General features: G+C 36.4%; 3 protein-coding genes and 1 long non-coding RNA gene across 4 annotated transcripts; 3 read left to right on the top strand and 1 right to left on the bottom strand.

Moving 5' to 3' along the window:
- Nucleotides 1-24,729: 24,729 nt before the first annotated feature.
- Nucleotides 24,730-25,989, bottom strand: LOC120073662 (uncharacterized). The gene is made up of 3 exons (XM_039026466.1): nucleotides 25,881-25,989; nucleotides 25,588-25,779; nucleotides 24,730-25,319 (listed from the first exon to the last, which is right to left on the bottom strand). The coding sequence occupies exons 1-3, from the start codon at nucleotides 25,987-25,989 to the stop codon at nucleotides 24,730-24,732; spliced, it is 891 nt and encodes a 296-aa protein (XP_038882394.1).
- A 3,044-nt stretch (nucleotides 25,990-29,033) lies between these two features.
- Nucleotides 29,034-30,443, top strand: LOC120072820 (polygalacturonase inhibitor-like). Its single transcript, XM_039025331.2, has one exon. It carries the CDS (start codon nucleotides 29,160-29,162, stop codon nucleotides 30,141-30,143), a length of 984 nt encoding a protein of 327 aa, XP_038881259.1. The 5' UTR covers nucleotides 29,034-29,159; the 3' UTR covers nucleotides 30,144-30,443.
- Nucleotides 30,444-35,155: 4,712 nt separating this feature from the next.
- LOC120074350 (uncharacterized) lies at nucleotides 35,156-37,742 on the top strand. The gene is made up of 3 exons (XR_005480962.1): nucleotides 35,156-36,457; nucleotides 36,703-36,876; nucleotides 37,287-37,742. It is a non-coding gene; the product is annotated as an uncharacterized LOC120074350 (long non-coding RNA).
- A 6,019-nt stretch (nucleotides 37,743-43,761) lies between these two features.
- LOC120072625 (polygalacturonase inhibitor-like) lies at nucleotides 43,762-45,227 on the top strand. The gene has a single exon (XM_039025043.2). It carries the CDS (start codon nucleotides 43,914-43,916, stop codon nucleotides 44,925-44,927), a length of 1,014 nt encoding a protein of 337 aa, XP_038880971.1. The 5' UTR covers nucleotides 43,762-43,913; the 3' UTR covers nucleotides 44,928-45,227.
- The last annotated feature ends 26,862 nt before the right edge of the window (nucleotides 45,228-72,089 follow it).

Genomic DNA, 72,089 nt, shown 5'->3' with positions numbered 1-72,089 from the left:
GGTGAGTGGCAAAAACGTTTTGACTAAAACATTTACTTAAATGTTAAATTACAACGTGTTATAGAAAGCATGTTTTAAAGAAGATTATTCTCATGCCAGCTAGTTTTATAAAGTGATTTCCAAGCAAACCATGAGTTATGTTTTAAATGCATGCATGTGTGAGAAATTGTTGAAAAGCGATTTATATGTGTTAAATATACTCAGCATGCGTACCTTTAAAGCCATGTTTTATATGTGTTATACTTTATATGCTTTAAAGAGAGAAAGTCATTTATGACTAGTTTTACTTAAAACACAATACCAAAGGATATTTGAGAAGGTATCCACCCAACTAGATACCGAAGGATTTTGAGAAGGTATCTATTGGCACTGAAGGACATTTGAGAAAGTACCAAACCAACTAGATACTGAAGGATGTTGAGAAGGTATCTAAGCAGAAGTACCTAAGGTATGACGGTACTTAGTATGACCACGTGCACGTAGGTAGAATCAGAGATTGAGCAAAAGGGTTCTCTTTTGACTAGTAGTTGGTGTTGGGATTGTTTTTACCCACAGTAGGGTTATCCTCAACTGAGAAACAATTTTACTGTTTTATGATTTAAAATAGCTTTATATGTTTCATGCTTGGAAAATGTTTATACTGCAGTACAAGTACTGTAGAAGCTTATATTTTAGTTAAACTCTTTATTGAGATTTTGCATGAGAATCAATTATCTTTCCTAAGTCACTCACTAGACTTGTAAATCTAGTATTGTAATGATTCTAAATATGTTATGTTTCTAAATTAATAAATTGTTGGCCTAAAGACATTCCACTGTATATAGTTTATATTTTGGTATCAGAGTTATTCCACAAGAGTTATTAGGCAGTAAGTGTCAGCTAAAGGGTTGATAACTACTGCAGTCACGCCCTTCTCTAGGCTAAGAGGGTGGTCTGGGGTGGGGTGTGACAGAAAAACTCTAGACTCCATGAAGAGTTTTTGGCTCTCTTTTCATTAAAAATGAAAGAAAACGTTTTATAGTTGTAGGTGTAGCGTCGCGACGCTGAGGCTACGTTGCCATGCTAAATCGTAAAAAAACCAAGAAGCATTGGGCTAGGGTCTTGACGGTAGGTTGCACAAGGCACACGCGGACAATTATGTCAAACTCCAGATGTTGTTGGGAGCGTTGCAACACTGTCCTGTTTTGTAGCAGATGGATGCTTTCTGTCTTCAAGCGTTGCTCAACGCCTCTGGGAGGGTCATAATAATAGGTCTGATGGCATTTTGATAATTACTCCGATTCTCTTCAACTTTGTTGACTTCTTGGTTATTTTTTTATCCTTTTTAACCCAATTTCTCAAAATGATTCCTAATCACTCTTGAAACCATTTTACCTACAAAATGAGCATTAAAAGCAAACAAATAACACAATTTTGAGGGAATTAAAGTAGAAAATATATCTCTCTTAAAGACGCATCAACAATCAACATCTCACTTCTCTTTATCTCGTAGAAAATTTGGTACTAAGTTATACAATATACCTCGCACTTCAAAACATTACAGGAGATCACATTTCAAAAGAAGAATTCTTAAAAGCAAAATGAAAGAAAAGAAGAAAAGCCCAACGTACTTTAAGAGTTATTATCAGAAATTAAAATTTCACTTAGGCACATTTGTTGATTTATTTCTCAGGAGATAAAGTTCTTATCATAACCTATGTTTTTGTCAAATCTCATTGTCGTTGCTTGTGATGTTAGTCCTCCTTCATAGGAGACAAGGGTTTAGCAAAAAAACGAGAAGCAGAAGCTGAACTTATGAAATTAGAACTCGAGAGGGATAAACCATTTGCATAGTCAAGGTAAAACTAAGTACTCATGGATTGTAGATTTATTCTGTACTTCTTCGGGGATATCAAATGGAAGGATATAAAGATTATTTGATTATTTCTTGTGTGCCTCTATTACCTACCCATTGAATGGTTTAACATTTATGACTGGATACTACATTTTATTTTTAGTATCATTGTTGTCTTTCATTTTATTTCCTTTTTTTAAGATCTATAGTTGTTAGAGATTTCCTAGTTTCTGGATAGCTATTTATAATTTTTTTTTTTTGTTATGTTTATCCATTATTTGTCCTAATGATTTATTTTGCAATATGGTTTGTTTCTAACCCAATATGGTTTAGTTTGTACTGCATTTTTGGGTACAACAAGCTTGAAGAAAAGAAGGTTTTTCTCTTCACTTCTAAGTTTAATTGCTTATTTGTTTAGTTTTTGTTAAGCATCTGGTTTATGCTGAAATCCTTCATTATTATACTTAGTTTAAATCCTCTAGTTTTTGGAAGATATATACTGCAATCATTTTAACTGAAAAAAAAAAAAAAGAAAGAGGGAGCCAATTCTATCATATATTTGAATTCTTTATCAAAATTTAACTCTTGTGATATCTATGTTGATTTTGTGGTTCTATCTGTTCAAGAGAGTAAGGTTTTGAAGTTTTTGGGATTTATGTCGAACACTCTCTCATCTATCATGGAAGCTACAACTATAATGGCTATTACACTAGCTAATGGAGGTGTTGGGCCTTCTTTCTTGTGATTATGAACTATAAAGCCCAAATGATGAATTGTAGGCCCTGTTTGCTTATCCAAATCGTGAACCTAGGTTATTTTGCCCCAAATAAATTGGTTTGGTAGAAAACCTAGACCTTCTTTGTCCACGATCTTCCAACTGATGTGCTCCACGTGGAAAACCCCACTAACTTTTGCATGATGGAAGTGAATGACTATCTTTATTCTGATGGGATTTCAGAGAAAAATTAATTTCTTTCTCTCTCTCGTTCTCTCTATCGTTTTGCAGAACTTTGCTAACCCTAATTTTTTTTTGTTTGTTTCGAGCGATTTCTTGCGTAGACGATGGCGATGAAGAACATGCAACGTTGTAGAAGAAAAGAGAAGGAAGAGATTTACACGATGATATACGTGGTTTGGCAAATGATGCAAATTCGTAGCAACAACATACAAAGCTTCAAGAAAGCTTGAAATCTGCAAAAAGAAAAGGGTGTGACTTAGCTCTTGAATAAAATCTCCACTTCATCCCGTGGATGTAGGCATCATTTGCCGAACCATGAAAAGGAGAGGAGATTTTATTTAACCTTTTCTCTCGTCCATACTTCAGCCTTTTTCAATTCCCCAAGTAACCTCTCAAATTCTAATGGCCAACACATTGTCTAATACTTAGCTATTTTTCTGACCTCCATCACATAATTCTTTTGGATTCATACTTAATCAAATTTTTACTAGTTAAGGTTTATTTCAAAGCTACTTAACAAATCCTATTTAAATACTTATAATTTTTTCCTACTCTTTAACGTAGGATCTAACACATACTTAGTTAATCCCTTCTATTTCCTGTTTAAGTAGGGAAAATGAGAATTCGGGTTTCACAACGATGAACCCCTCTGGTTGAGCCAGATGGTCTCCTCAAGATTACCATTCAGAAAGGCAGTCTTAACATCCATTTGCCATATCTCATAATCATAAAATGTGGTTATGGACAGGAGTATCCTGATAGACTTCAACATGACAACATGTGAGGAAGTTTCCTCATAGTCCACTCCCTCGACCTGGGTATAACCCTTTGCCACGAGTCTAGTCTAAAGGTCTGCACCTTTCCATCTACACCTCGTTTTCTCTTGTAGCTCTACTACACCCTATAGGTTTTACCTCATCAGGCTGACCCACAAGTTCCCAGATATAATAGAAGTACATAGACTTCATTTTCTGGTTCATGGCTTTAATCCACTCATCTTTGTCAACATCTTCCATTGCTTTCTTATAAGACAATGGATTCTCGACCCCATCATCAAACATGATGTTTTGGGTTTCAGTCAAACCCATGTAGTGTTCCGGTGGGCTCATAATCCTCCTACTACGTAGAGGTAGTCTCAACTCTTGAAACGGTTGACCAGATGAACCGACATCAACAACTTTTATTGATCTATCAGTTTGTTCAACAACTCTTATTGATCTATCAGTCTATTCAACAACTCTTGTTGATCTATCAGTTTGTTCAACAACTCTTGTTGAACTCTCAATTGTCTCAGTCTCACTAGAAATCTCATGTAAAACAAGCTTGCTTCATGGTCTATTATCCCTAATGTGGGCTTCTTCCAAGAAGATAGCATGTCGACAAAAACACTTTGTTCTCACTCGGATCATAGAAGTATCCACCCTCGTTACCCTGGGGTAGCTTACAAAGAGACAAACTTTCGAACGTGGTTCCAACTTCTTTGGGTTAGCCACAAGCACGTGGGCTGGACATCCCCAAATCATGAATTGGCGTAAACTACCTTTACGACCTCTCCATAACTTAAAAGGTGATTCAGAAACACTTTTCGAGGGAACGTTATTCAAAATGTAATAGGCAGTCTCCACTGCAAATCCCCAAAACGAGTCTGGAAGATGAGCATAACTCATCATAGACCGAATCATATCCAACGAGGTTCTGTTTCTCTTTTCTGATACACCATTCTGCGGAGATGTACCTGGGGCCGAGAGTTGGGACGTGATTCCATGTTCTATCATAGAGTTCTAGAATTCAAGGTCCATATACTCTCCACCATGATCAAATCGTAATGTTTTTATCTTCTTACTAGGGGTGTTCAAATAACCCGACAACCCGAACAACTCGGACTACCTAACCCAAAATGTAAGGGTTGGGTTGGGTTGGGTTCGTTTTGTTCTAGGGTTGGGCTGGGTTGAATTTTTCTATTTTTATTGAATTGGGTTGGACTATGGGTTGGCTAAAAAAAAAATCTGGGTTGACCCAACCCAACCCGAATTATATATATATATATATATATTCCTCTTTGTTTAAAGTTTGATTTCTTTGTATTGATTAATTTTTGAATTTTTAATATTTTTCTTTTAAAATTATTATGATATTTGTCTTTGTTTAAAGTTTACAATAAATATCATAGATATTTGGTATTTAACATCTTAATTTTATGAGATTTTAGTTATTAGTCATGTGTTGTATATAAATTTACATATTTTTCATTAAACATAAAAAAATAAGTTATAACCCGACAACCCAACTCGGATTTTAAGGGATGAGATGGGTTGGGTTGGAAACTTTACTTGGGTCATTTAGGTTGCCAATAAAACCAACCTGAACTTTCGGGTTGGTCCAAAAAATACCTTCAACCCAACCTAACCTAACCCATGTACACCCCTACTTCTTACCTAACAAGTTTTCTACTTCAGCCTTATACTCCTTGAACTTGTCAAAGGCTTCAGACTTACATTGCATTAGGTATAGATACCCGTACCTTGAATAATCATCTATGAAAGAGATGGAATATTCATACCCACCTCAAACTCTAACACTCATCAGACTAAAGAGGTCTGAATGTATAAGCTCTAAGGTTTCCTCGACTCTATAAACTTTTCCAGTAAAAGGTTATTTGGTCATCTTACCTTCAAGGCATGATTCACATACCGACAATGAGTTTTCTTCTAAACTTTTTGGAAGTGAACATTTCACAAACTTTTCAATCTTATTGAGGTTGATGTGACCTAACCTTAGATGCCAAAGATGGGCGTTTTCCTTAGGAGAAACCTTTGGTCTTTTTGCAGTTGTCGCCGTACTGAATATTTCAGTATTAAGCAAGGCTTTTATGACTAAAGCCCTTAGTACATACAAGTTATTTACCATTAAACCAAAACCAATCTCCATACCATTGTTGAAAATAAATACTTTACTCTTAGAAAAGGAGACAGTATAACCATGTTCAATGAGACAAGAAACCGAGATTAAGTTCCTCGTGATATGAGGAACTACAAAAACATTATATAGTAATGGATAAAGTTTCTTGTCCAAAAATAACTTCAGCTTGCCTACAACAACAGCTGAAAAAACCTCACCAGTACCGACTCGAAGAGTCTACTCTCCATCTTGCAACGTTTCCCAGTAACTAAATCCTTGGTAGCAAGAACTGACGTGGTTAGTAGAACCTATATCAAGTATCCAAGCAGAATCATCATTCTCTACCAAACACGTCTTTAAGACAAATAAATCATATTTACTGTCTTTAGACTTCTTGCTTTTCCAAAGAGTAGTGGAATCAGTGACAGGACTTAAATAAGCTCCAAGTTCCATTTCATAGAACACTTCTCGTCGATGAACTTTATCAGATCCATCAACACTTGCTTTCTCTTTTAGTCTCTTGACATTCAAGAAAGACTGGGGGTTATCTTGGGAACTGACACTATTCGTTTCTTTGTCATTCATCCCTTTGTGCTAAAAAAGTAAGAACTGACGTTCAAACAATTCTTGCAACGAGTCCATGATCTTACATGCAATGACCATATTCTTAACCCTTTTGGCCAATGCATTAGGTATGCTAACCAAAATGTGAAGTCGAGCCAACGAGTTAGCCTTCATCCACACCTCATATGCATTACAAACATCATGGTGCATCAAGGGTCAGGACTTGAGGACACTCCTCACCCATGACAAACTCGAGGTTGTTTACCACAAATATGTTTTAACGGACTCTTTTCAATGTATATAATCGGTCAAATTAGAGGAAAAAAATAGAAAATCATTCATGTTGCTGAAAAATCAAACACATTGACCTACATTAAGTTTTAGAAAATACTTTTTGAAAAAAACAACATCCAATACGGTTTAGCAAAACTGAAATGAACCCCGTGTGACATCTAGTTTCACAGTGACACTTCAAAGGTTTAAGAGAAAAACCACGGAAAGGTAGTCAATTAATCGCTCCTCTGAATTGAGACATTCTCAATCAGTCATTAATACTAGAACAACTCTTGCTCCTATAACGACTAGCCATCATTTATTTGGTCAATAAATCATTAACTTGCTTAACAATTTCCTGTAAGTGTGACCCTTCATTTTAGGCCCTAGAGTTCCACCCCAAGCAGCCAATCTGAAGGGGAAAAAACTAAAGCGACTTATCCATTTCTGGAGTTCACCTTGATATTAACCAACTACACAAAAGCCATCCGAAGGGGGACGCTCCCAGGGCGCCACGAGGCAATGCAAGAAGATCTCACAGTGCAAACCAATGAAGGAGACCGCAGTACATGTTGACAAACATCTTTCACCCACTTGCTATAAACACTCTCTCCGTCCACCTTGATATTGATTCATGAAAACACCATCCGAAGAGGATGCTCCTAGGGCACTATGAGGACAAGCATGAATCTCATGACGTGAATATTCAGGGAAAAACGTGAGTAGAATAATTGACATATCATATATATCTCTTCCTCCCACTGAGTATTTTATAACCTAGGGTTTAATTTACTTAGAAAAAACATGGCTAAGAATTTTAACTAAGTGACTTTTTAGGTTTGCCCAAAAGTAACGCTTACTTTGGAAAGTTGAACAACTTTTGATCATCATTCATTAAACTCTTTAACAAAGTCTTTGATCAACTGTCGCATACTTGTAGCAAATCTATCTAATTCACCTTTCCAGGTAGGTTCCCAGATAGGGGTGTTTCGTTTCCGTCAGCTTAAATACCCAGCCTAGACAGAAACCGCCTTAGACAAAAGGTCCCTTATAGATAGATTTAATAAAAATTTAATCTTTTATGGAAATCAATTTAATCATATTAAACTGATTCAAAAGATTAAAATTAGGTATCTAATCTAATTAGAACCTTGAACTTAGATCTATCTCAATCCAATTTTAAAACCCTTTTAAAACATGAGTTCGGCTAAATTTGCATGCAATTCTTTCTCATTGATTTTTGTTCTAATTTCCATTATAATGCTTATAACATGAAACAACTAAAACCATCCACAATGCGAAGCTACACATACAACACATTCATAACTCTTATAAATAAGCCTAAGTGTCATGCTCCATGCATTGTTCATTCATTGCTACTTTTATATAACACACTTATAACAAAGTAACGAACCAAGCATACATGCTTCCATACACCCTTATACTATAACTCTTATAATATAAAGATGATACATGAATATGTTTAATGCGTGCATAAATATAACTCTTATATTTCATGATGCATGCGCATGCTCTCTTGTAATTTCATCATGCCAATAACTATATTATAACCCTTATAATATATGATGCGTGAATAAAATGCATAACCTAAGATGGGTTTTAAATCTATATGTCATACACTATGGCATATAAACCAACATACATCTCATGTATATTAAATAAAAGTTGATGAACCGGGATAATTAGCCTCAAATCCTCAAAAAACTAAGCTAACTATTACAAAGGGCAATGAGTCATTGGTTCAAATAGGAGAACCGAGTCCTAAACCGTCTGGGCGAAGAACGCGTCTCCTTGAACGTGCAGTGTGCATCGTGCAACGCAAGCCTTAAGCGATCGACTAAATGATAACGATGCGGTGAAGCAAAATCATCTAAACAATCGTGGAGCAAACGTCAAGGTATCGTATACCGGGTGATCGTGCAGTCAGTGACTATGCGATGAAGCATGCTAACTACATGATCATTTAGTGCGCACGCCTTCAATTAAACGATGAGCATCAAATGCTCTACGTGATCGTTTACCTTCAGCATCTACACGATCGAGCAATCAACGCTACGCGATAGAGTAAACGCTTTACCCCATCGTTTAGCATTAGCTAACCGATTGTTTAGTAAATACTACACAATCAGGCAGAACTTTTCTACACGCCAAATCTCAACCATCATTTACCTTCAGCTACACCATACAACCAATCTTTGCTCTTCCTCCTTGATGAGAACCGCCATGCTTCAAAACTTTATCAAGAACGACTCAACAAACTTCAAACACTTTGAATACAGACTCGATTGCTTGTTAATTATGCACAAAAACGTAGGGGCCCTTACAGATTAACACTTTGTAAACTTAAAGAAAGCTTTACACAGAGGCAATCATCCCGTAAACATTCATCAACATATCCACAAACAAATTTAACTCTTAAACGCAATGCAGAAAACTTAAAACCCACCATGACTATAAAAAAAAAGTTCAAAACAGAAATGGTATTTGGAATATCAGAACAACCTAGCTCTGATATCAATTGAAGGAAATCAAACATGAGGATTTCCATGAGCAGCGGAAGGGATCGTTCCAGATTCCATTCGAATTGAACACAAACAATTACAGTCTAAAATGGAAACTAATAGGTCATGCACAAACAGAAATTACAACATGCTATACAGTGATACAGGGGATTGAGGATGCATACCTTTGAAGTACAATTCTTCAAGAATCCCTCGATCAGTCTTCAATGCGTCCAAAGATAGCAACATATGAACACAATGATCACCACACGAACAACATGAACAGCCAACAACCGAATCAAGTCTAACTCAATCCACGAACTGAGTAAGGACACCACCACAATAGTTACCTTGGTATTCTCGGTGTGAGAATCCAAGAGTTGTGGACTCTATATGATCTTGGCTTGAGGTAGAGACTAGAGGTCTACAATTGAGTAGACAATCAAGCAAGTGGAAAAATAAGAACACAGTCTATCGTCTAGACGATATAATCGATCGTTTAGTAAATGGCAACATATCGTATAGACTTAGCCACTCGATCATGTAGCTACGAACAGCTTAGTGATTATCATGTAGTCAACTCTACATGATTATTTAGTCTTTGAACACTATTGCTTTGTGAAACTCTTTCACTTGATAGCTTGTCTTTGTGAGAACTTTCTAAATGTTGAGTGTGGTGTTTCTTGGTAGTTAACAAATATTGATTAACTACCGAGACAAACCATTATATAGTCAACTCTATAGTGGTGTGTCTCGGTAGTTAATGAATATTGATTAATTTGGTCTAAAGAGTTTAGCCAATTAATCTCGAATCGTTGGAGCTCATGATCTGTAGGTCTATAAAGTCTCTCTACTAACTCGTAAATATCTATCTTGGATTAGTGAATTGAGCAGATTTGCTGTTCAAATTCGAAATTAGGGTTTTGAATTTGAAGTGTTCAAATTCAATTTAGGGTTTGATTAATTTTATTCAATATTATTAAACGTTTAATTTATTGAAATTGCACGAAATCAGGGAGATTGGAATATTTAAATATCGATTTAAATATTGAATTAACATGAATAGGATTCATGTTTAAATTAGGTCTTTAATTAATTTAATATTTGATATTAAATTATTATTTAACTATTTAATTAAATTTGTTAAATTAATTATTTAAATAAAAAAATTCAAATTTTTTAAATTCAAAATTCAGTTTTGATTTTAATTGAATTTTATTTTATGAAAAATAAATTTATTTTTGAAAAATGAATTTTTGAATTTTAAAAAATAAAATGAAATGGGAAGTTAGTGGATTAATCCAACATTTGTTGGATTAATCCTCTAATTAACACCTAGCTCATTATAATCAACTTCTTGAGGTGTCAATAAGCTGAGGATTGGAGTGCCTGCATGTTAATTCTTCATAAATATGCTGAAATTTCAAATTTGGAGAGGATGCAAGCTGAAATTCCAGAAACTCTGCTACTCTCTCCAAAACCCTCTTCTCTTCCCTAATCAATTAACCTTAATTCAGTGTTTCCACCACACAATCTGAGTTAGAGGATAGTAGAGAAGATCCTCTTAGTGGTCTACTGTGTTTTTGAAGGCTAATTTCGTGAATAGGAGTAAGAATTTAAAGAGTTTCATCAAAGGTAATATACTTATGAAACCCTATTTTGTATATCAGTTTGTATGCATGCTTTAAAACTCAAATTATGTGGAATTAGAGTGCTTATTGATTCTGATTTCTTCTGTTGCATGAATGTTTACTCTTTCAATTAGTATCAGAACATGATTTAAGTACTCAATTAACGTTAATTTGAGTTTGGTGGGTGAAGTTCTAAGAATGCATGTTTGGTTTACTAATATTGTTGAAATTCAACTTTGGCATTAGATATCTCTTTGAATTTGAAGTTTAATTTGTAATTGACACTTGATTGATGAGCTTATATATGTGCTCTAGAGTCTATAATTTTGTTGGAGTCAATGGAGTTGAAATTAGGATATAATTAAATATTGAAGCAAGTAAGGTCCATAGCAGAAACCTGGAGGAGCAGCTACTGCCAGGAAACGTTGCAACACTGCTCTTGATGAAGCTCGTGGCGTTGCAACACTGCTTATCCAAGCCCAGAAAGGCATGCACTCGTGAGCCGGTTCACGTTGGGTCAACCGGTTTGACCAGTTTATTTGACTCCTTGTCTGGATCAGCTCAAATTGGATCGGTTTAGCCTCAATTGGAGCATTGGAGGACCGGTTCAGGCGGTTCGGGTTCAATCGAGCGGTCCAACCTCTTTTTGAAGATGTTTTGAACCTTTTTATGCAATAATTAGTTATTATTTACTTGCTTAGGATGCCAAAGTTGAGCCATATTAGTGTTATTTAAATATTTATGCATGTGATGTATGTTATATTTAAATTAAACATGTTTATGCATATAATATTCCATGAAGATTTAAAATCCCACTACAGGAAAGCATGTTACATGCATAATCATATGTTATAAGTTAATTATAATATATAGTATGCATAATTAGGATTTATAAAGATTAATATAAGCGTTATATTAAAGTTTGAATGCTTTTGATGTTTGTTATGAATACAAAGCATGTCTATTTTTATAAGTTGTTAAAATTGAATTAGACATTTAAAATTTATAACAAAGATAAGCAGCATGCTCACTTAGGATAAAACCTGTTTTAATAGTTCAAATAGGTCATTATCTTATAAAATATGTTTACAAACTCAATCGGTCTATAATTCTGTCTAAGGCTAGAGGTATTTAAGTTGACAATTTACGGAACACCAGCTACTTGGGGATTATGGCCGAAATGTTGAGAGTTGTTAACCGGTTTTATGATGTTGTGTCAGCGGTGTGAGGTAATAAAATGGTTTTATAACCTAGACATCGTAGGTTAAATCCAAATATAAGAGTTATGTTTGGAAAAATCACATCGACTTAGGGTTTTTATTAGCCGAAATATACCTAAGTAAAAGAATACCCATACATTTAGAACACTTCAGTAAGAGATTAATAATATATACGATATATCATTTTTAGCTCCCACGTCCCCAAGAGTTCACACCGTGAGATCCATGCTCGGCTTCCTATCGCTTTTACTACGACTGCTCTATTTGGAAACTGTTTGCATGGGTCAATAACAAGGTGAATGGGGGAAGTAGTTCATAGTAACTGGGTGAAGAAAATGTGTCAACATATCCTACAATCTCTTTCATTAGTTTGAACCGTGAGGTTTTTAACTTGCACCTGCTGTCGTTTTTAGGTGGCACTAGCTAATCGTTAACCATGGCGATCCCCTTGGAGGGTTATAATATAGGATTTAGAACAACCCAAACTTCATAAATGAATAAAGTTTCATAGATCAGTCTTGAATATTGTCTTCCAAATCAGGGGCATATTCATACTATTTTATGAAATTTAAAAGTGGAGGATCAAACTTACAAGAGTTACTAAGTGTTAGTAAGTTCTTAACCAAAAATGGTAACTAAATGACTATAGATATAAGAGTTATTCTGGAGATAGTATTTGGTCAAGATTGTCTTGCTTCAGTGAAGAAGTATTCGACTGCCCCTAGGTAGCATCTATTCTAATTCACTAAAGTATTGTTGCAAATAAATAAAGAAATATGGGTAGTTTATTACTTTTGCTAAAATTGGGTTTAATGCAATAAGTTTAATAGAAGTTTTTTATATTTCAGCAATTTCCAACTCGATTATACAACTATTAGCTTCCGATAAATTTAACGGTGAAGGGTATTTAACCTGAAAATCAAACTTAAACACAATATTAGTCATTGATGATTTAAGGTTTGTTTGAATGGAGGATTGTCCTCCTCTTCCCAGTTCAAATGCTAACCGAAACGTTCGGGAAGCCTATGACAGATGGGTTCGGGCTAACGAAAACGCCAGAGTCTATATGTTAGCAAGCATATCAGATGAGCTTACTAAGAAGTATGAAACCATGGTCATTGCACTAGAGATCATGGCGTCATTGAAAGATATGTTCAGGCAATTGTCTTCTTTGATATGACATGATTCTATTAAGTACATCTATAACTCTCGCATGAAAGAGGGGACCTCTGTGAGAGAACATGTCCTAGACATGATAGTCCATTTCAACGTTGTGGAAGCTCATGGTGCTGTCATAGATGAGACGAGTGAACTTAGTATGTTCATGGAGTCTCTTTCGAAGAGCTGATGCAATGCACACTTCCTTTCACCTCTCACCAACGCATACTTCCTTTAGGCTTAATCAAATTCTCCTTCCTTGCTCCCTTTTCTAATGCATACATACCCTTCACAACCCCTAGAGAACTTTGCCTATTCTGCACTTAGGTACCCTTTTCCCCAATGCCCAACACCCCCCTCCCTTCTTTTCTTACAAGCTCAATGCCTAAACCTCTCCTCCCAACGCCAAACTTAATTTTTACTAAGTATCTTAAGGCAATTCACGCATAGAGCAACATTTATAATCAAACTTAGATTGGAAAGGAAAAATTGAAGGCAAAAGTTCATGGGCTTACAAATATGGTTTGGAGTCTCACTATTTTATCTGATTGTAAATTGTTGGTGGGTATGTTGAATAGAACGGTGGATTTGTTAATGGAGATGCGTAATATGATTGAGGATATTCAGTTGAAAGTTTCTTCTTGTAGAGATTGTCAGTTTCACTTCATGGGAGTAGAACTAAACCATTCATGAGTTGGCCAGGTGGGTTACATCTGGTGTTAAATTTTGTTGGTCATCTAATTTTCTTGATTGGTTAGTTTCTCCTTGTAAGAATTATCGAAGGATCTTTTGTAAGCCATCTTTTGGCCGTTAGTTTTGTTTAGTTTTGTTATCTCAAAAAAATATATATATATATAGATATATATATACACTTGAAAAATGATGCCAAACTAGCTCCGAAATTAATGTAACGAGTTATTTGATAAGTTACGAAATATATTTCAAAGGTAAAAAAGGGACATTAAGACACTCTTGATGGCCGATGATCTTTCAATTTTTCTTCCTCCCATTAGTGCTTTTTAATCATGAAAATTTTCTTCGTACCTTTCCTATCTCTCTCTTTAATTATTACCATTTTCTTCGTACCCATTTCCCTCTCTTTAATCATTCCTCTGGCACCATAGATATATTCCCTTTCTCTTTCTTCCAAATTATTATCTTGAAATTAATCTCAACACTTTTTCTTTTTTCTTTTAACTATCCACTTCCTATGTTAGTTTATAGTTATCTTTTGTAAAACAAATTTAATATCTCTGTGATATTCCCATTGTATCTTATCTTAAATAAAAATTAATATTATTACTTTATCAATTTTAATAAAATTTAACTTCAAATTAACGGTGATTAATTTTAAAATGCATTAAAATTACAAAATTAATTTGAACATTTGAAATTCTAAGGGGTATTTGGAGCCCCAACTTGAAGTTACACGGGTGGACTATTATCACTCACTTCATGTTTGTGGCTTAAAATATAATAGTGTCATTTTAAACTATTTATAATCTACAATCAACTGTAATAATATTATTTAAAATCTTTCTTTGTTACAATATTTATTCTTTTATACTCATCATCTCCTTCTTGGTTACCATGTTTACAATTTTTTACTACTTATTGACAAGACAATGTGTACTTGTACTGGACTGAAGACTTTTCTTTCAAATGATTTTCAATTTAGTCTAAGCATTTTTAGTCAGTGAATTCTTCAAAGCATCCTCACTTGGATGGAAATGGTTTTATCCGAGGCATCCTCCTATTGGTAGAATCGGGGATGACGTTGAGACTCATGGATTGCATGCTTCCAATTATGTTAGAAATTTTGAACATCCTATGACTTGAGATCAATATTATCATCATCAAATACATTATGCTAATGTTGAGCTAGTACCTCCTGAATCATCTTCTTACTATCGAGTCTTATATTTGACATTCATTTTGTTATGATCTAGCTAAACTTAATGAAATATTCCGTTCATAATCTTTTTTCAATTTTTATTATTATCTATTATTTCATTACCGATCATATTTGGCTTCTAATTGTTGATTCATATGCTTAAAGTCATAGTTTATTTCTTAAATGAGTTTGTTCTAAAACTTCACTATAAAGTTCATAATATTTTATAATTTTATGTGATATTCATCATTTTCCCCATAGTATGCATCTATATGTAAATCTGAGTTATCCACAAATAATGATATTTTTGTCCTTGCTCACGTGATATAGTGGAAATATTATTTGAAAGCATTGTGCCTAAATTTTGAACTTTATTTCTACTTTATTTTTTAGCTTCCGAAATTGTTTATTTAAATTTATAAGCTTTCAAGTTGATGGTAAACAAAGGTCCTCAACCTTTTAATGTTGTGTCTAATACATTATTAGTAAATTCTATTAGATACAAAACTAAATTTATTGTCTAATAGAATCTTAAATTTTCAATATTTTTTTAGTATATTGGTAAAATTTAAAAATTTTAGCGATCCAAATACTTTAGGACTTGTTTGTTAACTATTTGATTTTTTTTTTTTTTTTGTTTTTTGAAAATTAAGCATCTAAACAAAACTTCTACCTACAAATTTCTTCCTTTGAAAATTAAGCCAAATTTTGAAAACTAAAAAGTAGCTCTTAAAAAGTTCTTTTTTATTTTGGAATTGGGCAAAGAAGTCAACCATTGTAATTTAAAAAGATACAAATCATTATAAGAAATGGGGAGGAATAAGACTTAGTTAGAAAAAAAAAACCAAAAACAAAAATAAAATGGTTAGCAAACTGGGCCTAATTTTTCTTTTTTTATTTTCAAGATTCAGGTCCCATTTGATAACCATTTGGTTTTTGGCTTTTGATTTTTGAAAATTAAACATATATATGAATTGAAGGGATTTGCATTCCTTGAAGCGGAAGTAAATGAATGCGTTTGTCTCTAAATTCATTTTATAGAACACAAAATTTAGAGGGACAAAAATATGGATAAACGAAATGAACGAAGCATGCTTTTCTACAGTGAAAATAGAGAGGAAAAAGGGAAATTTAATACTGACCCTTAAAGAACTATCTTCTAGCTTCCTCTCCCATTCACAGCACGAACTCAAACTTCTCCTCATAAACTCAGCATGTCCACAAACACAACAGTGACGAAGGAGACACCACCACAAGTTCTTCCTTGTTATTCTCAAGGTGAGAATCAATAGAGAAGAGTGGGCTTCTATGTTTTAGTTTTGGTAAGAAAGTTTTTCTTTGAGATCTGGTTGAGAGAAATCACAGAGAGAATGAGAGCAGGATGAAGATGTTGAAGAACATATGTCTCTCTCTTGTGTTTTCATGTATATGAGAGGTTAAGAGCAGCATTCCGTTAATTTATAGTTTGAGAAAGAATCCTCCACTAATAGAGTGAGATTTATCTAGATTCGAAAGCGAGGTTTATTAAATGGAATCCCAAATTGACTTCACAAACTTACTGAATCATTGCTTCTAGATGATTAACTACCTAACGATTACAAATTAGAGCTAATCAAAAGCAATCAATCATACCAACATGACTAATTTTTCTAATTATCCCATGCAAGATAGGTTGAAGAATGAATTCAAGATGAAAACTCTAAAATTCAGAATAATCTCAATAAAAATACAGCTCAAGTCTTAAGAATGAAAAAGAAATGGAAATAAACTACAAAGTCAAGCTAAGTAGTTACCTCTTAGCAATAATCAAGCTCCAAGATGATAAAAGTGGTAAGAAATTAATTTTTAAAGTAGATAGGAGAAGAAAACAAGTGAAGAAATGGAAAAACGACGTGATAACCTAACATTTCGAACTAAAACACGTTATAAAACAGATACTGAAGTGTCGCAATGTTACACAAGATAGCGCGCACACCTTCGTCAAAGTTCGTAACGTTGCAACGCTACCTTGTCTTCACGAGAATGTAAGGCTACTGCCTTTGAGCGTTGCGTAACACTTCTTTGAGCATTGAAGCACTCCGATTAGGGGCATAGTGGTTATTTCTGGTATTTTTTTCCTTTTTGTGCAATTTATCTCCAATCTTGGCTATTTTATGGTCTTTTCGCACTGAACGCCTTATTCAACCTCTTGTGCACTAAAGACCTATAAAAACATCAATTAAACTCATTAAATAGCCTATTGATCCCAAAATAAGGAGGGGAGATAGCACATTTTTTGTGTTATCACACACCTACAGTGCCGATGCATGACCCTTATGCCTGAACATTTGAGAACCGCACCATCACCTAACATGCATCTGGTAGTGCCTTTAGCCATAGAGCACTTAACCACCATCTTCCCCATGGAGGTAGCCCTCTTTCTTCCGCATCCTAATCGGTTTGCCGCATACACCATCTGACGCTCCCCCTATTACACACCACCCCCATCAATTGATCCACTAAGGTCCAATAGCTCTGCGTTGGAACCTATTGAGAAACCTGAAGAAATGCATCTTCATCTTAGTGAGCTGGATCAAAGAGACGAGCAAGAAGTCTTTGGACCTATTTTAGCCAACCTTGACCAGAGATAATTTTTGGAGCTGGATCAGCTCATGCGTCAAGAAGTTGATGTCACGTTGGTTGGAAGTGAGCCAGAAAGAGAGAGGATTGAAAGTGCATCAATCCCAACAGATCAAGAAATGGACGATGCACACTATGCCCTTATATTGGAAGTGAAAATGACACCTAAAGAAAATGAAGAAAGGTTGCAGGAATTTGGCCATGTAGCAATTGACCTTGACACATCCCTCCAACGACTTTCAAATGGAAATGAAGTTGTAACTGGACTTGTGGTTGCAACGCAAAAAGGTAGCTTATTCGATTCAAGCAAATTGGAACGTAGGCTAGAAGAGTATAAGCCTGCAAAACATGGATAGAAAAAGGGAGTTCTCTGAAGAGAGTTGAAGAAGAAAGCAAGAGCATTGGCCTGAGTGGCCAGGAGATATAAAAAGAAGGAGAAGAAAGAAAAAAGGGTGGCACTTGCATCACCTAAGCAAACAAGGGGGAGGAAGCATCAGTTGAATGACATCCTCGTAGAGAAGGGATTTTTCCCATAATGCAGTCCTCTGTCAGAGTACATCAAATATACCATCGACACATTGGGTTGGCACCAACTATGTGTCAGCCCATAAAAAATCTGGCCCCATCTCATCCGCACGTTCTACACAACGAATTCGATGAAGTAAGGAATACGGTGTTGGTGGAAGATTGTGTTGTTCGCTTCTCCCCAAGAATCATCTCAAACCACAAAAAATATCTTCACGGTGTTGGTGGAAGATTGTGTTGTTTGCTTCTCCCCAAGAATCATCAATGAAGTGCTCGAAACACAAGATAGCCCTGATCTTAAGGGTAATTGCATCATAGAGCAGCAAACTTTGAGCCAATTAGAAGATGCGGTATGAGTAGTGGCTAAGTCGGGGAGCTCATGGCAAATTTGAAGAACGGGCATCATGACCATGGCACCCAGAAACCTTCTCTTTGATGCCAAATTGTGGCTATACATGATAAGAACTGAATCATGCCCCACAACGCATGATGAAATTGAATCGTGGGAGAGAGTCTTGGCCAACTATTGTATAATGCAACACATACCCCTTGACATGGAAAAACTCGTAGTTTATTAGATCAAGAGTGTCAAGGGGAAACCACGCGGGAAGCTGTACTTTCCGTGGCTCATCTGCGTGTTATACGAATGTGCTGGCATCCCTTTGAGGGATGACTTTGAGGAAGTTGACGGGTTCATGGACATAAATCTCATAAGGCGTTTGTTAAGAGGGTCATCCAATCAGCTAAGCTTGCCTCCCAAACCAAAAACTTCAAGACCTCAACCTTTACAGCACAAGAAAAAGAAAACACGTGTTGAAACTTCTGAAGATGAACCAAGCAATAAAGCTTCACTTAATGAACATGAATCAGAAGCTGAGCTTGCATTAGACTATGAGGACACCAGCCTTGTCGACTTTAATCTACCTCTTCCCTCTTTAAGCCTCTTAGCCTTCACATCTTTTGTTAATGAACCAAATGGTCCAAGTCAACATGATGAAATGCATAGTGACCAGATTGGTGAAACGACGAGCCTCGACGGTCTTCTTTTCACTCTCTCTTACCTCTTGCCTTTTGACCTTTCAATGGTCATCTATAAGCCAACTGGATTGGGAACAAGCAATGCTCATACCACTAATAGTTCATTTGAGGAGATGCATGAACCACAACCTCTCTAGTCCAATGCATATACACCTCCTACCTCACAAGTGAACATGGATGAGCTCAAACAATTCATCCAAGCACAACTCTGAACCTTGGCGGCATAATGGAAGCTCTTTACCTGCAACAGGAAACTCTGGAATGCCAAAATGTTTTTTTGAGGGATTACTTGCGTTAGCAAATATAAAGGAGCCAAGACCAGTTTGATTTCACGATGTAGTATACTAATTAAGTCTTGATGGGAATGTTTGCCCTACCTCCACTACTACAGCACCTGCGCGATCCCCATAGATTCATGGATGAATACCCATCCCCTGAACAAAGGGACGACGCATTGGCCTCGTAAACAAATTTGAGGGTGTTGATCCTCTGATTATATTTTTTTGTTTCAACTTCTTGTATGCATTTATCCATTTTGAATTTCATGTATATATCTTTGCTATGAATGAAATTTACATCATTTTGATCCTTGCATTTGTCTTCAATACTCCTCTTATTTTTCCTTTGTCATTACTCTTGTGTCTTGCGTCGTGCTTTGAAATCTCAATGATGACACTAACATTTGATAACTCATGTGTTTAGGATAGGTGTAGAAGTCTAAATCTAAAATCCTCGCTAAATGAAACATATTCTTGATTTCCCATGCATGGCCTCACCTAAAAAACCGATAGTTGCACTCTCCATACTACAGATATATTTACTTTTCCATTACATATAATCAATCAATAATGCAATAACCCTGCACAAATTACTCATAAGTACTGTTGGGACAGAATTTCCATTTTGCCTCTGTAGTTACATCTAGCTTCTTAAGTACCATTGAACCCTCTAATGAACAATAAGTCATGGTCTAACTATGATCAAACCTCTCTCGGACCAAGAGAGAGTGTGGCGCCACATTATTTAAGCCCCAAAATCAGTCCTTAAGGGAGCAATTTATCTACTTACCAAGACATTAGGGAATGAGTTAATTTCGTATTGTGTAGTTGTGTTCCCAGGACCCTAATCAGAAGAATCCCAAAAATGGTAGGCTTATTGAGTCAGCGATCTAACCACTCTCACCCATAAAAATCAAAGGATTGACGACCCAAAATGTGATGTTCTTCAATTCTATGTTTTCTTTGAATCTTGATGTAGTTGGATTTGCATTTGTCTGTTGGACAGACAATCCTATCATAATTGCATGTCTCCACTAGTTAATTTCAATCTCGCACATTTCCTTGTGTTCGTCTATGCTTGAATTTATCCTGGTAGAAAAAGATTAGATGTGAATGCTTAGATTTATAGGCTGGTCTTGAATCTTGGTAATGCATGTTTAATCCAGATTTGAAGAATATGTTGGTTAATTGAATATGGCTTTTCCTGACATTTAATCGATGCGATTGAATCCTCATTCTTAATGCATATGATTTTAATTTTATATGATCGCTAAGAACTCAGTAGAATTAAAAGCATACAGTTTAATTAGGGTATGATCTTTCCGACCTTAATTAATAATTAGGACGCTTGATTGATTTTGATTTAATTGATTGTTGGACTGTGTAGAGATTAGTTAAGTCGAATTGATTTAGTAGTCATGAATGCATAAAATAGAATGTTTGTTTAATTCTTGATTTTCATGATAGAAATTGCATAGGATTATCTTTCTTCCTCTAGAAATTAGATAGGCCCTTATCCTAGATTACATTTACCCTTTTATTTCAATTTCAGGCATTTATCTCTTCCATAGTAAAACCCCCAATTTATCGCTCTAGTTAGGAAATTTGCTTAACGAAACAAATTACACATCTCTGTGGATCAACTTGGACTTACCACAATTGCTACGTCTTTGTAGTAATAGGAGTAGTTCGGTATATACAAATTTTTTTTTTTGATCTATAGGCTTTTGGGAGCGACACCAAAAGTTCTATTATCAGTCACCTATGGTCATCATGGTGAAATGTAAGTCTCTATTATGAATAGTGTTATATAATGAGACTAGTCATTTCGTGATCCGGTCTTATACAAACTCCTCTGTATAGAATATCTCGCTCACATATCTCTACATGATTGATTAGGATTAAATCATTTGTAGCACTTTACAACAATTGTAACATCTACAAAGCGGGTTATATTCGTAGTGTCACCAGGATAAGATATCCAGTCGTATCCATCTACTTCAGACCATTTCGGTTATCACTTAAACACGATCCACCTGTATATCTCTACATACATGTTTAAGCTATAGAAGATAACCTTGGATGTTAGTTTATTGGTTTGTGGGTTAATGATACTAAATGTCAAATTAAACATCTTATATTTTATTAAATAAAAAAAATATTTGTACATTACAATTACAAACTATTGGACCCACGAGATTCAAAGCATTAACCCCGACAAGAACATGTTCTTGAACAGATGCTCCCTTTTTCATACGGGCATTAAAGATGTATTTAAGAGCGTCATGTCAGAGTTGGGTGGACGGTTGTCCAAACATCTCCTTCAAAAGCAACATTGGACTAAAAATTGTCATCCTAAACCATTATTTAAATTAATATAATCCTTATATTAATTGAATTAATAAAAATAATTAATAAATTAATTATTACAAATTGACAATTTAATAAAATAAAAAAAATAACAAAACTGTTCAATCCACGCTCGAAGCCATGAACTTGAAGTGCTTGATGTGTGCATATCACGTTCGAAGCGTAATGACACTTTGGACTAGCATCGTTACACTAGCTTTTCTTTTGCCGCAGAACAACCTTATGCTTGTCGTAGCATTGCTATGCTCTACATCAGTGTGACAACGTTGTTATCAAGCATAGTGATGCTGGGGATTCTTCCTTACAACGTAATGATAGCATAATCATGTTGTGCATTACGCTCGAAGGTAGAATGCTTTATCTGCTTCAATTCATCATCTGTCTTGCTCCATTCTCACCATAAATTTCTCTAATGAGAAAACCACCGAACAATCAAGATGCAGTGTACAAATCCCATTAAAACTCTGAATTGATGTTCAAAAACTAAAATCAGAGATACAACCTGACTCTAATACCGATTGAAAGGATTTGAATCCCCAAAAAGTAAGCAAATGATTGCGTTTGTCTCTAAATTGATTTTACTAAAGACAAAATTCAATGGGACGGAAACATGGATAAACGAAATGAAGAAAGCATGCTTTTCTATGGTGAAAAGAGAAAGGAAAAAGGGAACATAATACTAACCCTTGAAGAACCATCTTCTCACTTCTCCTTCTGTTCATAACACGAAGTTGAATTTCACCTCAAGAACTCAGAAAGTCCACGAACACGGTAGTGACAAAGGGGACATCACCACAAGTTCTTTCTCGTTATTCTCAAGGTGAGAATCAATAGAGAGGATTTGGCTTCAGTGTTTTAATTTTATTAAGGGATAAGTTCTTCTTTGAGATATGGGTTGAGAGTAATCACAGAGCGATTGAGAGCAGGATGAAGATGATGAAGAATGTATGTAACGACCCTAGTTTCCTACTACATTCTAGGACACTACTTCATGCATGCATAGGCTTAATCGTACAATTTCTTTTAAATCATCAAATTAAAGAGCCAAGATTTTATTTAATAATGCTCAAACGAGCAAAGATGTGAAAACATAATTAAATAATAATAAATAAACTAAAGCAAAGTAAATAAAAACAAATGAATGAAATTAAATAGTCAAATAATAAAATTGATATATTTTGCATAAAAGTGTAAGATGCCTAACGCCTAAACTAGATTTCAAAACATGATACTATATGCGGAAGCAGCGAATCGTCCTAATGGCCAGGTCACGGATCTCCCTTGTCATGCACCAGTCTGTCATTACTCTTACCTGAAAAATAGGAAAAGAAAAGGGTGAGTATAAAAATATACTCAGTAAGCGGCCCACTACTGGGCCCACTCAGTGATCTATTAGTCTATCCATTGGACCAAAAATGCACAAGGGCATCATAAACATAGGCATAGGCATAAGGGACGAACCCAAAGACACGCTTTCATAAGTAGTGACACAAAGGTCACAACATAAATACAAGGGGTGATCCCAAAAAGGATACCGTACATAAACATAGGATGTGGGCCCGAAGGCTCACACATGCGATGTGCATGGCCCAATGGTACACTAACAGTCACTAAAATCTCATATGGACATAAGCTTACAAACATCCAGTACATAATCAAACATAAGCATGCAATCAAGGCCATGACTCAGCATCAAACTTTAACACCGGTACTCATATTTCAATCAACTGTTTCACAGTCTACTCATAACTCATACATCAGTACTCAGACAATAGGCCTTAACACATTATATTCATGCTTCAACATTAGCCCACTATCCCCAGTTTACCTATGCACCTTATCACAGTATCCTCTTAATCCTTACGTCCAACTTCATTACAGTATGAATACTTTTAATTCAACACATCAAATTCAACACGAAAACCTATAACAGATTTCATCACTTCAAATTCAGCACAATAAATTCAGCACAAAAACCCATAACAGATTTCATCACAGTTTCACATGTGGCATAAAAATTTCTCAGCAGGCCTAACAACATCCTAGGGCAACCAGCAGTAAACCACTTACCTCAGGATACCACACTGTCTAAAAAACGAGACCTTACTTTGCTCGAGAATTCCTTCACCACCGCATGTTCCTGAAACCAATCACAAATTAGGCCCAAGAACCCCAAAAGACAGTAAGCTGCCAAAAGAGAACCGAAACATACCCCGAATAGTAGAATCGGAAACAACTGACACTGTTCTGGTGTGCAAATGAATGAGGTGAGCGATCTAACGCGCGTTGGGCTTCGACTATTGAGGGAACACTGACGTGCAGTGGACGAACAGAGGTAGAAGGGGAGCTCAGCGCGGCTGGAACGACGGAGAGGCTTGCGACATCACGATCGACTGTTACGGACTCGATCGACGACGGTGGAATACAGACTTCAATGATGACGACGATGGCTGTTACGGACTTCGTCTACATCAGGTCGAGTGGTGGCATGGAGAAGAATCAGCGAATGACGAAGATCGACGGAGAAGCGCACTGTCGACGATGGAGATTGGTGAAAAGATTTGCACAAAGGCGAGCGGCAGCGTCTAGAAGGCTCGACGACGACTGAAGGAAAAATTAAAAAAAGAAGAGGGGGAGGGGGAGGGGGAGGGGGAGGGGGCAATTGGAGGAGGAAGAAGAAGAAGAAGAAAAAAAAAATTCTCTCTCTTTTTTTTTTTTTTCCTTTTTGTACGCAACCCAAGCCCCTCTTTAAAACTCTAATTCCTTCTTCCCAAAATAGGCAACAATTTCCTTTTTTTTTGTTTTTTATTTTAAACTTTGCGATGTTACACTCTTCCCCCTTTAGTAAACTTTCGTTCTTGAAAATTCTAATCCTGAAAGAGCTCTGGATGCAGTGCCCCATCTCGTCCTCTCGCTCCTAAGTCGCTTCCTCAAACTGATGATTCTGCTACAGAACCTTCACCATTGGCACCTCCTTGCTGCGCAAAACTTTCACCTCCCTGGCCACAATTTGCGCGAGCTTCTCCTCGTAACTCAAGTTTTCATTCAGCTGCAAGGGCTCAAAGTCCACCATATGAGACGGATCCATTAAATACTTCCTCAACATGGAGACATGAAATACATTATGGACCGCGGAGAGGGACGGTAGCAATGCCAAACAGTGAGCCACAAAGTCGACCCGTTCCAAAATCTCGAATCGCCCTACAAAATGCAGGCTTAGCTTACCCTTCTTCCCGAATCTCAAGACACCTTTCATCGGCACTACTTTTAGGAACACCTTGTCACCTGCTTCAAACTCTAGATCTTTTCGCCTAACATCTACGTAACTTTTCTGTCTACTTTGTGCTACTAGCATTCTGGCCCTGATTTTCTGCATGGCTTCATTCATCAACTCCATTAACTCAGTCTCTACCAGTTTCCTCTCCCCAATCTCACCCCAGCGAACAAGAGACCTGATAGCTCTGCCAAATGTAAGTGGGAGAGCTTCAAACCGCGACATCCCAATGGTATCCTGATAGCGGTTATTGTAAGCAAACTCTGCCAAATGTAAGTGGGAGTCCTAACCCCTTGAGAATTCCAACGAACAAGCGCGCAACATGTCTTCCAATGTCTGATTTAAATGTTCTGTTTTCCCATCAGTTTGGGGGTGAAACACTATACTGATGTTCAACTGCGACCCTAAAGCTGCCTGAAGGCTCTTCCAAAAACTGGAGGTGAAACGAGGGTCCCTACTGGACACAATTGACACTGGCACACCATACAACCTTACTATCTCCTTCATGTACAACTGAGCCCACTTACTCACCGCATACGTGGGCTTTCCTAGAATAAAATGTGCCACCTTGGTGAGTCTTTCTAACACAACCCAAATCATCGAGAAACCCTTCACTGTCCTGGGCAACCTCGTAATAAAATCCATAGCTACGCTCTCCCATTTCCACTCTGACACATCTAATGGTTGTAGCAAGCCTACTATCTTCTGCCTCGGGGCCTTCCCCTGCTGACAGACTAAACATCTACTGACATATTCAACTATCTACCTTTTCATATTGGGCCACCAGTAGTATCATTTCACATCTTAGTACATTTTGTTACTACCTGAGTGCATCGAGAATGGAGAGTTATGAGCTTCTGCCAAGAGTTCTCCTTTCAAGCTATCATCTGTTGGGACGTACAACCGTCCTTGATACAAAAGACCCTTGTCCATTGACACAGAAAATTCACTTGCCTGACCTGACCCTACCTGACGACACTTCTAAACCAGGTCGGGATCACCCTACTGTGCATCAATAATCTACTGCCTCAAGGTTGGTTGCACTGTCAACTGGGCTAGCTGTGAAGTGACTTCCCACACTGCCACCCCAATCTCTGCTCGTTCCAGATCTTTACACAACTGAACCTGCTTAGTGATCAAGGTGGCCGAATGAGCTACCTTTCGACTGAGGGCATCGGCTACCACATTCGCCTTACCTGTGTGGTAGAGGATCTCGCAGTCATAATCCTATACTAACTCGAGCCACCTGCGTTGCCTTATATTTAACTCTTTCTGGGTGAAGATGTATTTCAGACTCTTGTGGCCGGTGAACAATTGGATCTTTTCCCCATACAAGTAGTGTCTCCAGATCTTTAGGGCAAACACTACCACTGCCAATTCCAAGTCATGGGTAGGATAGTTCCACTCATAGTTCTTCAACTAGCGGGAAGCATAGGCGACCACCCTACCATGTTGCATAAGCACACAACCCAAACCCTTCTTAGAAGCATCACTGTAGATCATGAAGTTCCCAGAGCCGTCTGGTACGGTGAGAACTGGAGCTGAAACGAATCTCTGCTTGAGGTCCCAAAAACTGTCCTCACAAACTTTTCTCTAAACAAACGAAGCTCCTTTCCTAGTTAGCTGGGTCAACAGCGTGGCCATGCTGGAGAAATTCTCTATAAACCTACGATAGTATCCAGCCAAACCCAGGAAACTATGCACCTCACTGACCATCGTAGGACGGGGCCAATTGGTAACAGCTTCAATCTTAGCTGGATGCAATGAAACCCCGTCCTTCGACACAATGTGCCCAAGGAAGGACACCTTCCGTAGCCAGAACTCGCACTTAGAAAACTTTGCATATAGTTTGTTTTCCCTCAGTGTTCCTAGGACCTTCCTAAGATGTTCCTCCTGTTCCTAGGACCTTTCTAAGATGTTCCTCATGTTCCTTCAGTGTTCCTAGAACCTTCCTAACGTTAGTCCAAAGTATTAGTGGATATAACATAATGTAAAAACAAAATTATAAATATGACAAAATTTAGATAGTCTATCAGTGATAGACAATATTGTTGGTAGGAGTCTATCAGTGATAGACTATATTATATGTAAGAGTCTATCAACGATAAAAGTCTATTGCTAATAGTCTTGGCTATATTTGCAATTGTTTTTAAAATGATGTTATACACTTGGTTATTATCCCTAAAAATGCTAGCTATTTCAATTACCCTTAAATCTAACAAACCATTATTAAGAATTCCACTATTTCATTTTTCTATCTTTTTTTCTATCTCATTTCTCACTTGTCTCTTCCAAACCCTCTTACCTTCCATCATCACCGTTTTTCTTCACCGTTCATCAGCTCGTTGAGGTGCATATCTCACCGTGCAGGAACCTCGTCATCAGCTTATTCGTTAGCTCGTGGAGGTGCAGCTCGTGTAAGTCATGTAGAACTCCGTTAGCTCGCCCTTCACATTCAAATCTTCATTCATTCTCTATTCGCTCATGCAGATTTCCTTTTGCTCGTTGTTCACTAGTGTAGCTCCATTTTCTCGTGCAACTCTGTCAGGTACCGGTCAACTCGTCGTCTTGTGTAGGTACGTTCATTGTTCAACTCGTCGCTGGCATCAGACTTGCAGATTTGGTCGTCTATTTGCCCGATCTACTCATGGGTCTTCAGATCTGGCCATGTAGGTTCGCTTTCAGATCTATTTCAATCTTCGAGCTCTTGGTTAGATCCGTTCAAGCTTGTCGTTTGTTCTATGGTGAAATATTCTTTTGTTTTGTGCGGTTATGATTTTCAATAGTTCTTGATTTCTAAATGAATTTACAAATGGTACGATGGAATAACCATTTTTTCTTTCTAGGTTTAAAGAAATGATTCCTTCCGCAAGTAGTAATGCAGAGCCTATGTACGGTGACAAAATTAAAGGTAAGGCAATTGTTCGGGCTCGAATCGATGTCCTTAGTTTGACTCTCACCAAAACAAAAAAAATTATAAATCACTGAAACCTACATCTTATACTAACAAGTCGCATAAGCGGCAAGCACGGGGTCGATCCATGGGGAAGATTGTATAATCTTTTCTTAAGTTAAGTTCAACTATGAAAGCAATAAAAATAGGGTTTTGATAAAGCAAGAAACATATTTGAAAATTAAAGAATAAAAGATAATTGTAAACAAAAGTGGTTCAATTTTAATTCTAGTTCAAGTTAGACATTCAATGCAATCCCTATCATCGTTTTCTAAAAATTAGTCATGTAAACGAATTATGCACACAACTATTCTAAAGTGGTTCAAAAAGTGTAGAGGTCGATCTTTAGTGGAGTGACAGATAGTGAATGAAGCTTGATTAATTTAATTAAAGAGTTTAATTAATTAATCAAATATCATTGACGCTTCAATCTATAGGTCCATAAGGTTCTTTTGTTAACTCAAATAAGGTCAATTAATGAGAATCAAAATTAATTTTAGATTAATTTGAATTGATCAAATTAATTAAAAAGAACTAATTATATATGATACAATTATAAGAAATAAATATTAGAAATAAATATTCGAATGTGGCTCAAATATTAATTATATGAATGTAATTCATATAAAAACTATAGGTTAAAATTAAACATCACTTCCACCCATTAATCTATATATTTTATTGAAATGATTTTAGGAGTGTTTTTAAAATCAAAACCAAAAAATGAAAAAATTGAAAAAAAATAATAAAAAAAAAAACTTTCCATTTTTTTAAATATTTATATAGAAATTATAAAAACATTGATTAAGAAAACGTGAGAAAATAAACACAATGATGGAAAAAAAGAAAAACAAAAGACGAAATAAATACGGATCTCAAATTTCATAGTGGTTTAATTTAACCGATTTCAAAGAATCCGATGAATTCATAGTGGCAAAAACAAGTTTGTTCTACATTTCTATATGGGTCCCATCCCAAGCATTACCATTCCAAATTATTATTTAAAAAGGATGCATTTTGTCCACTATTTAGAAAGGTGTCTCAGTTTTATCATCATGTAATATTAAGTAATTTGCCAAATCTGAGAAGTCATAAATTTTGAGTAACAGAAAGGTGTCTCAGTTATGATCTCAAACCCTCAACAACAACAATGCATTCTCACAACATCCTTTTCTTCTTCTTCTTCTTCTTTACCATTTCATTTGCAGAACTTTGCAATCCAAATGACAAAAAGGCCCTCCTCAACATCAAAAAAGCCTTGAACAATCCCCACATTCTCACCTCATGGAAACCTGGAAAAGATTGTTGCACATGGTTTTATGTTGGATGTGATGCAAAGTCCCACCGGATCAACTCCCTCGATATCTCCCTCGATGACGATCTCTCCGCCCAAATCCCAACCTTCGTCGGCCACCTCCCATTCCTTACAACCCTCAGATTCTACAAGCTTCCAAAACTCATTGGCCCCATCCCACCTACCATTGCCAAACTCCATAACCTCGTACAACTTGACCTAAGTTCCAACGCTCTCTCTGGTTCAATCCCAACCTTTCTCGGCTCCCTCTCCAATCTCGAATATCTCGACCTCTCGTCCAATCGCCTCACCGGCTCCATTCCTAGCTCCCTCGCCAACCTCCACCGCCTCAACATTCTTCATTTGAACCGAAACAAATTGACCGGACTCGTCCCCGATTCCTTTGGAAATTTCAACGGAAATATCCCTCAACTCTACCTCTCCCACAACCAACTCTCTGGGAAAATTCCAGCTTCCTTGGGGAGAGTGAACTTCAATTTTATTGATTTGTCGTGGAACAAGCTCGAGGGCGATGGATCGGTGATATTCGGAGAGAAGAAGAAGACAGAAACTATCAACTTGTCGAGGAACTTGTTAGAGTTCAACATGTCGAAGGTTGTGTTCCCACAAACCTTGAATTATCTGGATCTTAACCATAATAAGATCTTTGGGGAAATACCGGTCGAGATTGTGAAGTTGCAACTGTTCTTCCTGAATGTGAGTTATAATGCGCTTTGTGGTCGGATTCCGGTCGGCGGGGAGTGGTTGCAGAATTTTGGTGCTTCCTCCTATTTTCATAATAAGTGCTTGTGTGGTAAGCCGCTTGATAGCTGCAAATGATGATGTTGAAATCACTTCATAGCTTCTCTATTACTGTTAGTGGTCTTTTTCTTTTCTTTGTGTTACTTGTTAATTATGTTGTGAATTTGTTCAACTGGGCCAAACTCCCAGATGTTCACAAGTCAGGACAAGGGCAAAGCATTAATCACCCATACTTGAACTCAGAGATTTTTAGTTAAACTTTTCTTGGATTAGGGTGGGAATGTAAGCCTAGTGACAATCTATCCTTGTTTAGTTATGTATTTTTAGAAGAGAAGTCAATTAAAATTAAATAAATTATTTTTAAATTTTAAATTAAAATTTAATCTTTCATCTAAAATTCTCATTCAAATGATTAATTTTGCATGAAGGATCTCTATTAAAGGAATATTCATCAAAACTAGTGCAAACGAAATAACATTACCTATCAAATTATCTATTTATCTAAAGATATAGTTGTTGAATGAGAAATTTTGACCAATCCCAAATCCATACGTGATTTCTCAAATTAATGATGAAATTATAGGCTATCGATTTCAAGACTAATTAAATGTCAACATGTGTTTCAAAGTTGAAATTGAAGACAAGAGCTAATAGACCCTGATGATGTTGCATGTTTTTGTCATGATCGTTTGATTGAATGAACTTATTTGTCCAATATTTGGGTTCAAATTCAATTAATCAAGTTAAAAATTAGGCTTAATTTGGAAAAAAAGGTTAACCAAGCCCAAAATCCAATCAGGGCAAGGGGGCCAAGTCCATAGACCAACTAAGCCCAAATCCACAAAAGTCTATATGAGAAATCTATAAATAGAAAAGTTCTCCTTCACTTGAAAGGATAAAAAATGTAAGGTTCCGGAGAACTAGAGAAAATTATCCAAACAATCAAAAGACTCCCTAAGTTCCCGAAGATCGAATCACACTTGAAAATACAAACAAACTTTCTTTCAAGATTTCAATTTCAAGAACATTCACACACTTCACTTCTTCAAATCAAGCATACGATGAAATAGAAAGTATCAAAATATCAATTACTAGAGATCAAACCACATTTTCATAAATGAACATTAGTACAACTTCAATTCCACGGAACACGTTTATCTAAAAACCTCATACAAACAATAGTCTGAATGTTCAACCATATAGTTTAAATATATGAAATTATCTAAGTTACTAAACAATAAAATTTGAAGTTTAAATATTATGTATAATAATAATAATAAAGAGAAGGAGGTTAAAATACCGGTTTGATTCTCATAAGCTTATTTAATTTTAGTCCGTGTACATCCAATTGTCCCATTTTATACTTTCAACAAATCTTAAATTTATTCTTTCAGAATTAATTTTTACCAAAATTAATTAAATAATATAACAATTTTCATGCGATAAAATATAATATGTGAATATGCTATCACGATTTATATCAAAAATGTCAATATATAACAAAAAAAAAAGTTTTTTTATAAAAGAACAATAAACGGGTCGTGGAGGATTAAATTTAAGATTTATTGTAAGTACATAAATTAAAAAACGGAAGAATTGAAAGTACAGAGACTAAAACTAAACAAACTTTAAAGTATATAGATCAAAATAATACACTTCCTAAATTAAAAAGAGCTTCTTCCCATTCCATCGTCATCCTCATTTCTCTCTTTGATAGAACCATAAAAGTGTTATTTTCCTTAGCTTAATTCAAGCTTGTTAGTGGATTTTATATATCTATTATGCTATTTTGTAGGCATTGAGCAACGAAGAGGTAGAACGAACCTCTGAAGCCGAAACGGGACAAAAATGAGTCAATGGAGCTCACATTTCATGGAGCATCACAACCCTAGAAGGGTTGAAACGCTCCGAATTTTGATGAAAACGAGCACTACGACGCTCGAGGCTGATGTTACGACAACTTAGGCCAACAATTGCAATGATACCTTGGAGCATAGTGGCATATTATGTGTAACACCCTTGGGACTAGGATTCGGAATCCGGATTCGACCCCTAATGACCCCAGCATTCTCCTACGTCCCCTGCGATCTAGCTATGTCAACTTCTCTTCCTCCGAAAGTTGTCCCCATAAACAAACATGGGTCCTTTCAGCATGCTTTTTCCTCACTCACATGCATCATAGGAAAATCCCCGGGAGGTCACCCAACATAGGATTGCTCCAAGCTAAGCACACTTAACTTTGGAGTTTTAATGATTGAGCCACCGAAAAGGAAGGTGCATCTTGTTGGTATAGGTAGTAACTTTCAATTCTTTTAAGCCTTTCTTAGCCATACTTTCATGTCCTCAAGATTCCTCTCATTTGGATGTGATATCGATTCATTCATGTACCCCTCCTGAACTCGGGTCGTTACATTATGTGTGGCTGAGGTAAGTGTTTCTAGCTTAGGGTTAGGTTGAATTTTATTTAATTTGGTTGTGAGAACTTGAACTTAATTATGGTATTGTGATTCTCATAATTCTTAATGTGTTTTACTATCCATGTTTGAATTTACTTTGCTAGGGAGATAATATGTCTATGTGTTACTCTCAATTATTGCAAATTAGAGCATACTTGTGAGTAATTTTTTAGATTATTTATGATGTTCCATTTACTACATTGCATGACTAATTATTCAAGACCATTCGTTAGTAATATAGGCCTTTCCATTTGCTAACAAAACTTGGCTAGATTACGTAGGTTTATTGTGATGTTTGAATGCTAGGTTTAAACATTAAGACTAATTAAGAAACTGATTAGTTCATTAGGGTGTTATTTTTTATCTGTTATTAGAATTAACGAGCCAAAAGTAGAATTGAGCATGCAATGATCTTTAGAGTTTCAGTGAACAACCAATCGAATGAATGAATTTTGAATATCATAAGCTAGATTTTTATCAAATCGAGATATCACTATTGAAGGAGTATGTGAATACATGCAGCGAAAATATCATGTCACAATTTTTTTTATTTTAAAAAACACCATTAATTCAGAGAACGAAGGAATTAAAAGACTTACCCTTCAAGATTAAAGTCTTATTGCTTCCTCTCCAATCTACTGCAAGATCTTCAACAAAAATGATCTCTTCTGCCGAACACACGAACACATAGTGTAACTCAACAACATGACACCACCACGAGGAATCCTCGTTCCTCGAGGATGAGAATTGCTGAGAGGTGTGGGCTTTAGTAAGATTAATTTTGGTAGGGAAAGGGAAAGTTTTTGTTGAGAGAGAAATTACACAAAGAGTTTTTTTCTTGAGAGATTGATTAAAAATTAGAGAATAAGAAGACAAAGAAAACAAATCTCTTTACCTCCTATCACCCACATTAAATGAGAGAGAGAAGGGGGCAGTTATCAAATAACTCTCTCCCTGATAACCGTATTAATTAAAATTTATTTTTAATTATATATAATAATAATAATAATAATAATAACTAATTTAATATATACATATCATATTTATATTAGTTTTAACCTATAGTTTTATATATGAATCTCATCCATATAATTAATATTTGAATCATGTTCAAATGCTTATTTTCTCTCAAATGAATCTTTATAATATAATGTATCATATGCATTATGTTAATTATATTTGATATATAAATTTTATATTATAATGTATCACATACATTATATTTATTATATTTTATATGATTAATTCCTTTCAAATAATTTGAATCATTCAAATTAATCCAAAATTAATTTGATTCTCATTAATTTCAATTGAGTTAACGAGGGAACGTTATGGACCTATAGATTGAAGCTCCAATGGTACTTGATTAATTAGTTAAACTCTTTAATTAAATTAATCAACTTCCATTAGCTGCCAGTCGCTCCATTAAAAGCCGATAGTTGCACTCTTCAAATTACATATATATTTCTATGTCCATTGGATATAACCAATGAACAGTATGTCGACTCTTCACAAATTGTTCATAAGTACAGTTGGGCCAAAATTATCGTTTTTCCCCTATAGTTACATTTAATTTCCTAAGTACCAGCAATCCTTATAATGAACAATTAGTTATAGTCTAACTATAACCAAACCCTTCTCAGGTCAGGAAAGGGTGTGGCACCACATTGTTCAAACCCCAAAATCAGCCCTTATGGCAGCAATTTCTCTACTCACCCTAACACTAGGCAAGAAGTGAGTTCGTTCTTATGTAGTTACGTTCTCAGCTCCCCAATAAAACGAATCCCCAAAATGATAGGCTTACTGAGTCAGTGAAATCAGTCACTCTCATCCATGCAGATCAAATGACCATCTTTATAGGGAGGAGTTCACAACTCACTCAGAATTCAGGTCAAGTCACCTACCATCCTGATGAAATGTAAGTCTCTTCTAGCAATGGTATTATATAAAGAGACTATTCAATTCGTTGTCAATCTTAAAAAAACACTTTATGTAGAATATCCCCACTCATATGTCTCCACATAAATTATCAGGATCAGATGCTTTGTAGCACTATACAACAATTGTAACAATTACAAAACAGACGGTATTCGCAGTGTCACCAGAATAAGGTACCCAATCTTATCCATATACTATAGACTGTTCAGGTTATCACTTATATATGATCCACCTGTATGTCTCCACATACATAATTAAGTTATAATGGATAACCATAGATCTTAGTTTCTTGGTTTTTGGGTTAATGCAACTAAATACCGAATAAAATACCTCTTATTTTATTAGATAAATAAATTCTTTGTAAAAATAAAATTATAAACTACAAGACCATGAGATTTAGGGTATCGACCCCAAAAACTTTTACATTACGTTTTTACTTTCATACTTTTAAATTCAATTGCCTAAACAACTCTCAAAATACCCCATGTTACCACTCGAATTCATTGATTATCTAAAGCATTTCAAGATTCACTGTGAAGACGACCTGGTCTTGCCATTTATACTGCATTGTAGTGTAAATAGCATAGATTAGAGATATAAATTTATTTGATCAGATAAGGTTTGTGGGCGATGACAAATTCTTGATTATAAAATCAAATCGGCACCATTGTTGGAGAATCTTAGCAATTGCTAGCCAATAGTTTAATTCGATTTTATGTGCGTGTGCTTTTTATCGTGTATGACCTGTTCTTCAAAAGGTCCTGGACTTCAATGTTTTTTAGATATTAACAGGGAGGAATATCGAATCAAACAAGAAACGAGAATAAGATAAAGAGATGATGAGCTTGGGATTGAACAATTTCATCAAAAGGATCTAACCGAAAAGAGGATGATATAGAAGACTTGCAGGTTGAAGCAAAGATTGGTGAAGTAAGAGAAAGGACTCTGCACGAATTGGCTAAGCTCGACATGACACAGCAGTGGATGTGCATAGTCTACCCTCCTACCATTGTGCCTTTTAAGCTAAAATCGAGCATGATGAATATGTTGTTTTAGTTCAATGGACGTATAGAGGAAGATCCTCACAAACACTTGAAAGACTTTTATGTTGTCTATAACCAGACGGAGTTATAGAGGAGCAGCTAAACCTTAGGGCATTCCCATTTTCTCTGAGGGAGGATGCCAAGAATTGGCTATATTACTAACCATCTAGATCAATCACTACATGGCACGAGCTTTAGAAGTTGTTCTTGGAGAAATACTTTCCTTCTTCGAAGTCAAACGAAATTAGAAAGGAAATTTAAGGCATAACTTAAGACATTGGGGAGATTATATGACTACTGGGAGAGATTTAAGCAGCTATGTGCATGCTTCCCTTATTATCAGATATTAGATCCGCTACTTATTAAGTACTTCTTTTCTGGACTACCCTTCAATGATCGGAGCTCAATAGATGCAGCAACTGTCGGTACCCTTGTTGATAAACCCCATATGGATCCCAAAGATGGCAGAGAACTCATAACAGTTCAACATACAAGAAAATGAACTCACCCCATTTGACTCACTTGAGGTAAAAAAATTACATTCTCAATTATCTGATCTTACTATTCTCATGAAACAGATGGCCTAAGCTGAATTGAAGACCTAGATCCCTGTGGAGAAAGTCCATTATGCTTGACAAAGGTAAAAGCGTGATTTGAACAGTCGCACCTACAACCCTGGATGGTGATACCATCTCAGCTTTCATTTGGGGAGTCATGGAAACCACCAGGCGAGAGCATGTAGCAGCCCTAGCTCACCATTGGAGGATGTGGTGAAGTCTTTGGCAGACACTATACTAACATTCTAGAAGGATGTGATGACCTTACAACAAGAAATGAAGAAACTTCTGAAGGAAAATGATTTTGTTCCATAAGGAAAGAAGGACGGGTATGTAACAGTTAGCCAACCAGATCACTCAGTTGGCCACCACTGTGAACAAGCTTGATATTCAAAGTGGTAAGCTCCTAGCTTAATCGGAACCTCATATAAGGAATGTAAGTGTCGTAATCATAGTAAGTCCCTTTGATCTCCCTACCCCTCTAAATCTATGAATTTTATTTTTGAGAAAGAATTTAATTAATTGTTTGGTTTTGATGAGAATGGGCATAGACCCTAAGCACCCAGGAACCTTGAGCCGGTTATTACCGACCCTTTAAATGAGTCTGATTCGAATGCTTACATTCTTGTTGTTCCTCTTTTAGGTAAACTCATCGATCCTAAAGGGAATGAAGAAAAGGGTAAACCCATTGAGACCCTTGGAACGGTGACTGTTAGCTCCTTTGAGTTGAGCTCGAAGTTGGGTCAAGAAGAAGGAAAATCCCTAGTAATCTCCCAGTCAACCACGACAATCATGTTTTGCCTACCTTGTAAAGTAGGTAAGAAGAAGATACAACATGCCTTGGTTGACTTAAAAGCAGCTTAAGTATCATGCCTGCATCTCTGTTTTATGAGCTTAGACTGCTAGATATTTGTAGCACTAATGTGGTGATTCAATTGGCCGGTCGTAGTTTAACTAAGCCATTGAAAGTTGTGCATGATGTATTTGTGAATGTTAATGGCTTAGTCTTTCGCACTAATTTTTACATCCTGAATTATGATCAAAATGCTAAACCCCTTGGAATTCTATTATATTAGGTCAACCTTTCCTAGGAATTGTTTTGCCTAAGATTGATGTGGGATAAGGGTCCCTATTTGTGGAGTTTGATGTGGTAGTTAAAAAATTCTTTTACTTGGATGAAAATGCTTCCATTAATTTGTTTGCTTCTATGAATTACTTTTTCCTCAGGATAATGGTGAGCAAGTCTTATTGAAATGGATGGAATGGAGGAGTTGATCAACTCCAATCCAGTATGATCAGGCAGAATGCGATCGAGTAACTAACCTTAAAAAATTGCGCTTCCTGAAGGCAGACAGACATCAAAATTTCATCGCTTTCCTTTATTTTCAGTTTTTAGGTTAGCTTCTTATTTTTTCTTTTTAGCTTATCTAGAAATTTTTGTTTGTAGAGCATCATTTGAGGTTGACTTCCAAAGCAAGCTCAACTCTTCTTTCAGCGTCCTCCAAATTCAGAAGAGTTTCTTTATTCCCCTTTAATTTGTCCCCCACTTATTGGTTTTGATTTGATACATTAGAGACAATGTACGCTCTGAATGTTGGGGATGGTTTGGGTATCGCTTGCTTCATGTTCATGTATAGCTTGGGGTCCTTGAGCTCTGTGCTCGAACAATGTTTATGTGCTTGAATTGCTTGCTTGCTCTTTTGTTGGTTCGTTATGAAGAGGAGTCTATGACGCATTCTCTCTGTGATTAGGTTTGTTTGGGATGATGTTTGAAGAGCATAATCATGATTTTTAGCCCGTTTTAAATTTGTTTTCTTATCTATCATGCATCTTTAGGTCTTTGGTCTAGCGAAATTAGGTCTTGTATGCTTACAAAGGTATTATATGGCTTAGATATTTTATTATCACATTGAAAGGCCCCAACTATGAAACCCGGAGCCCATTTTCCCTTTCATAGCAGAAAATAAAAGGGAATTAACTAAGAAAGAGTTAAATCCTAAGACAAGAGTAGGAAGACTTCTAAGTGATAAAAAGAATTTAAATACTTTAGAAATAAGCCATAACTAGGGAAGATTTGGCTAAGTATAACCATGCGGTGGAAATAATTAAGTGTTGGACTGTGCATTGATGTGGTGCTATGTGTTGGCCATAAAGTTTTGAGAGGTTACTTGGGCATGGAGAGAGCTTGAAGTAGGGCCAAGAATAACGCATGCGGCAGCCACTACTTTTGGAGGTTAGATTAACGCATGGGGTGCGACGGCTGCGTTGGATGCATTGGACACGATAGTATGTGTCCATGCGGCCGAAGGCATGCAGCTGAAGGAGATGTGTTGGTAGGTTGCGGTGGTGCGAGGGCATGCGGTGCAAAGGGCATGCAGTGATGCGAGGGCATGCGATGATGCGGTGTGAGGCATGCGCTAGTGGATGGCATGCGGCGATAGAGACATGCGACAATGGAGGTAGACGCAATGATCGCATTGGACGCGAGAGTATGCGGCCGATGGTTTGCGGCCGAAGGTATGTGTTGATGACATGCGCGTGCTATGCATTGATGTCATGCAACCATGCTATGCATTGATGTTATGCAATGGAGCTATGCGTTGATGACATGCACGTGGTGCTATGCGTTGATGATCTGCGGTGGCCTTGCTATGCGAGAATGCGGGACCGAGGGCATGCGATGGAGAGGCCTACGGTATGCAACCGAAGGTATGCGGCTGATGGTGTGCGCATATGCGGCCGAGGGAATGCGTTGGTAGTATGCGATGGCATGCACAATGGATACGGTGGATGCGGCGGCCTTGCTAAGGCATAAGCCATGCAATGGAATGAGCTAGGGTGGACACATAGTGATTTGTCCTTGCGTTGTTAAGGCTTGCGGTAACAAGGTAAATGAGTTGGGTTGCAGTGGTTATAGGAGATGCGACGGTGTTGAGTTGAGAACCAAGTTGACCCAAGGGATGCTATGTGTTGGTGATATACTATGCGTTGGTGATATACCATGCGTTGATGATATACTATACGTTGGTGATATACTATGCATTGGTGATATACTATGCGTTGGTAATATGCTATGCGTTGGTGATAGGCTATGCGTTGATATCTGAGGCTAGCAGTATGCGTTGAAAGGGGTGTTGGTCATCATCCTAGTTGAACGCATATTGAGTTGGATGGACGCATATGAGGGATGAATGCATATGAAGGATGAGCGCATATGGAGGATGAATGCATATGAAGGACGTCATCCAGACATGTGGCTTGCTAGGAAGGAGTCTTAGCCCTTAAGGAAATGAGGTGGGTGCACGAGTAGACATGCAAAGTTAAGCCTCAAGCGTTGGCTATGGAGGAGAAAGATAGTTAAGGTTGCATTGATGCAAGGGTTGCATTGATGGTGTGAGGTGAAGACACCTCAAACAAGAGGTGGAAAAGGCTGGAAGTTGGCAGATGCTAAGGAAAACACTTGGATGTGGCCAAGAGAGGAGGTGTCGGGCAAAGAAGAAGTATTGAATGCCTATAAAAGGGAGAGAATGCTTCACTTCAACCCACACATCAGGTAAATAGTCAAAAACCAAAAAGTAAGGGAAAGATAAGAGATACTCAGAGAAGGGAAAGCAGTGCTTGGTCGGAGGTGCAAGCAATGGCGCAAAGGGAGCAGGGTTGTATGGACAGACGCATAGGCTAAATTCAAACAAGAAGTTTTTCCAAACTACTCTTGCAAATCAGGTGATTTTTAAACCAAAAGTTTCTAAATTAAGTGTAGTTTTAGTATGAAGGTTGTCTAAATGCAATTCTAACTTTAATGCTGTCAAAATCAAGAAAAACCAAGAGGTGCTCACCAGTGAGGAGACAGTCGAGCCAGGAGGAATAAACTTACGACTTGGAACTTTCGCCAAGGAATTTTAAGGCGAAACGTTAAGGTATTATAGTTGAGATATTTTCACACATGTTTTAAGAAGAGAATATCTTGAGATAAGGCTCGGAAGAGTTAGTAATCTAAGCTTAAAGTTAAACCTGAAATAGGGTCCAACGATGGAACAAGGGAAACCGGGTGAAGTGCGAAGAAAGTTCTCAACAAATCACTGTGAGTGGTTTCTTCCTTTGTCCTCTTAAGCATATTGTGAATTAATATATTGTAGGTTATTCTATGAGATATGTATGACGTTGGGATAGTCAGGGGGTCTAAGGACCTAAAACCTGAGCCCAGAATAAATCCTTACAGGATAGTCAGGGGACCGAGGAGTCTAGTGCCTAAGCCTGTGGGACAGAGAAACCTTGAAATGGATGGTCAGAGGACCGATGGGCCTAGCTTCTAAGCCCATAATAGGGAGAACTATGTACACATAGGTTGATATTTTAGTTATGATATGTTAACTATCTACCATGTGTGTAGGTGGGTTGTGAATGCTTCATGATATGGTGGGGGTTCGCCTGAGAACCTCGTGATAATGTTTGTGGAAGATTTGTATTTGTTTTACCACTCACTGAGCTTTGTAAAGCTCATGATTTGTCTCTGTGTTTATCTTGCAGGTAGCTGAAGTGTCCAGGTTGCGGTATTGGTTAAGGTCTGCCACAAGTTTAGAAATAGTACTAAATGAGATTGGTTGTTGGGATAGGGTTTTCATGTAAATGTAACTTGAATTTGTAAACTAGTTTCAAATATAAGCATGTAATACTTTCTACTGCAGTTATAGTAAAAGAAACTAGTAGGTTAACTAAAGTAGCATCAGTTATTATCATGCCTCACCTCGGGCTCAGGAGTGCAGGCTCGGGGCGGGGTGTGACACCAACGATTTGAGAATGTCTTGCATATTAGGTTGTAATGTAATATTGAGGGAGAAAAAGTGATTATATGTTTGCTAAAAAAATCAGCTGACTAGAGAAAATTCTCTCAAAATGTCAAGAATATCAAAAAGTTATGAAGCACAGACATGGATACGACTATACGATACGAATACGATTGGATATGGCGATTAGTCAATTTCTAAAAAAACTAAGATACAGATACATTGAGGGATAAGCCATTTTTTATATATTATTTTAATATATATATCTAAAAAACGAGAATACTGATACATTGAAGATACATTTTCTCTTGCTTAAAAAATAGGTTGCCTAGTTTTAGATTGAAAAAGATTAGATGAGTTGTTTATCTTTTTTCTTAAAAAAAAAAGTAAGCGTAAAAATAGATACATTAAATTGCTCGTCAGATACGTATCTAAGAAGTATCTGGAAGTATCGGTATCTTATACGTGTCTGATACGGATTCTTTGCTTCACATGAAGTATTTGTGCTTCATAGTAAAAAAGAGACAATAAAAAAATACGCTTACAATATATATGTATGATTAAGGATAGAAAGAGCTACCTGCTGGTGATCAGGTAGGACACCTGCAAGAAAAGCATGTGTACGATTCCCTACAGCGAATGTGAGAAAGCTAATGCCCTTAGGTAAAAAGAAAGAAAGTTCAAGGCCCTTAGAATTTTATTTCATGTACCTCTGTTGATATATTACTATTTTGTGTGCTTTGATGTTTGATGGTTGGTGTTCGAGTTAGAGGAAGGGGAAATAGATTGAGAGCCACATAAAACCATTATGGGTTGTGTAGGCTTAATTAATAGTGGAAAACAGATTGAGAGCCATACATGAATAGGTTTAGAACCATTATAAAAATGCACTTCATTGATTGATTGTGATCAAATTTCATTTTTTATTGTAAATCATCTCCTAGGAGACTGTTGAAACTAAAGTAATGACCCTTGTGGTTGATCTAGCATATTTTTTATGCATGATTGTATGTATCTTCCTTGCTCGGGATGATCAGAATTAAGTTGAGAATGCTTGATAGCACCATGAAAGTGCTATTTTTCATAGCTTAATTTAGGCTCGCTCGTGGATTTTATGTGTTAGAACCATGAAGAGATCACGTGGCCGGGATGGTCAGGGGTTCAACGGACCTAGCTCTTGAGCCCGAGACAGAATCTCACGGGATGGTCAGGGGCCATGAGGTCTAGTTCCTGAGCCTGTGGAAGGAACCTTGCATGGGATGGTCAGAGGGCCGATGAGCCTAGATTCTGAGCCCATAAGAGGGAGATCTATGCGCACATAGGGAAATAAGTAGTTATAATGAGTAATCATTTTAATTATCTACCGTGTGTGTAGGTAGGGTTGAGAATAGATTCATTCAAGATGGAAGTTTGCATAGTAACTTCGTGTTGTGATTTGCTTATATGTTTATAAGTTAAAAGAGACTTGTTAAGTTGTTACCACTCACTAGACTTAAAGGCTCACGTTTTTCTCTAATATCTTCCTTGCAGGTAGTAGAAGAGTCCAGGTTGCTACGAGAAGTCGAAGTCTGCCACGAGTTAGAATATTGCTAGATTAAGTTTGTAGTTGGGATGGGACTAATATTGTAAAATTTATTAATTGTATATAAACTTGTCTCCAAAATGAGTTACGCTTCTAGTTGTTTTCTTAAAATTTCGCTTTAAGTTTATTTGTTTAAAATGAGCTAGTAGAGTTTGGCAATAGATGTCATGAAAGAGTGATATCTGTCGTCCTCACGTCTCCTTTTGGGTTAAAGACGTAAACTCGAGAGGTGGTGTGACAATCGTAACGTGTGACACTTGGCCAATCTCATAAAAGGATATTTTGTTCCTGATTTAGGTCATCTCTACTCGATTTTGACGCCTCTAACCCAGATTTCTTTGTATATCCATAAACTATTTTAGTTTTTCACTTATCTGCATTTGAACTTCATCTTGGCACTATATGGCTGTGGTAAGTGTTTCTAGCCTTGGGTTAAGTTGAATTTCATTCAATTTGATTGTGAGAACTTGAACTTAATACTTTTACTGTGATTATCAAATTCTTGATGTGTTTTACTATCCATTCTTGAATTTATTGTGGTTTGATCACCCATGATCCCTTCTTTACTTTGCTAGGAAAATAATATGTCTATGTGTTACTCTCAATTAGGGCACAAATTATAACATGCTTGTGAGTAATTTGTAGATTATTTATGATAATCCATTCACTACATTGCATGACTAATTATTCAAGAATCATTAGTTAGTAATATAAGTCTTTCCATTTACTAACAAAACTTGACGAGATTACCTAGGCTTAATACGATGTTTGAATAATGGGTTTAAACATTAAGACTAATTAAGAAATTGACTAGTTCATTAGGGTGCTATTTTTGATATGTTATCAGGATTAACGAGCCAAGAGTAGAATTGAGCATGTAATGGTCTTTAGAGTTTCAATGAACAACTAATTGAATGAATGAATGTCGAATACCCTAAGCTAGATTTTTATCCTTTCAAGACATCACTTTTACATTATGCTTTTACTTTCATGCTTCTAAATTCAATTGCACAAACAACTCTCAAAATTCCCCTTTGTTACCACTTGAATTCATGAATTAACTATTCAAACAATCCAATAGTGCCAAAAACCAAGCTGTTTCTTCCACATGTGATATACATTTCTACACTGGTCCCAAGCATTCCCATTCCAAGTAATTATTGTGTGTGTGAAACTGAATGCAACAGAAAAGGCATGTTTTTTGTTCACCATTTCTAAAGGGGTCGCAGCTTTATGTTCATAAAGGAAGATGGTTTAAAATTCTTTAAAATTACCCAAACGTACGATAAAACTCATAAATTACTTGCAATTACTTACAAGTGTAGCTCAATTGACATAATGTTCATACTATCAATCGTTTGAGGTTCGATTCCCCCACCCCACACTTTATTTACGATATCTTTCAAAAAAAAAAAAAAAAAAAACTTAAGCAAAGGAAGTTCCATTATTAACAGCCATATCAAACACTCCATTTGTTCAAGTATCCATATGATCTCAAACCCTCAAACAACAATAATGCATTCTCACAACCTTCTCCTCTTACTCCTCTTCTTGTTCTTCTTCACCTGTTCATTTGCAGAACTCTGCAATCCAGATGACAAAAAAGTCCTCCTCAACATAAAAAAAGCCTTCAACAATCCCTACATTCTAACCTCATGGAAACCTGAAGAAGATTGTTGCACATGGTATTGTGTTGAATGTGATAAAAAATCCCACCGGATCATCGCCCTCACCATCTTCGCCGATGACAAACTCAAGGGCCAAATCCCACCCAGCGTCGGCGACCTCCCATTCCTTGAAAACCTCATGTTTCACAAGCTTCCAAATCTCGTTGGCCCCATCCCACCTACCATTGCTAAACTCCACAAACTCAAATACCTTGACCTAAGTTGGAACGGTCTCTCCGGCTCAATCCCGAGCTTCCTCGACTCCCTCTCCGATCTCGATTATCTCGACCTCTCTTTCAACCGCCTCACCGGCTCCATCCCCAGCTCCCTTGCTAACCTCCGCCACCTCGGCACTCTCCATTTGGACCGAAACAAATTAACCGGACCGATCCCCGATTCCTTTGGAAACTTCAAGGGAAAAATCCCTTACCTCTACCTATCCCACAACCAACTCTCAGGGAAAATTCCAGCTTCCATGGGGGGAGTGGATTTCAATTACATTGATTTGTCAAGGAACAAGCTCGAGGGCGACGCATCGGTGCTATTCGGAGCAAAGAAGACGACAGAAATTATCAACTTGTCGAGGAACTTGTTAGAATTCGACATGTCAAAGGTTGTGTTTCCTCCAACCTTAACATGGTTGGATCTTAATCATAATAAGATCTTTGGGGAAATTCCGATGGGAGTTGTGAAGTTGGAGTTGCAGATGTTGAATGTGAGTTATAACGCGCTTTGCGGTCGGATTCCAGTCGGGGGGAAGTTGCAGAGCTTTGATGCCTACTCCTATTTTCATAATAAGTGCTTGTGTGGTAAGCCGCTTGGTAGCTGCAAATGATGAAGTTGAAGAGACTCCATAACATATTCTCTATTATTATTAGTGATTTTCTTTTCTTTGTGTTGCTTTTTAATTATGTTGTGAGACTTTATTCAAGTTGGGATTTGCACAATTTAGAGTCGAAAAACTCTGGTTTTGGTGTTTTTTTAGCGTAAGGTGAAGATTTGAATCTTTGATCTCCATTACCGAGAGATATCCAAGTATAAGTGTCCAAATTATTAAAGTGATATGTCAGTCTTAACATCTGTATTTGTTGTATTTATCTGATTATAATGGAAACTAATGAATTTATGCTTGAAACATTATATAAATAAGGAAAAACTTACATGTTATCATAATAACTATAGGATATAAATTCGATGTATTTCACCGTTCTCTTATACATCCTATATAGTTCAAAAGTGCTAGCCACATTTTTGTGGTGTATCCTCTCAAATAATTTCTCCTCATATAGAGTTTGTGTGCTCCGAGATATATGTAGGGAATTAAATGATGAATTTAGGGCTAATCATATGGTTCGAAGAAATATTATAATTTAAACTAAATACAAAGTTAAAACTTCCATAATATCATCAAAATACCTGGTTAAAACTTTCATAATATTTTGAGAAACATGAAAATTTTCAAATATAGTTATTTTCGTACTTAATGGTGGTGGTATAAAAATAATCTGAATCGTTAATAAAAATTCTAATAATTGAGTGTTTACGTTATTTGATATATGTAATAATTTAGCTCTTATAATTTGAAATTTGTAATAATTTAGCTCCATTGTGAAAAATCAAATAAAAACCTCATGTGTGAGTCCTCTAATGGGAATGAAATTTGTCATTGCATTTATTGTCTCATAACAATTTTCAATGATGTGCACAAGAAGATTTTCTAAGATTGCTACTATAAAGGTTAAAATTAATGCTTACTAATACTTAGAGGCTAAATTATTGTTACAAAATTAAACCAACTAAATCGTCACATATTACGACCGCTAATTCTTTTTTGTTAACACTCGCAACTAATTTGTTACCTACTGTCAAATCAACCATAACTTAATTGACATATAAGTGTCTTAATAACTACAAGTTATGTGGTTCAAATCTCTATTTTGGTCCCTATATTTTAGGGTTTGTCTAATTTTGTCTCTATATTTTCAAATGTCCATTTTTAGTCTCTATACCTTCAACAAATCTTAAATTTAGTCCCTATTAATAGTTTATTGAGGATTTTTTAATTACTTCTTATTTTTTATTAGTATTTTAACAAAAAAAAAATTGAAAAGATATTCATATATTGTGTTTCTTTGCATGAAAATGATTATAATTATTTAATCAATTTCATTTAAAATTAACCTCAAGAGACTAAATTTAAGATTTACTAAAAGTATAATGACTATAATTGGTATTTGAAAGAATAGATACTAAAATGGAATAAATTTCAAAGTACAGGAACCAAAATGATATTTTAACCAATTTTTTTTCACCTTCCGAAAACGTAGAAGGACAAAGGAAAGAAGAAAAACATACACGTAAGGATAAAATTATAGGGGCCAAATACTTTTACATTTCTCTTTTTTTTCCCTCTCTTTTGGTTAAATAGTATTTTCGTCTTTATATCGTAATGTTTGTTCAATTTTAGTCGCTCTACTTTTAAATGTCTAATTCTAATTTATGTACTTTCAATAAATCTTAAATTTAATGTGTATATTAGATTATTGATATTTTTTTCAAAAGTTATTTTTATTGTATTAATGTCAAATTTTGGCCAAGAGAAAAAGCATCTGACGTTCATGTGAAAACAATCGTAAATTTGCAACTTAAAGGAAGGGATGACATGTAGAAGAAAAAAATGGCTCTCATACCTAAGTCAGTAACAAAACTAAATAATAAATAAGTTAGAAATTTTTAGATACCTCATATAGAGCTATAATGATGTATTTATAGGAAATTTGATGTAGAATTTATAATAAATTTACTAGAATTAGGATATGAGATTTTTCTAATCAGAAACACAACAAATCTTACGTTATCTTATGTTATCGTATTTTATTTTATCATGTTTTATCTTTATTTTTTTTTTCTAATTTTTTACTTATTTCGTTAGGTCTAAATTCACTCACAACAATTAATTTTTCACTATAAATTTTGGAAATATAATTACATAATGTATTTCCTTGCATGAAAGATATTATTATATTATTTAATAAATTTTGGTAAAAATTGATTTTGAGAGACCAAGACACTGTTTTGTAACCATTTTGTCTTTTGTTTTTGGTTCTTGAAAATTAAGCCCATTTTCCAAAAATTTCTTACCATGATTTGCATTTTCTAAAATATAATAGTTGAATTCGGAGCCAAATTCTAAAAAAAAAAACCAAGTTTTTAAAAGCTATTGCTTTTAGTCTTCAAAATTTGGCTTGATCTTTTAAACTATTGATAAAAAGTAAATAACAAATAAAGAAATTCGAAGGTGGGATGTAAGTAGTGTCTATAAACTTAATTTTCAAAAAATAAAAAATAAAAACCAAATAGTCATCCAACCGGATCTAAATATTTATTATTATTATTATTATTATTATTTTTTAGTTGTACCATCAAGTTTCCCCAATGTTGCTATTATTAAAGCAAAAGATGACACTTTTAAACAAGCATCATTGATTACATTTCTCTTGTGCAGTAGCCGTACATTCTGTCAATATTCCTTATGTGATAAGATACCCGTGAAGAAAGAGAAGTAAATATATAGATATAATCTTGAACTTAAATTTGTTTGAAGATATTATTTCCATTCAAACGAAAAGGGAAAAATGATGTGATCCATGTGCTTTTATGATAAGATTTTAGTTATATTCCTAAACTTCATAATATCATTCAATTATAACCTTAGCATATCAAAAAATTTCATTCAACTTTTAACCATGGAAATGTTTTAAAACAACCATTTCACTAGCTTCTCCATTTAAAATGGGGATGAAATAATCAAAATATGAAGGGTGAGTAAGTACAATGTTGACAAAACAAAATATCAACGAGTCATAGATTAGGTCTTAAATTGATTGCGAGAGTATTTAGAAATCATTATAGAAGAATATGAACTATCTTGTGTTTTATAGAACAGATCTTTGTTTTTTAAAATACACATTCATTCACATAGTACAAGCATTTAAAAGTAAATTTTCAACTTATCTTTGATTTTATGTATTTAGTATATTTCTAACACGATTAATTTTTTTTTGTTAGTACAAAAAACCGAATTCTATATACTCAATTTTATTAAGTGAGTAGTGATGAATGTCATATTTGTATACTTTTTACCTTAAATGTAAAGTCATTAACATAAGCTCCCAACAAAATACCGAATTCTAGACTATTTCAACAAAATTTTGGTGGTTGATAACAACTTTACTGATTTTGAGGTCCTATGTTGTTAGTCCATGTTGAATCCTCTAGAGCAGTTTGGAGGATGTATTTTGGCAACCATCTTCCACTTTGAAGCCTATTTAAAGTGCCCATCCATGGGAGTAAGCCAAGTGTTGGAACAAATTCTATACACAACAAAAGATCGAGAGTCTTCCATCACTTTAAGAACGAAAGTTTCTATGAAGTTAGGGTTCTTAGACCAATCCTCATTGATAGTTCAAAATGTTGAATCCAGTTAAAGAGAGAAAACTCTAAGAGTGTGAAGATAATTGTTCGAAGGGTTGAAAAACCCTATTTCTTCAAATTCTTATTTAATTATTGTTTATTCTTATTCTTTGTTAATTTTTATTTCATCTCATTTCATCTTATACTTGTGAATTCTTAATTAATGAAATCTGTTTATTCCATTTCTTATGAGTGAAAGAATTTCAGATTCTGTCTCGTAGATGCCCTAAAAATGAGAGGATAGTTTGAGATTATTGTTTATCATTGCACTCATCCATTTATATTATTTCCTTTGCTGACTATGTTTTATCTTGTTCATTTGGGCTTACCATTTAAGTTAATATGCTAGTGGAGTTTTAACACTAGAATGTTAAGACAATATATGGAATTCACTAGGAAATATAAAACTAATGGCCTAGACATAGGACATGACTTTACCTTATACATAAGACACACTATAGGATTAAAAGTTTACATGTTATAATCAGGCATAGACATATAGATCTAATGATAGTTGAAGTCAAGGTTGAATAGAAGTTTAACCAAGTTCATAGTAAAAAGGGAAGTGTGGTTGAAATGCAGTGACAATGCTTATGTCATTTATTTAAAGGATTGCAACTGGAATTGAATCCCATGTTTCTTTTATCATTACTTATCGTACAATTGCATCAACCTATCCTCAATTTCTTTTATTATTTACCACTCAGTCTCACTCGAAAACTCTGGTCTAAATCTGAAATTTGTAAATAATGATATCTTCGTGTGATAGTTTCTGAAACTAACTTAGATGGCCAAACAGAACGCAAACAATCAGCAGAAAGAACACCAAGATATATAGTGGTTCGACCAATTTGGTCTACATCCACTTTGAGAACCAGCTTGAATTAATTTATTAAAAAGCAATAAAGGAATATACAAATTACAGATACTCAACGAATTCACCAATCTGTAATTTCAGTATCCATTGATATCTAGAGGTCCGCACACAATGTCGCCTCTGAAAACTGAGAACAACTCGCTGCAAAAACAACCCAAAAAATAGTGTGCTATCACCTCTGACCGGCGAATCACGTGCAGGCCCGCACGTATCTCTCACTGCTTCCGGAAGCAACCTCCAAGGCGAAACCGAACCGCCACACCAACGTTCGAACCGGTGCTGATAGATAACCCACGGCTGGATGAATGCCTCACCCGATCGCTCACGCCACAAACTGATCTGCAAAGCATCGTGCACACGCAGCCGACCTCGCCGGACGGAGAAAAACCCACGAAGCTTCCTCACAGACGGCTTCCCTCTATTTTTCTTTTTTTTGTTCAGCTGCTGCGTTTCTCCCTTTTTCCAGCCCAAAAAGAAGACCCATAAATTCTGCCCTATTTTGGAACGAGAAAGGGTTAATTACAAGTTTTCCACTGCTCAGTAATTATGATAATGCCATTGGGCCTTTATTTTTTTCAAAACCCCAATAAAACTCACTTAAAATACCTTGTTATTTTCTACAAATCTCCCTTATAACAAGAATATTTAAGTGTCAAGCTGATTCTCCAATTTTTCTATCATCCAGATTTAATATTCAGCCCATCTAATAGGTATTTGAACCTATGGGCTGGAAGAACCTTGGTTAACATATCTGACAAATTCTCAACTGTATGAACTTTGACCAGTTCAACATCTTTCTGGGCCACAACTTCTCTAATGAAATGAAATTTGACATTGATATGCTTAGACCGTTCGTGATGAGATGGATTCTTCGCAAGATGAATAGCGCTCTGGCTATCACAACGGACGATATGAATGAACTCCTGCGACAACAACTCATCAACTATTCTTTTCAACCATACTGCCTCTTTCACAGCTTCACCCACTGAAATATACTCTGACTTAGTAGTAGACAAGGCAACAACTGACTGTAGAGCAACCTTCCAACTGACCACCTTATCAAACAAACGAAAAATGTGACCTGATAAAGACCTTCTTTTGTCAAGGTCTACAGCATAATCTGCATCTGTGAAGCCTTCCAACAGTGCTGATTTATCACAATCCCTGCTAAAACACAATGATACACTGACACTACCTTTCAAATATCAAAGCACTCATTTAACTGTATTCCAATACTCCTTCCCAGGATTTGACATAAACCTACTTATCATACTCATAGCATATCCCAAGCCAGGCCTAGTACAAATCATCAAATACATAATACTTCCAACAGCATTACAATAGGGAATATTAGCCATCTCTAATCTTTCTTGTTCAGTAACAGGACACTGAGACAAAGAAAGCCTAAAATGAGATGCTAAGGGTGTCGAAACTACCTTACAACCAAACATATTATACTTCTCAAGTAGTTTATGCACATAACTCTCCTGCAAAATGGTTAACAAACCTTTCTCCCTATCTCTTTTCACATCCATTCTTAGGATCCTTTTTAGTTCACCTAAATCTTTCATCTCAAATTCACTACTCAATCGTTTCTTGAGATCACAGATTTCAGAAGAATCCTTAGAGACCAAAATCATATCATCTACATACAGAAGTAGATAAATATATGTACCTTTCTGAGATAGTTTCCAGTACACGCAGGCATCATATGAGCTCCTGTGAAACCCCTGCTTCAGAATAAAGGTGTCAAACCTGATATACCATTGTCTCGGCGATTGCTTCAGTCTATAGATGGACCTGTGAAGAAGACAAACCATGCCTTCCTTTCCTTTCACCTCATAGCCCTTAGGTTGAGCCATGTAGATCACTTCCTCTAATTCACCATGAAGGAAAGCTATGGTGACGTCCATCTGTTCAACAAACATATCAAAGTGAACAACAATAGATAAAATTAATCGAATGGACGAATACCTCACCACCGGAGATAAAATCTCATGAAAGTCAACTCCCTCCTTTTGTGTATAGCCCTTGGCTACCAGTCTAGCCTTATACCTAGGCTTGCTGTCACCTCCTGTATCTAGCTTGATTTTATAAATCCACTTTGATTGAATGAGTTTCTAATTAGGAGGCCTTCGAACCAATGACCATGTCTGATTCTTCTACAATGAGAACAATTCTGTTTCCATAGCATTCTTCCACTGTTCCTTCGAATCAGATACAATAGCCTCCTCAAAAGTAAGAGGCTCTACTTCAATACTGTCAGCTGCACAAGTAAGAGAATAAGCAACTAAATCAAAATAACCATACCTCGTAAGAGCATGCCTTACCCACTGAGGCCTGTCACGTGTAAGCTGATAGTTCTGTAGGTCACTGCTACTTGAGCTTTCTTCACCAAAAGCTCCCTCATCAATCAAAGTCCTCTGCAGTTGAGGCTGTCTACCATCAAAACTTGATGACTGATCACTGGAATCACCTGAACTAACTGATGGTTGTGCTTTAAAATCAATTCTATCCTCTGCCTCAACCTGATCAACTGTCTGCTGTTTTTGCTGCTCTTTGACATGAAATGGCATCTCTGTTTCATTAAAGGTCACATCTCTACTGATAATGCATTTATTTCTGCCCTCTTCTAAGCACCAAAGTTTATATCCTTTAACACCCTCAGGATAGCCAATAAACATACATTTCAGTGCCCTCTTATTCAGCTTCCCTTCCTTAACATGAGCATAAGCTGAACATCCAAACACTCTGAGATGATCCAAGCTTGGAGCTTTTCCTGTTCATATCTCCTAAGGAGTCTTTAGGCCTAAAGCGGAAGATAGACTACTATTAATAAGATAACAGGCTATTTGGGCAGCTTCCCCCCAAAACTTCAAGGGTAATGAAGCATTTTTCAAAAGACATCTTGTACGCTCCATAATTGTTCTGTTGAACCTCTCAGCTAAACCATTATACTGTGGAGTGTACGTAACAGTGAAATGTCTCGTAATTCCCTCAGATTTGCAAAACTTATCAAATTTGTGATTCAAAAATTCCAAACCATTATCTGTCCTCAGATACTTTACCTTCTTGCTTGTCTGGTTCTCAACCTACTTTTTCCATTCAAGAAATTTTCCAAAAGCTTCATTCTTTTGTTTCAGTGGATACATCCACACCTTTCTTGAAAAGTCATCAATGATCGACATAAAGTATCTCAAACCTCTCATAGAAGGTACCTATGTAGGACCCCACAAATCTGAATGAATATAATCCAAAATTCCTTTGGTAGAATGCTTCCCTTTCCCAAACTTCACTCTGGTAAACTTTTCCATTATGCAATGTTCACAAAATGGGAGTTCAATGTCTTTAAATCCTCCAAGTAAACCTTGTTCTGAAAGAGCTTGAAGACCTCTTTCACTGACATGCGCTAGTCTGTTATGCCATAACATAGATTTATCTGTTTCTTTCCCAGATGCAGCAGCAACACTACTTGAAACTGCAGTTCCCTCCAACACATAAAGACCATTCCTCAAGGTCCCTTCAGCTTAACCAAAGAGCCCTTGATAACCTTCAGAACTCCATTCTCAGATTTATAAGAATAACCTGCTCTATCTAATTCGCCTAGAGAAATTAGATTTCGTTTGAGTTCTGGAACATACCTTACATTTGTAAGAATTCTAATCATACCATCATGTGTTGCAATTCGAACTGACCCAATTCTTTTTACATCACAAGCACCATTATCACCAAGCAAAACTGATCCCCCATCATTTTTCTGAAAGTCAATCAAGAAATCTCGATTAGGAGTCATGTGAAACGGGCACCCTGAATCCATGATCCAAGCATTCTGAATGTCCCTGCTGGACACCATCAAAACCTTTAGTGAATCATACCCATCAGTATATTTGTTGCACTAGAATCCCTTGTATGCTTGCTACTTGATGCTTCCTTGCTCTTATTCAAAGGGCAAATTTTTCTAAAGTGTCATTCTTTATGACATAGGAAACACTTTTTGTTTTTTCCCTTTGATTTCGACTTGGATCTCGACTCTTTTCCTTTTCCATTCTTTTTCTCATTTCTGCCTTTGACCATGAGTAACTCTCCATCCTTCGTTCCTTTTTAATCTCGAGATTTCTTGTTCTCAGGGCATCCAACACTATATCAATGGACAATGAATCCCGTCCATATTTAATAGTTGCCTTAACTTCTCGATACGATTTTGGCAAAGAATTCATAAGAATAACTGCTTGATTTTCATCCGACATCTTCTCACCGATGTTATTGAGATCAACTATAATCTTCTGGAATTCATTTAGGTTCTCTTCTAAGCCTTTACTTGAATCCATCTTATATCCAAAGAATTTCTCCTTTAGATATAATTTATTTGGCAAGGACTTAGTCAAATAATGACTTTCCAGTTTCTTCCACAACTCCGCTGTAGTAGTGGCCTCATCTACTAACCTAAGCACTCTATCTGACAGATACAGAATTATCGTCGAATAGGCCATCTCATCCATATCCCTTTTTCAGCTTCTGTAATTGTTGGTGGAATGTTATCTTTGTCTAAGATTTTGGCTACCTTTTGTTGTACCAGAATAGCCCTAATATTTTTCATCCATAACCCAAAATCACATTTCCCATAAAATTTAACAACTTTGAACCGTGTAGACATCGAAGCCATCTGTCAAATTAATTCCAACAAAAAAAAAATCCCTGAACACAGAACATGCCAGCACACACTACCACACACCCTCTTTAGATCAACTGGAGCTCTGATACCACTTGTGAGAGTTTCTGAACCTAACTTAGATGGCAAAACAGAACGCAAACAATCAGCAGAAATAAATCGAAAGAAGTAAAGAACACCAAGATATATAGTGGTTCGACCAGTTTGGTCTACATTCACTTTGAGAACTAGCTTGAATTAATTTATTAAAGAGCAATAAAGGAATGTACAAATTATAGATAATCAATGAATTCACCAATCTATAATTTTAGTATCCACTGATACCGAGAGGTCCGCACCCAATGTCGCCTCTGAAAACTAAGAACAATCCGCTGTAAAAACAGCCCAAAAAACAGTGTGCTATCGCCTCTGACCGACGAGTCACAAACAGGCCCACGCATATCTCTCACTGATGCTGGAAGCAACCTCTAAGGCGAAACCGAACCGCCACACCAACGTTCGAACCGACGCTGATAGATAACCCACGGCCGGATGGCTGCCTCACCCGAACGCTCACGCCACAAGCTGATCTATAAAGCACCGTGCACATGCCGCCAACCTCGCCGAACGGAGAAAAACCCACGTGGCTTCCTCACAGCCGACTTCCCTCTACTTTTCTTTTTTTTGTTCAACTGCTGCATTTCTCCCTTTTTCCAGCCCAAAAAGAAGACCCACGAATCCTGCCCTATTTTGGAACAAGAAAGGGTTAATTACAAGTTTGTCACTGCTCAGTAATTACGATAATGTCATTGGGCCTTTAATTTTTTCAAAATCCCAATAAAACCCACTTAAAATACCTTGTCATTTTCTACACTCCGGATATATCATTATTGGTTGACAGCGTTCACTTCCACTTAGAACTAATTATAGTTTAAATTTTGAAACGTTTACTCTTTCTAGTGCCTTAGTTCAGTAATGAATTGTCTCACATGCGATCAATTAGATTGATAACCTTCTTATGGATACAATGCCTCTCCACAAGATCGATGACAATTACTTTAGATAGCAAACCAAACTTCAACAAAATCTTGATTGAAGAAAAGTGTTTTTGTCCATTAGGAGAATATCCATATTTGGTACATGAGGGTTTACCAAGAGAAATCAGGACTGGACAACTACTTCGTACGTGAAAATCACAACCATATTTAACTGGGTTAAATTTTGAAAAATTAAGGCTCACTGATGCGGCTGCATTGAGTCAAGTGATGCGGCCACAATGAACAAAAATCTTCAATTCAATCAAAATCATCTGCCAAAATCTACAAAATCACCTCAAAATCAGTAGTTAACACCTTTTAAGATCAATCAAACCCTCATGAGCCCATTTTAATTAATTAAGACTAAATTTAAAGGAAAACACATGTAAAACTTTATTTTTCTAAGTAAAAGTGTGCAAATAAAGGCCTTAAAACATACATTTCATGACATGTATCATTGATATATACCAAATAATTCAAAATACATTTAAGTTATATCATTAGTGTGTCAATAATATATCATCATTGGTTCAAAAGGTAATATTAAGACATTGGTGTCGAAGGGACTGAACCCTTCATCCCATAACAGAAGCATTGGATCACTTTGTTTTTGTTTAGAATTGAACATGAATACAAGAAGGTTAAGCAAATACATACCTCAAAAGATTATGGTGAATAGGTTGGCAAGTCTTTATCTCTATGTACTCCAAACATCATAAGGCATCTCCTTGCCATGAGGTTTTTCTTATTATGACTAACAAGGATAAGAATTGTGGAGCTTCTTTGTGAATGTAAGGGAATTTTGTAGAGAACTCTTTCTATGTAGTTTTTCTTTTTTTTTTTTTTTTATCAATATCATTCTTCATTTACCACATAAAGGTACTATTTATAATGAACTAAATAGGATAACCCTAATAATATATCTATATTTTAATATCTTATATTAAAACAATATATTAATATCTTATATTAAAACAATATATATTAAATTATTTGATTGGAACTAAAATATTTTAATTCTCCCCATACATAATTTTTATTTGAATCTCATTTAAATTAATTATATATGATTTTATTTAATGTATCAAATACAATATATATGTTTTCCCCTCATTTAATATATCAAATATATTACATATTAATTTGAATGCTTCAAATTTTCTTCCAATAAAGTTGATCCACAAATGTCCATATGAGCTACCAAGGGGACCTTATGAATCTCTATAATGCTCTAATGATCCAAAATTAATTAATTAAACTTTTGAATTATTCAATTTTCATTCATTTTATATAGGTCACTACACTATAGACATATAGTTATACTCTTATACACAATAGGACAAGTTATGTCCACGAAGATAATCAACACAAGTAAGTTGATACTTCACGAATTATTCGTAATTAGAGCTAGGTCAAATGTTCATTTTAGCCCCATAATTACGACTTGCACAAATACCATATTGATCATCTAATTAACAATATGTTTATGATCCAATCATAAACCAAGTCTCTCTCGAACAATGAGAGGGTGGACCCCATTATTCAATTCTTGAAATCAACACTTAAAGGGAACTACTCATTTATTTACCATATATGGGAATAAGTAAATTTCATCTTGTGAAATTACGTTCCCAACTCTCTATTTAGTCAAGTTTCCAAAATGGTAGACTTATTGAATTGGCTATACTAGTGTCATTCTCATTCATGGAAATCAAAAGATAAGCCCTTACAGGCAGGAGTTCATAACTCACTCAGCAATCAACTCACATATGACAAAGAGAGATTAAAATATTACTGTCTTCAATTAACATATTTGTAAAGAGAGATTAAATATATTGTGGTCAAGTCTTATTGAAATTGAGGTGATTTGTTATTCAGAGCATGAATGTTCTATAGATAGTCCTAGCAATCACAAAAAGAACTAATAAAGTACCAATAGCTTAATAAACAAATAACATATAGAGATTGGTAATTTAGTTTGGTGATAGACCACCTACACCTGGTGGGCAGTTTGCTTGGAAAAGATAAATTCACTAATATGAAAGTTAAGCATTTACAACGTTGTACTTATCTGTAAAGTCATAACAATTACAATGACACACGTAGAGCCTAACTTATATTCATCACCTAGGCTCTCCCCTCTCAGTAGAATATAGGCACCTCCTAAATATGTGAGTATTAGTGATGAATCATTTAGCCTCCCCCTTAGTGTGAAATACTTTCTCGTCAATGTTTTATCTTTCCACTATGAAATGAGACTCACTTCGCTTGATAAACTTAGGCTTCCCCTAAGTTTTAGAACTCCTTCTCTGTTGACGATGCCTTAGTATCCCCCTAAGAATGAGAACTTCTTCTCAACCAATGATATCTTAGTCTCCCCTTGAGGCAAAGAACTCTTTTCAAGATTACTTCTAATATCTCAAGAACAAGAATACAATATGTCGCCAAATACCATTCAACTTCTTGCTTCACAACTACTATAATTTTAGGGAGCTTCGATGAATATTATGAAAACACAATTATTCTCAAATCTCACAATACAAGCAACAACCCTAGCAAGTCCACAAACTTGCTCTTAGATAACTACGCCGGAAGAAGGAAAATATTCCTAATTAATATTGACAACCCATAAATAAGGAAAGCATCCCAAAATAAAATAGAGCATAATAAAACAAATAAGGAAATAAAATAGTCTACAGAACCAGCATCTTGTGCAACTTCTTGTGAGACAAATTATGAGACATCACCGAAACCACCCAAGGAACAAGATCCTATACCCTTAAACAAATATGTAGTCAATTTCAAATCTTTAACACTTATAGAAACTCTTTGTATAAAATACTCTCACTCACATGTTTCAACGTGAATGATTTCGATCAAACCGCTTGTAACAACTTCAAAGTGGGTTGTATCCATATTGTCACCAAGATAAAACACCTAACCTTATCTTTATACTATATACCCTTCAAGTTATTTCTTGAACTTGATCTCAATCTGTTTGTCAACCACATATTATCAAGATTACATTTGATAACCTTGAATTTTTACTATAATGGATTATTTAATATCACATATAAAATAATTAAATTAAATAATTACTAAATAATTTAATTACGATGCTTTATGACACAAATTCTAATAGGTGCAATGGAAGTTTATCAGCACTCATGCAAAACTCATTTAAAATTTTAATCATGGTGCATCATTAGTATATTAATTTTCATTAAAAATTCATTTCAAATATATCATTGGTGTATCGATAGTATTTCAAACATTATTTCTAAATCTATTTCAAGTATAACATTGGTGTATATCAATTCTATATCAATTATATTCACTATAAATTAAATTTCAAGTATAAAATTGGTGTATTAGTAGATATCAACTCGTCTGATCCTACAACATTTTGGTGTCAAGAAAATCCCTAACATTTTGAAACAGTTATTACCAACCCTTTAAATGAGTCTGATTCGAATGCTTACATTCTTGTTGTTCCTCTTTTAGGTAAACTCATCGGTCCTGAAGGGAATGAAGAAAAGGGTAAACCCATTGAGACCCTTGGAACGGTAACTGTTAGCTCCTCTGAGTTGAGCTCGAAGTTGGGTCAAGAAGGAGGAAAATCCCTAGTAATCTCCCAGCCAAACACGACAATCATGCTTTGCCTACCTTGTAAAGTAGGTAAGAAGAAGATACAACATGCCTTGGTTGACTTAAGAGCAGCTGTAAGTATCATGCCTGCATCTCTGTTTTATGAGCTTAGACTGCTAGATATTTGTAGCACTAATGTGGTGATTCAACTGGCCGGTCGTAGTTTAACTAAGCCATTAGAAGTTGTGCATGATGTATTTGTGAATGTTAATGGCTTAGTCTTTCCCACTGATTTTTACATCCTGAATTATGATCAAAATGCTAAACCCCTTGGAATTATATTATATTAGGTCAACCTTTCCTAGGAATTGTTTTGCCTAAGATTGATGTGGGATAAGGGTCCCTATTTGTGGAGTTTGATGTGGTAGTTAAAAAATTCTTTGACTTGGATGAAAATGCTTCCATTAATTTGTTTGCTTCTATGAATTACTTTTGCCTCATGATAATGGTGAGAAAGTCTTATTGAAATGGATGGAAGGGAGGAGTTGATCAACTCCAATCCAGGATGATCAGGCAGAATGCGATCGAGTAACTAACCTTAAAAAATTGCGCTTCCTGAAGGCAGACAGACATCAAAATTTCATCGCTTTCCTATATTTTCAGTTTTTAGGTTAGCTTCTTATTTTTTCTTTTTAGCTTATCTAGAAATTTTTGTTTGTAGAGCATCATTTGAGGTTGACTTCCAAAGCAAGCTCAATTCTTCTTTCAGTGTCCTCCAAATTCAGAGGAGTTTCTTTATTTCCCTTTAATTTTTCCCCCACTTATTGGTTTTGATTTGATACGTTAGAGAAAATGTACGCTCTGAATGTTGGGGATGGTTTGGGTATCGCTTGCTTCATGTTCATGTATAGCTTGGCATCCTTGAGCTCTGTGCTCGAACAATGTTTATGTGCTTGAATTGCTTGCTTGCTCTTTTGTTGGTTCGTTATGAAGAGGAGTCTATGACGCATTCTCTATGTGATTAGGTTTGTTTAGGATGATGTTTGAAGATCATAATCATGATTTTAGCCCGTTTTAAATTTTTTTTCTTATCTCTCATGCATCTTTAGGTCTTTGTCTAGCGAAATTAGGTCTTGTATGCTTACAAAGGTATTATATGGCTTAGATATTTTGTTATCACTTTGAAAGGCCCCAACTATGAAACCCGGAGTCCATTTTCCCTTTCATAGCAGAAAATAAAAAGGAATTAACTAAGAAATAGTTAAATCCTAAGACAAGAGTAGGAAGACTTCTAAGTGATAAAAAGAACTTAAATACTTTGGAAATAAGCCATAACTAGGGAAGATTTGGCTAAGTATAACCATGCGGTGGAAATAACTAAGTGTTGGACTATGCATTGATGTGGTGCCATGTGTTGGCCATAAAGTTTTGAGAGGTTACTTGGGCATAGAGAGAGCTTGAAGTAGGGCCAAGAATAACACATGCGGCAGCCACTACTTTTGGAGGTTAGATCAACGCATGGGGTGCGACGGCTGCGTTGGATGCATTGGACACGATAGTATGCATCCATGCGGCCGAAGGCATGCAGCTGAAGGAGATGTGTTGGTAGGTTGCGGTGGTGCGAGGGCATGCGGTGCAAAGGGCATGCGGTGATGCGAGGGCATACGATGACGCGGTGTGAGGCATGTGCTGGTGGATGGCATGCGGCGATAGAGACATGCGACAATGGAGGTGGACGCAATGGTCGTGTTGGACGCGAGAGTATATGGCCTATGGTTTGCGACCGAAGGTATGTGTTGATGACATGCGCGTGCTATGTGTTGATGTCATGCGACCATGCTATGCATTGATGTCATGCGCGGAGCTATGCGTTGATGACATGCACGTGGTGCTATGCGTTGATGGTCTGCGGTGGCTTTGCTATGCGAGAATGCGCGACCGAGGGCATGCGATGGAGCGGCCTACGTAAGCAACCAAAGGTATGTGGCCGATGGTGTGCGCGTATGCGGCCGAGGGAATGCGTTGGTAGTATGCGATGGCATGCACGATGGATACGTTGATGCGGCGGCCTTGCTAAGGCATAAGCCATGCAATGGAATGAGCTAGGGTGGACACATAGTGATTTGCCCTTGCGTTGTTAAGGCTTGCGGTAACAAGGTAAATTAGTTGGGTTGCATTGGTTATAGGAGATGCGACGGTGTTGAGTTGAGAACCAAGTTGACCCAAGGGATGCTATGCGTTGGTGATATACTATGCGTTGGTGATATACTATGCGTTGATGATATACTATACATTGGTGATATACTATGCGTTGGTGATATACTATGCGTTGGTAATTTGCTATGCGTTGGTGATATACTATGCGTTGGTAATATGCTATGCGTTGGTGATAACTCTGTGCCTGAAAGGTAATAAACCCTTCCTAGAGTTTTACATCGAATATTGAGTCAACATTTTGTTGATATAAGTTGCTTGAGATAGAGTCAGCATTCTGTTCTTGCTATCCTGGATGATTTTGATATCAAGTACATATTGCGGCTCTCCCAAATCTTTCATTTGGAATTGGGCTGCTAACCATTTCTTAATGTCAATAAGGTACCCTACATCATTCTCAATGAGTAGGATATCATTGACATAAAGTACTAAGAAAGCTACTTTGTTGTTGATGATTTTCTTATAGATACAAGGTTCATCAATGTTTTGATCAAAACCAAAATATTTGATACTAAATCAATTCTAATGTTCTAAAAACTGGATGCCTGTTTCAATCCATAAATGGATCGATTTAGCTTGGAAACATTTTTCTCCTGATCTTGGGCTATGAACCCTTCGAGCTGAGACATAATTATATTATCTTCAAGATTACCATTTAGAAAAGTAGTTTTGACATCCATTTGCCATATCTTATAGTCACAATATGTGGCTATGGACAAGAGAATTCTTATATACTTAAGCATAACAACAGGGGGAAAAGTTTCCTCATAGTCAATCCTTTCCCTTTGGGTATAATCCTTTGCTATAAGTCTAGCTTTGAATATATGTACCTTTTTCAGCTACATCTCTCTTTCTTTTATAGATCTATTTACACCCTATGGGTTTGAAACCTTCAGGAGGATCTACAAGCTCCCATACTGAATTGGAGAACATAGACTCCATTTCAAGGTCCATGGCTTTGACCCATTGGTCCTTGTCTACATCATTCATTGTTGGCTTCTTCATTAACTCTTAATGAAAAATCAGCTGCATCAGCAACCCTTGTTGATGGTTCAGTAGCTTCACTTTATACTATTTTGCTATGTGATTTATGATCTCTCATGTGGTCTTCTTCTAAAAATGTAGCATTTTTCGATACAAACATCTTATTTTCTTTTGGGTTATAGAATAGATCACCTCTCATTTCCTTAGGGTAACCAACAAATTGGCATAATCTTGAAGGAGGTTCCAAATTCTTAGGATTTTTCATAACACATGCGCAAGACAATAATTTTTGAAGTAACGTAAACTCGGTTTATACCCCATCCATAAATTGAAAGGTGTTTCAGAAACACTCTTCGAGGGAACATTGTTCAAGATGTGAACTGCATTCTCTACTGCATACCCCTAAAACGAGTTAGGCAATTGAGCATAGCTCATCATAAAACAAACCATATCTAATATAGTTCTATTTCTCATCTCTAATACATCGTTCTGCTAAGGTGTACAAGGTGCTGAAAGTTGGGATTGAATTCCATGTTCTATCATATAGTCTTGGAATTCTAAATCTATGTACTTTCCACCCTTATACTGGAATTCAATGTTCTATCATATAGTCTTGGGATCAGATCGAAGTGTTTTAATTGTTTTACCTAATAGGTTTTCAACTTCAACCTTATACTTTTTGAACTTTTCAAAGGCTTCACACTTATGTTCCATTACGTATAAGTAACCATACCTCAAATAATCATCTATGAAAGAAATGAAATATTAGTACCTTGCTCGAGCATTTACATTCATTGGACCACAAAGATCCGAATGTTTGAGCTCTAAGGGCTCTTTGGCTCTATTACTTTTTCCATTAAAAGGACTTTTGGTCATTTTTTCTTCAAGTAAGGATTCACATAGAGGTAATGAATCATCTTCTAACTTGCTTACATCTCCATTCTTTAACAATCTTCAGATCTTATCGAAATTTATGACCTAACCTCAAATGGCAAAGATATTTATCATGTTACTTGGAAAAATTCTTCGTCTTTTTGTTTGAATATTTGGAGTTTCAACATCTCATGATTTAGAAGTGCTTTCGTTTAAGTTTGTCTTAACACATATAAATTGTCTTCTAGTTTAGCTGAACAAATAGTTACACCATTTTTCATAATGAAAGCTTTATTCGAAGAAAAAGACACAAAATATGATTGTTCAATTAAACGGGAAACAGAAACATGATTCCTCTTCATTTTGGGAAAAATGTATATGTTTTCTAAAAATAGAAATCTACTTCTAAAAAATAACTTAGAAGCTCCCACTGAAGGAACTCTTATACAAGAGTACCTATGAGCGGAAGCGAATCTTTTCAATTCATTGTGACAGAATTTTCACATATACATTCACACATACAGATATACATTAAATAACTGAATTAGTGGCATGCTAAAAAATAAGAGAACGAGAAACATACCAGTTGAAGACTCTCTTCAGAATAAATCTCGCTCTCTCCACAAACGACGTACTTGCGCTCTTGCTAGAACAGCAGGCTATCGTTCAACAACAACCCGATCTTCTACCACGGATAGCGTCACACGAACAATAGGAAAAGGGGACAACACCACCACTTGGAGCCTTTAGTATTCTCGGAGTGAGAATCCAAAGAGTGGGCTCTGTTCAGATTTGGTAGAGGGAAGGAGGAAAATAGATCATATACAACGATCAAGCAAGTGGGAGAAGGAAACAACTATCGTGTAGTTAAGATGCTTGATTGTTTAGGCGAAGTACACGATCGTGTAGAAAAAGCGAGGCGATCATCTATACAATCGTTTAGTAAAGCTCGAGCACTAAGCGATCGTTTAGTAAAATGTAAGCGATCGTTTAGAGAAGAGCGCGTGGGTGTAAGCAATCGCCTAGTAAATTGGCGCTACCATATAGGCTTTGAAATACTAAGCGATCGAATGCAAAACACACACCGTGAGCTATTTTTTGATCTCTTTCAATCTCCTTTCAACATGAAAACAATTTTTATTTTATTATTCAGTTACGACAAATTGAACTTCCCACTTTCGTATGGTTAGGGAAAAAAACGTCGGGCAATTATCCCATAACTGTCTAATTAATAAAATAATAAATATAATCATATTATATTCATAACCTATAGTTTGATATCATATATCAACCATAGTGTTTTTTTCTCTACTTTATATAAGTCATATTTATATCCAATTTCCTCTAAATTAATGTATCTCATTAATTTAGTAAATTATATCGTATATAATTAACCAGTTTAAGTATATCATATATAATCGAACTCCCTCTTGTCAATTTAAACATTTCAAACTGACCCAGAAACCAATTCTCAACTTGTATCCAAGCTACCAAGGGGACCTTATGGACCTATGGCTCGAAGCTCCAACGGTATGTGAATAGCTGACTAAACTCTTTAGCCACGAGATCCACTATCTGTTAACTGCCAGGCATTCCACTAAAGACCGACAACTGAACTCTTCTTACCACTGAAATATTTATGTGTCCATCGCGTATAACCAATCATCAGCACGATAACCCTTTACAGATGTTTGTAAGTACAGTTGGGCCAAATTACCGTTTTGCCCCTGTAGTTACATCTTATTCCTTAATTACCACTGATCCCTCTAATGAAAAATACAACATAGTCCTACTATGTGTGAACATCTCTCGGGCCAATTGAAGGTGTGGCGCCACATCGTTCAAGCCCCGGGAATAGCCCTTAAGGGGGAAATCTATCAACTTACCCCTACTTCGATGAAGGAGTGAATTCCATCTTGTGTAGCTGAGTTCCCAACTCCCAAATCAAAAAAATCCCCAATATGGTAGGTTTGAGTCGACGACCTGGCCACTCACACCCATGCAAATAAAAGAACCGCCCTCAATTGGTAGGAGTTCCCCTTAGGATTGAGGTCAGGTTACCTATAGTCATCCTAGTGAATTGAAGTCTCGGTCATGAATGACATTATATAACAATACGTTAACACTTCGTGGTCAGGTCTTATACAAACTCTTTTGTATAGGACGCCTCTACTCGCACGTCCCCCCATGAATGATCAGGATCAGACCATCTGTAGCAAGTCACAACACTTGTAACTTGTTACACAAATCGGGTCGCATCCGTAACGTTACCAGGATAAGGTTTCCCTCCTATATCCATATACTACAGACCATTTTGGTTATCACTTAAGATATGATTCACTTGTATGTCACCCCATACCTGCTTAAGTTACATAATAATAACCAGGGATTTTAGTTTATTGGTTTGTGGTAAAGTAAATAAAACATCCAATGTGCAAAGTCAAGAAGTGAAGAAAATATCATATATTATACATCTCGAGTTTTCTTACAAAATGTGTTTACAAACTATAGGACACGAGACTTTAGGGCATCATCCCCAACAATCTTCCACTTATCCTAAAGTGAGTGGGGTTGTACAAAAACTAGTACAAAACAATAAACTAGAGCACTAAGGCCCAGTATAAGAAAATCTCCCACTTGCCCTAGTCCAGCCGTAGGCAGTTCCATAGATCCATGCTCTCAAGGTGACCCTCAAACACTGTAGCCATGAGAGCCTTTGTAAACGGGTCAGCAACGTTGTGCTCCAAAGCGATCTTTGTGACGATCATGTCCCCTCGATTCACTATCTCAAGAATAAGATGATATTTCTGCTCTATGTGTTTGCCGCGCCTTTGACTCCTGGGCTCCTTGGAGTTTGCCATAGCACCACTATTGTCACAATAAAAGGTGATGGGCCTGGACATGTCTGGAACAACTTCCATCTCTGTCAGGAACTTTCTCAGCCAAATGGCCTCCTTAGCAGCTTCGCCAGCCGCTACGTACTCAACCTCCATCGTGGAGTCGGCGATGCACCCCTGCTTAGTGTTTCGCTACACTACAGCTACTTCATTAAGAGTAAAAAATGACCTTGAAGTGGACTTCCGAGAGTTCTTATCAGTCTGAAAGTCAGAATCCATGTATCCAGTAAGGATCAAATCCCTAGACCCATACACGATCATGTAGTCCCTCATTCTCTGAAGATACTTGAGGATGTTCTTAACTGCGATCCAATGACCTGGGTTAGATTGATACATACTGACTATTCCCATAGCATAGCAGATGTCTGGCCTAGTACAGAGTATTGCATACATCAGACAACAAACGGAAGATGCATATGGGACCCATCCCATCTCCTCAACCTCTTGAGGCGTCTTAGGACACATGTCCTTAGACAAAGTGACTCCATGCCTTAACAGCAGTAGGCCCCATTTGGAGTCCTGCATCAAGTACTTAAGCAACATCTTGTCAATGTACGATGCCTGACACAGTGCTACCACTTTGTTCTTACAATCCCGAAAGATCTATATACCCAGAACAAATTAAACCTCTCCTAAATCTTTCATTTGGAATTGGGTCGCTAGCCAGTTCTTAACTGTAGTCAGTAGACCTGCATCATTCCCAATAAGTAGGATATCGCCTACGTACAACACTAAGAAAACTACTGAATCGTTGACGATCTTCTTATAGACACAATGTTCCTCAAGGTTTTGGTCAAAGCCATACGATTTGATCGCATTATCAAATCGAATGTTCCAAGATCGAGACACCTATTTTAGCCCATAAATGGTCCGATTCAGTTTGCATACTTTTTGCTCTTGACATTGGGCAATAAATCCCTTGGGCTGCACAATGTAAATGGCCTCCTCAAAATTGCCATTCAGAAAGGCCATCTTGACGTCCATTTGCTAATTTTTATAATTATAACAAGCGACAATAGATAGGAGGATGCGGATCGACATTAACATGGCAACAGGTGAGAAAGTCTTCTCATAGTTGACTCCCTCCACTTGGGTATAACACTTTGCCACAAGTAGAGCCTTGAAGGTTTGCACCTTCCAATCGGCATCCCATTTCCTCTTATAGATCCATTTACAACCTGTAGGTCTTACCACATCAGGCTGATCTACAAGATCCCACATTGAGTTGAAGTACATCAACACCATCTTGGGATTGGACTCAAGCACATTGACAACCTGTAGGTCTGACCACATCAAGCTAATCTACAAGATCCATGGCTTTGACCCATTCATTCTGGTCTATATCCTTCATTTCCTTCTGATAAGATAACGAATCTTCAACGTCGCTATCTTCTACCATAGCTAGGATTTCCGTGAAACCCAGATAGCGAACAGGTGGGTTCACAACCCTCCCACTGCATTAAGGTTTTCTCAACTCTTGAGGTGGAACTGACCTACCACATGAATTATCGTCAACAACTCTTGCTAATGAAGTAGGCCTTTCAACAATTCTTGTTGAAGTTTCAATAGTTTCGTTGGAAATCTCACGTAACACGCCTTACTACGTGGACTATAATCCCTAATATGATCATCCTCCAGGAAAGTAGCATTCGTGGAAACAAACACCCTATTTTCCGACGGATCATAAAAGTAACCCCCTCGTGTACCTTTGGGGTAACCTACAAAGAGGCATAACTTCAACTGTGGTTCCAACTTCTTGGGATTGGCCTCAAGCACATGTGCTAGGCAACCCTAAATGCAGAAGTGACGTAAACTAGCTTTATGCCCGTACCACAACTCTAGAGGTGTTCTTGCAACACTCTTAGAAGAAACACAGTTGAGTATGTAATTTTCAGTCTCTACTGCGAAACCCCAAAACAAGTCCGGTAAGGAAGCATAACTCATCATCGAAAAAACCATGTCCAAGAAGGTTTTGTTTCTCCTCTCTGCTACACCATTCTGCTGAGGTGTACCCGACACTGAGAGTTGGAGAACGATTCCATGTTCTATCAAATAGTCCTGGAATCCTGAATCCAAAAACACTCCACCTCGATCTGATCGAAGTGTTTTAATTCGTCTATCCAATACATTTTCAACTTCAACCTTGAACTCTTTGAACTTTTCAAAGGATTCAGACTTTAAGATACTTATAGCCACCTCGGGCTCATACATTCATAGGATCACAAAGATCAGGATGTACTAGCTCAAGGGGATTTTTGGCTCGATAACCTTTTCCAGTAAAAGGTCTTTTAGTCATCTTCTTCTCAAGGCAAGATTCGCACACTGGTAAAGAATTTTCTTCTAACTCACTTAGAAGGCCATTCTTCACCAATCTCTTGATCTTATTGAGATTGATGTGCCCTAATCGAAGGTGCCAAAGTTGGGCATTTTATTTTGGAGAAATTCGTTTACATTTAGATTGAGTTATGTCATATTTAAACATCTCTATGTTATGGAGGGAACTTAAGGCTAATGGTCTTAGCACATACAAGTTATTTTCGAGTTTAACTGTACAATCTCAACACCATCTTTATGAATAAAAACTTTATCCACATTAAAAGAAAGCATATATTTACATTGTAATAGACACTTTCCAGAAATAAGGTTCCTTTTTAATTCAGGAACAACAAAAACATCTTTTAATACAAGAAACTTATTATGTAAATTTAACTGGATGCCTCCTACTTCCCCAACTGAGACGACGTGCCCAGTTCTTACTTGCATCGTCATTTCACCAGCCTCCAGCTGTCGCTAGGATCTAATTCCCTGAAAGAAAGAACAAACATAATTAGTGGCGCCCAAATCAATTATCCAGGCAAAATCATCATTCTCCAATAAACAAGTTTCTAGCACAAGTAAATCATATTTACCTTTGTCTGCCTTGGTCTTAGCCTTGGCTACTTTCTTTTCCTTCAGAGAGGACAATTCCTTTTCTAGTGTCCGTCCTGATTGCATTGGAAACATTTTCCTTTTTCCTAAAACGACCATAGGTGACATGACTTTAATCCTGAGTGTTTTGAGAACCCCTGCCTTTGGGGGTGGTCCTTTGATTAGTATGGGTGAGAGTGACAAGATTGCCAACTCAACAAGCCTACCTTTTAGGGATTGTTTGATTGAGGAGCTGGAAACTCAGTTACACAAGATGAAATTCACTCCTTCCCCGAAGTAGAGGTAAGTAGATAGATTGCTCCTTTAAGGGCCGATTTCGGGTCTTGACCATAGTGGCCACATCCTCTCTTTGGAAGGGAGGACCTATTCATAGTAGGACGATGACTTATTGTTCATTAGAGGAATCAGTGGTATTTAAGGAGTTAGATGTAACTACAGGGGAAAAATGGTAAATTGGCCCAACTGTACTTACGAGCAATCTGTGAAGGGTTATTGCACTGTTGATTGGTTGATATGGATAAAGAAATATATCTGTAGTGAGTAGAGTGCAGCTGTCGGTCTTTAGTAGAGTGCCCGATAGTTAAAAGATAGTGGATCTTGTGACTAAAGAGTTTAGTCAGCTATTCACGTACCGTTGGAGCTTCAAGTTATAGATCCATAAGGCCCCCTTGGTAGCTTAATGGGTTCAAGTTGAGAATCAGATTTTGGGGTTGATTTAAAGTGTTCAAATTGCCAAGAGGAAATTCAATTATATGTGATATAATTGGTGTGATGTATGAGATACATTACTTGGAGAAATTAATGTAAATATGATTTACATTAAGTACCATAAAATGGAAAAAATACTATGGTTTATATGTTTCATGGGATGAAATATTAAAACTATAGGTTATAAATATAATATGGTAAGTTGGTTATCATTCATTTATAATATATTAATTATATGATAATTAATTTCTTTTTCTCTAATAACCGATTGAGTGAGAGGTTATTGGTGCTTTTATGGTAACCGTGAGATAAAAGGAAAATTGTTTTCCTAATTTTAGTAGCTACTTCATTCAGAATTTTCTCATAGAGACTAAGCTATCAAGTGAAAGAGTTTCACTAAGCGATAACATCGAGAGACTACACGATCAGCTAAGCGATCGTTTACCTTTGACTATACAATAGTTAATTAGCTGATCATTGCTATACGATCGAGCGGCTAAGTCTATACGATAGGCTGTTGTTTACTAAACGATCGAGCACATCGCCTATACAATAGACTGTGTTCTTATTCTTCCACTTGCTCCATCGTCTACTCGATCGTAGACCTCCAGTCTTTTTCTCAAGACAAGATGAGACAGAGCCCACAACTCCTGGATTCTCAGATAGAGAATACCAAGGTAACCATTGTGGTGGTTTTCTCACTTAGTTTGTGGATCGAGTTAGACTCGATTGGTTTCGTGGAGGTTGTGTTTGTTGTGTTCGTGTTGTGTTCTATTCGTTGCGTTTGAGGACTGTGTTGGATGCATTGAAAATTGTTCGAGGGATTCTTGATGAATGGTTCTTCAAATACACGCTTACTCTAACCCTTGATTCTATGGTAGCATGCTGTAATTTCTATATATGCATGACCTGTTAGTTTTCGTTCTTAGACTATAATTATTGATGTTCAATTTAAATGGAATTTGGAACGATCCCTTCCGTTGCTAATGGAAATCCTCTTGTTTGATTTCCTTCACATTTGATACATTATAGTTTGATTGGAGGAACAAATATTTGAATATGATTCAAATAAATTTTCTATGAATAAGATTCATAGTTGTTAAATTTAATATAAATATGATTATATTAAATGCCATAGAGAAAAAGAACTATGGTTTATATATTGTATATGATGCAATATTAAAACTATAGGTTATAAATATAATATGATAATTTGGTTATCATATTTATTTATATTATTAATTATTTGATAATTAAACTATTTTTCCCTCTAAACACCCTTAGTGGGAAGTTATTCGGTTTTTATGGAAATTTGGGATAAATAAAATGTGATTTTAATTATTCTGGGGGACAAGATTCACGATTGAAAGTCTTTTACACGATTTCCTTGAGAGACTATATGATTGAGTAAGATAGTCTATGCAATAGACATGATTGCTGATAACGGGCAGAAATACACGTTATTACAGTGCTAAGTTATAAAACAATGCAGGTTGCGTTGATAAAAATATACAAGATTGCGTCCAAAAAGCATTAAGTTCACAATATTGCGGTCGCATGCATCCATCGCATTAATACAGTTAACTTATGTATTTTTGTGCTAAATATGCATTGCAAGACAAAAAATGTGACCCAAAGAAATCAACAGCCGAGTGCATTAAAAGATTGCGGTATGCGGTGATTTGCGCTCGTAAATATCTGTTCAAGAGGGTTGCCGCATAGAGCCAGCACAACTTGTTGGGCGCATCCGGGTGAAAAGTGTAATAAATCACGATGGGACAGAAAGCTGATGACAGTCAATTCCGAATTAAGTTGACAAGTTGTTAACGAACTACTGTAGCAAGTACACTCAACTTTTCGATGACAAATATTCGGCACATCAAATAGAGAATTAATGCCATCTCATTAGTACAATCATAAAAGTGAAAAAGCCTTTCACCCCGAAGCTCTATAAATACTGAAGGCAACCTTCAGTGAAGGAGTTCGACAATTAGATAATTTTTCCTTAGATAGAAGTATCCTTGTTCTTGGTTTTCTTATCCTTAAAAGGCGGAGCGAGAGAAGGGAAGAGACGCCAGAAGATTGCCCTAGTCAGCTCGAGAGAGAACGCAGGAGGCGTGGAAAAACAGAGAGAGGGCTGATTCTCGCTAGAGCGAGATTATCTTTTGGGCAGAGTAGAGAAGAACAGTGTAAAAGCCTTAGGAAGTAAGAGATTGCTACCAGGCTTTTTACTCTTATTCCGCATTGTTATTATGTATTTCAATTACATATCTATAAAATGGAACTTGCTTATCTACATCACTCTCTTAAACGCACGCATGAGTAGCTAAATCTATCAAATGGGTTTAGAAGAACTTAGCTAACATGATCTAGGATTTTCATTGCATGCGATCGTCTCGTCTTATGTTGCGCCCAACACCCCTTTAGAGCTACTCGAGAAAGAATCTAAAGAAAGAATCTAAGACTTGAGAGAGCTAGGTTAGAATCTAGACTCGAGAGAGCAAGATTAGATTTGCATGAGCAACAGATAGAGACTTAGAAATAAGCTCTGTTTGTCAACATGCATCGCATGCACCCTAGAGATAGGTTATGATATTATGTGGTCACCTTATATGTGTGAATGTCAACTGTCATCGCATAAACAAGAATAGAGGCTTATGTGTAGGTCCTATAGACTTATCACATATATCGCATGCATTAGCATTTGTGTTGAGAGATGATTTGCTATTGTATGTGTGTAGCATGATCGCATAACATGAACACAATCCTA

The sequence above is a fragment of the Benincasa hispida genome, chromosome 3 (genome assembly GCF_027475165.1).
Source record: "Benincasa hispida cultivar pf3 chromosome 3, pf3_genome.v1.1, whole genome shotgun sequence".
Taxonomy (NCBI): domain Eukaryota; kingdom Viridiplantae; phylum Streptophyta; class Magnoliopsida; order Cucurbitales; family Cucurbitaceae; genus Benincasa; species Benincasa hispida.
This window is presented reverse-complemented; position numbering and strand designations above follow the sequence as displayed.

Excerpts from the sequence above, each read along its gene's own strand:
- LOC120072625 (XM_039025043.2), top strand. The coding sequence starts at position 43,914 with ATGATCTCAAACCCTCAAACAACAATAATGCATTCTCACAACCTTCTC.
- LOC120072820 (XM_039025331.2), top strand. The coding sequence starts at position 29,160 with ATGCATTCTCACAACATCCTTTTCTTCTTCTTCTTCTTCTTTACCATT.
- LOC120073662 (XM_039026466.1), bottom strand. The coding sequence starts at position 25,989 with ATGGACAAGGGTCTTTTGTATCAAGGACGGTTGTACGTCCCAACAGAT. Across the intron at positions 25,780-25,880 it reads TCCATTCTCGATGCACTCAG|GGGAAGGCCCCGAGGCAGAA; the intron begins GTAGTAACAAAA and ends GTCTGTCAGCAG. Across the intron at positions 25,320-25,587 it reads TAGGAAAGCCCACGTATGCG|AGTTTGCTTACAATAACCGC; the intron begins GTGAGTAAGTGG and ends TACATTTGGCAG.